The 60,948-nt window shown below is 38.7% G+C and overlaps 1 protein-coding gene across 1 annotated transcript; it reads right to left on the bottom strand.

Annotated features, from left to right (window-relative positions):
• Positions 1–11,674: 11,674 nt before the first annotated feature.
• IPO5 (importin 5) lies at positions 11,675–53,018 on the bottom strand. Its single transcript, XM_068182501.1, has 26 exons — positions 52,851–53,018; positions 47,892–47,972; positions 43,282–43,474; positions 42,692–42,794; positions 42,370–42,466; positions 41,260–41,364; positions 37,935–38,057; positions 37,728–37,848; positions 34,208–34,295; positions 31,046–31,152; positions 28,568–28,692; positions 28,389–28,478; positions 28,126–28,299; positions 27,680–27,898; positions 27,120–27,203; positions 26,283–26,415; positions 26,068–26,189; positions 25,452–25,548; positions 24,831–25,003; positions 24,248–24,359; positions 23,597–23,652; positions 20,304–20,426; positions 19,493–19,712; positions 16,029–16,257; positions 14,395–14,536; positions 11,675–11,822 (listed from the first exon to the last, which is right to left on the bottom strand). The coding sequence occupies exons 1-26, from the start codon at positions 52,932–52,934 to the stop codon at positions 11,736–11,738; spliced, it is 3,288 nt and encodes a 1,095-aa protein (XP_068038602.1). The 5' UTR covers positions 52,935–53,018; the 3' UTR covers positions 11,675–11,735.
• Between the last annotated feature and the right edge of the window lie 7,930 nt (positions 53,019–60,948).

Raw genomic sequence — 60,948 nt, 5'->3', positions numbered from 1 at the left:
GCGGTTATTTTTTCGACACTTTCTCCTGTATGTTGTGAGGTTCTAGAAGGTATGTGTGTATGCAGGCAGTTAAGGCAGAGTGCCTGCAATTTCCCTTTTCACCTCCCATGTGGGAATTTGTTTGTCTGTGCTTTGTCTAACTAAATTACTGGACTGGAACACCAAGTATTTGGATTAAGTCCTTTGGTCTGGTTTACACTAAGGTCTTACTGGATCAGCGGTCCTTCTGGCCTTAAAATCTATGGCTCTTTTGTGAACTGCTTTACATTAGATGTTGAGTCCATGTTTTGCTATGTTTCATTAATGTGAGAAGCTAAGATGATGCCCAAACTGAAATCCGTGTATTTCAGAAGTCTAGTAATTCTTTTTCATAAAACATTCCACAGATGTTTTCCCTGGAGCTTGTAATTTTTGTTTTAAAGATGCTTTCAGCAAATACTTCCATGCTAGATTTATCAGTGTGCTCTTGCATAAATGTGGTTTTGGGTTCAGTCTTGCAAACCTATGGCATTTGATTGGTCACTTTTAGGCTCTCTTATGCATTTATGTTAGCTTGTGCAACTCATCAGTTTTTTGCTAATTTCAATGCAAGAATGTGACAGAACTATCCATCTCCCACCATTATTTTTATTACACATTTTGTAGCATTCGGGATTCCTTCTACATTTCAAAGGCTTTTGTTTGCAATATATTCTTGTCCACGTCTTCTCAAAATATTATTAGAGTCATCAGTTGTTAAGATTACCTCTGGCTATTCTGTTAAGATTACTAATGTTGAAGCAATGTGTCTTGTTTCTACATTAGAAGGCAATGTTCTATTTATAGCTAGAGGCAGTAGTCTTTTACAGTTTTCATAGTAGTGTATAGTACTAGCAGTAGGCCATGTCTTAACTTCTGAGAAAAAACACAAGTATTTAGCCAGTTGGCAAAGGAGTGAATTTCTAGGCTCAAATTTCATGATTTCCATGTGAAAGAAATACTCAAACATTGAAAAGAAACCATTCAAACACGTAGAGCCAGCTAATTAACAGATTTTGTTTTGCCTGCTCAAAGGGTATAATATCATGAATTAAGAGAGAGCCTTTTAATGGTATCTGCAAGTTTCTCAAGTCCCTAAGAATTTATATAAAGAGAATTTTGCATGTCAGGTAGCTGTAACAAGCTCCTCTCCCCAGCCTCAGCACACCAGATGACACCACCTCAGTTACATGTTGTCATATTTACCTCGTGTTGTCCAGTTTGCCTGTTTTCAGGATAATGAGTGTTACTTTAGCTGCCTATCTGTGCTCAGATCATCAACAGTGCAGCAGTTCATAGAGGAATCATCCCTGAAGCTTCAGAGCTAGAAAGTTCATTTGAAATTCGTGAACAATTTATACTTCTCAGAACTTCACAGATTGCATTGGTTTCTACTTTTTTGCTGCTTGATTTTTCTCATCTGCAAATCCAAGTTAGGAAAAAAAGTTTGTTTTTAAATGACACTGACATTTCCAATGTGTTAATTAATGGACAAAACTGTCAACTATTGCAGTGTAAATGAAAAAATAATTTAAAAAATAATTATCAATAAAATAATAATTTATAAAATAACAAATATACTAACATTCAAGAAAAAAAAAAGCCAAGGAAAAACACAGATGTTTCTTAAATTTAAAAAAAAAAATTGCTGTTCATATTCAGGCTTCTTCTACAATCCACTTTCACCGTTTCTCCCAAAGAAGCGAAGAAGAACACTGAATATCAGGATAAAATGCATATTCGATACCAGTATTTCCATCAGAAACTCTGTCATGGTGAGGAGTTAGAAGTGATAAGGGGAAGAAAAAATATTAGCAGAGCTGAAAAGATGTCATACACACTAGCCACATTAATCTTTCAATACTGCTTTGGAGAAGAAAACTAAATGTGTTGTTTTAAATCAAAACGTGTCTTTAGAATTCAGAGCCTAGGGTAGAATTCCCAGCACCATAGTTCATTCTCTTCCACTGTTTTTGCAATTTTGGATAGAGCAAACTGTTTATCTGTTTAAAGAAACAATGAAACAAACAAAAGAGAAACAAAAAATGTGATACTTTTCTAGGAGGAAAGTGCAACTAAATTTATTAAATTATTTTGAAACCAATTAACTGTATGATGAAGAACCTTTTAAGTACCTGGAGTGATAAAATTATGGTTTTAAACCAAAAAAAAATCCCATTTTTGCAGCTCCTTAGAATTTATACCATGACTAAACACAGCTGAAATGAGTCCCCTTGCAAATATGAAAATGAGAACAATATAGAACAATAATCATGGCTTTTAGCATTATCAGACTTAAAGATTCCCATGAAAACAATAAATCTCTTTTGTCCACAACACTTCCCGCCAATATTTTTGCTGTGACCTTCTACAAGGGAATACATCTGGAACACATCAGTGTGTTTGAGTCGATCCCTCTGGGGTAATCCCCACTTCAAAGTAGTGGTGGGGGAGCCTTGTCTGGTGCTCTGTTGCATTCAGGATCTCCCATGGGTCCTTTCTGATTTCATGCTGGCTGACAGACATTTTATTTTTACAACGGGTAGCTACAACAGGTGGCTTAGTTACTGTCTTCTCCATTGTCATATTCTCCTGTTTTAGTGTTTAGAACATCTGAATCTGGCTGTGGGGAGCAACTGTAAAAGCTGTCAAAGCAAACATCAATTCAGCATACGATTTTGCTGTTTCAGAATGCAGCCTCTAAAATCAGCCCATTCCTAAATGTCAGACCAGAAGCCCAGTTTTCTCAGGGTGGTAATTTTTATGTGTCCCACATGAAAAACAACAGAATTAAGAGAAACAAGATAATCAATTTTCTATCTTAACATAATTAGTGAAATTCCTTCTTCAAAGGGGATCTGTGAAACTTTCTGTTCTGAAAGTGAAAAGCATTAAATAATTTACAGAAATAACATTTCACTATAGAAAGCTTAGCAAGATCTGCATAATCTGTGTTTAATAAAATAAAATTATTAGAGACTTGAAAGACATTTTTTCCTGCTTATTATATTTTTTTTTCTCAGAAATAAAATTTCAATGAGTGTAAACAAAACAACTGCTCTAGAAAGTAGAACTTAGATGAAAAAAATAGGAAGCATTGTTTCCATTTTACTGATGAGAAAAATCATCTACAATGGCATGGTCTATTTTCTACTACAGATTCTTTTCTAATCAGGAAGGAATTTCTCCTAAAAGGTCAGGTATATTGAGCATACACTTTTTCTCCCATCAGCTCCCATCAACTTGCTGACAAAGCTTTCCAGAACTGTTGGTCACGTTCCTCCCAGTGCTGGTCTTTCACTGCCAAAGATGTTCTTTAACCTGTTCTGCATCTCTGCCTGTAGCTTTTAAGTGTGAGTGATGAGGGTTGTCCTGTTTCCTGGATTCTGATGCTGAAGACAGACATAGAAAAGCTTTTGTTTAAAGCATCTTCATTTTCTGAGATGCAGGTCAGAGGCACAGAGGGTATGAGTTTTTCCCATGCCTGTTTTTTCCACCTAATACAATCAGTCAAAATTCATTACAACTATTTCTAACTAGATGAATTTCCCACCCTACTTAAGAGAAAAAAATTCCCTTATGTGCATTAGTACTAGTGTGGTTTTTGTTTTCTCAGCAAGTGGTCTGCATGCCATGTATGTCTTATTCCCCTCAGCATTTTGGTGTCCTATAGGATTCCAGTTTATTGTGCAGTTTTCCACTCTGTAAATATTTTAAACGTGAGATTCACGGTTTGCTCTGACAATGAAATACAGAAAGCAATCACTTTTGGTTTATCGGTAATCTTTAGGAAACAACTGTCCTTTAAAAATATCTTAGTTATCTCTAGTGACCATTTGGTATTTCCAAGTGAACCAAAAGAAAAAACAAATATGTATATTTTTTTAAATACTAGATTTCAAAATGGACATGAGCTTAATGTAGAATTGGATTGAATTCACTCTGCTGAAATGGGACAGGCTTAACCAGAATAGTTCCCAGGAACTCTATTAAATCACCAGGAGTTGTAATAATAATCCATACTAAATTTAACTGGCTCTTTATAAAAAAAGACGCTCCCTATTATCTTATGATTTTAAATTCTGAAATGCAGTCTTTTCTTTGATATCTCCAATTGCTTCAGCCCAGCCCTGTTTAATTTGTTCCCTCCATATTTTCCCTGCAGTTGATAGCAACATTGGGTATCACACATCTGTTCTATGCCATATCTCCCTGTGGCACTGGAGAGGATATCTTAATCCCTATTTCCTGCTGTCACCTCTCATCCTGAAGAGGCAGATCAGTAACAAAGGAGCTGCAGTTCTCATAAAACTGCCCAAATATTAAAATGGTTTAATCTTCTACTAGGGAAAGGCAGAGTCTCACCACATGCCTTACTTTCTACTGCACTTTGATCCTTCGTGTAAGCTACAAATATTTAGCATTTCATATCTGCCATATTTGAATACACAAAACCAATCCATTATCTCCTTCAAAACGGTGCAGAGAATACAGAAGAGAGATCTTATTATGTTTGTACTTAATTAGAGATTCCTCTTTTGTCTTTTATTTAGAACTGATGTAACAGTGTCAAGGTAAAAAACCACTTTATTTCCTTCTCAGGACCCAGAGCAAGTATCTCCATGAATATTAGCACTGAGATGTGTTTTATACAAAGTGATTCCTGCTCTAGTTGGTCCTGTATGAGCTGGGTGGACAATTATTTGTATCTCCCAAAATCCCATGCAAAGATCATGAGTTTTGATCTGTATAAACAAATTCAGTGAGGGGGAAGTGAGGAGTGCTGTAGAGAAGGATGTGTACAAAGGGATGTGTGAAGCCTGATCAGAGAACTGGGTGTCTGACAGAAGATGGAGTAATGCAGCTTTAGGGAAAGAAGACAACAAATGGGACAAAGGTAGTATAATCCTTTTCCTAGCCTTTTCTCCCAGCTTCTGACAGCCAATGATTTATGGACTTCTTGAGCAAGTAGTTTCCTCAGGAGCACCTTGCTTATTAACCATTCACACCCCCTTGAATAATTGGTTTTAATAATCCAGACACATCCATTAGAATTTACAGTGTATGAAAAAAACCCTGTTGGTTTTAAGCATCCTATTTTATACTTTATTTGGGCAGTCTTGTGTTATGAGAAACAGTGAAATGTTCCTGATTCACGTACTCCCCTGCTGTCTGTCCTGCAACCACTCAGTTTGGCATAAGAATGATGAGAAGAGTCCAATTCCAACAGCTTGGAGGTTGAGGTTGTGGAGGTCTTTTGTTTGCTTTTTTTTGTTTTCCCCCAGTGATAATAAATACTATGGCACAGTATTTTAATAGCAACAAGGGCAGATGAAGATCCTCTCTCAAAATTTAAAATAACTTCTTTACCAGTTAACCCTTTTTAGCTTTGCACTTGAAATGTGTGTTCTCACCATACTGCCACTTCCAGCTATGTCTTTAAGCTTTTACTCATTTTAAGAACAGGAATCCACACTTTTTAATGCTAATACAGAGCCTCAGGAGCTCATCTACAGAGCTGCTATTCCTTTAGCTTGCTCTCAGAGACTGACAGGCATCCCAAATGAAACTAATTTCCTCCTTATCCGGAGGACAAGGAGAGGTGGCAGGTTCCAAACAGAGTCTGGCTTTGTAGCTGCAAGGAGAAAGTTGCTATGGCTGTCTCATTTTACAAGCAGACATTTATCCATGGGCACATACTCTATTCACACTCTTTAATGACAGGAGAAACAGGGATAGGGAGAAGACCTGGCTAAACCTGTACTGATTTAACGCTTCACTTTCTCTTTGTTTTCTTTCATCTCCATCTAGTGGTCAGAAAAAGCTTTAGCTGGAGCACAGAATGGCTGAAACACAACCACTGCATCCACACGCTTCTTCATACTAACTATTGACAAAACTCTGCAATCTCGGGGAATTTGGTGTTTCTTTTGGTTTGTTTGTTTTCCAGGGATACCAACTCTCTAAACAGACAAAACTTCACAGTAAAACATGTCTCTTGGGATTTTATTTGCAAGTATTTAAAAATGGTGATGTTGCATAATTTAGTTCAAGTAATATAGGCAAGGTTAGCTTCCCTGATTCAATATCCCATGTTACATTATTTCTCACTGATCTGAATCCAAATGTGAATTTTATTCCGAGCTTTTTTTTTTAGTTGAAAGATTAGCATTGGTTTTTAAAATAGTATATGAATTGAATATTAAACCTTTTAATTAATTTATGGCAAATCCTATCACCACAAGACAACTACACAAGGCCTGTGCAGTTATTAAGGAACAGCATTTTGTTAACAGCACATATTACATGAAAAATTGTACTTCAGATATATTTAAAATAAAACTTTCTGTTGCTCCATAGGAAAAAAAAAGCCACCACACATTTAGTGCAGAAGTAGTAAGTTGAAGAAATATCCCCTTTTTTGCTTCTTACCCACCATCAGAAGACACTGGCCATCTTCAGTAGGTAGCAAGCAGTGGTAATGGTGCTGGCTAAAAGAGAGACAAGTAACAACCTTCAGAGCAAAACTGACTGAAGTTAAACTTGTAATTCCCATCAGTCACCATTAAGTTGGGAATACTTCACTATATACTCCCGGGTAGTGGTCCCTTGAGGAAATTCTGCTGACATGTACCCCCCCCCCATTCTTCTGGAAGAAAATTACATTCCATCAATGTGTATGGCTCATCTGGTGCCTCAGGGGAGCAAGAACCCCCCCCTCCCAAAAAAACAAACAAAAAACCCCCCAAAATCAAACCCTGAAAAAACAACAAACCTCCTCAAGTAAGTGAAATTCCACTACACATACCTGTCTGCATCTAGTGTTACATCAGCACAAGTTATTCTTAAGCCTAGAGTGGTAACCATACTAAACTGAAAAGACATTCTGATTTCATGGTTTAGAATCCACAAAAATTTCTCTGCACCTGAACTGAGGTCATGGGCAGCCTTTTGGAGTGATTAAGCAAAATCATGAAAGTCAAAACTGACTTGTACCCCCCTAGGTCCTACCTTTCCTTCCTGAAAATGTGCAGGAAGTTTATCACTGGTCTGAACTGGAATGATAGGAAATGATCTGTTCCAGAGGTTGTAGAAACAGTCTCCCCACAGCAGAAATGGCAATTCCTTATCTCCTAACCAAAGAAATTAATTTCACACTAACTCCAGCCTTGCAGCATGTCCTGGTTTCAGCTAGGGTAGCATAAATTTCTTCCCAGTAGCTGTTACAGTGCTGTGTTTTGGATTTGGAATGTGAATGTTGTTCATAACACATTGATGTTTTGGTTTTTGCCAAGTTGTGTTTATCCTAAGTGAAGGACTTTTTTTCTCCTCTTTGTCTCATGCTTTGCCAATGAGGAGGTGCACAAAAGAAACTGGGAGGGACCATATCTGGGACAGGTGACCCAAATTAACCAAAGAGATATTCCACACCACAGAATGCTATGGCCAGTGTATAAACTGGGGGTGGGGGTGGGGGGTTACCTGGAAGGGTAACTGATCTGGGTTTAGGAAGGAGGTCTGGAATTGCTCAGTAGGTGATGAGCAATTGCACTGAGCATCATTTGTTTGCTCATCAGGAGAAGATATCCCAGGCTGCCACTCCCATGCTGATTTCCTAAATAGGCTCAGAAGAGCTGAGAGGTGATGTGGCTTCTCTACCAGGTAATTAAAAAGATCAGAGTCAATTCAGTGAGCAAAATCTGTGAACTTGTGACAAATGTAAAGACCATTTAGGCCTCATGGGCTGTGAGGAACAAGATATTACCTTTGAAAAGCAAATACTCTGATACAAAAATGTGATTGAAAACTCAAGAGATAAACCCAGCTTTTGACTGGAATAATTGTACTGTGGCTGAAGTTAGCATTTAGTATTCAAACACAGGAAACACAGCTTTCATGTTCTGAGTAGGCTTCCATCCCTCATTTCTCTTTTGCATCAGAGAAGATGCTATAGAAGCCTTTTCCTGAACAAATCCCATGACTTCTATTCAATATTGAGCCCATACCTCCAAGTCGCAATAGAGGTTAAGCTGTTCTGAGAGATGTTCTTCCTTGAAGCAACACAAACATCGTCCTGATAACCAAGAAGGGAAAGGACCTGTACTAGACAGACACTTAGGTCCTGTTTATTGCTTCTTTGAAGACAACAAATGCATTTCTTAGAATTTAAGGTACCATTGAGCCCCATAAAAGGAAGTAGCATTTTCTAAATTAGCAAAGGAAGAGCAAACCAAATGATTGAATAGCATATGCCAATGCTCCTCCAAAATGCCCAACAAAATACTTCAAAGTTGAGAAAACACAAGGTGGAAAGTACTTGACTTTTGTATTACTTTTAATAGCACCCTCATTGTATTTTGAAGACTCAGTGTAGGTGTGCACCCCTACAGATACCACCAAGGCAAAAACAAAGCTCCAGTTCAAGAGCCTGAGGCAGCTGCATAGCCAACACAGACAAGCATACACAGAGTCAATAGGAAATTCACCTTCCTTAATTCTTTATTTCATCAAAAATTCCAACTGTGCAACACATCCTACACTCATGCATGTACTTCATACATGAGACTGACAGATCTAGATGTGTAGAGAACAGACAACATTTGGCATAACAACAACTGTTCTATGCTGGGGAATACCAGCCCTTGCGCTCAGCAACACTTTGAAATCTCTGCAGGGAGAAAAGCAATGACAGAACGCCTCAGCAGTACACAAAGCCCATGTTGAAAGCATGAAGGCTACAAGTCACTTGCTTACATAGATTTTGCACAGGATTCTCTGGGGCATCTTATAGACAAAGCCAGGTAAAGGAGACTTGACATTCATCTGCATTATTATCTGTCATGATGAACCTAGAGCTGCAAACACAAAGCAAGTAGCTTCACCTTCAGAACGGTAAGAACAGGTGAGTGTAGATGGGAACTCACCCACACTTCAGGGAGAGGAGCTACTTTTGAAAGCAGTGCTCATGAATGCTTGTTACTATCGTATGCTTATCAAACAGGCTAATGGAACTCCAGTACTGGAACGCCTGCATGGTGTTCTCTAGTTGTGCTTTTGTTACCGAGTGCAACTTTGAGCACTTTTGTGTGGATGTCTAGGGTGGATTTCATACCTCTTTGTTCAGGCAAAGCAAAACACTGCTATTGTTTGCAGTGCTCTTCACGCCACACTAGGTACATCTCTCAACCCACACAATAGCTGAGCAGTTTATTAAAGCAAGATTGGAGTTATACCCATGAAAAATGGTTGAATCAAAACTACCTTTCCTGTATCAGTACCACAGTTTAAGATTACTTTGGCTCCTTCATAAGGATGACACTTTATTTTTATAATAGATAGCTGCAGACAAAGCTACTGTTCTACTACTATACTTTCTTTGGGCAGCAGTACTTAAGTGCAATGAACAACTGAAGCAGTTTGACTGCTTAAAAATTCTGTTATTAAGGAACCAGAGAAGCCAGTATAAGTGATCCAGACAGCTTTTAAATAGGTGGAAAGGGAGCATACTTTTTAAAGCTTGTGCAAATTGAGAAAATGCCACAGAAGCTTTTAAATTAACCCTGACAAGTCAGTGGGGACAGGCAAGAATAAGTCTCCAGGCAGGACCTGGAACCAACCTACCTGTCAGGCTGACAATGATTCACTTGGTGCCGCTTGCTTTGATCAAAGGATTAACAAGGTAAAAGCAACTGCACAAAGATGCTCCATGCTGGCTCTAGCACACAGAGCAACCCCAGCTCCTGGTTCTATTTGTTCTCAGTTACTTTGACTAAAAGGAAGGCAAGAGGATTACAGCTGGTCCATTAGGAGAGTAATTCAAATACTGCTTATGTTACAGAGAGCCAAAGTTGACACTGTTTTTGGAAATGCCAAATGTGCTACGATTCTCATCACACAGTCCTAAGAAAAGGGAAAAAAATCTAAGCTTTGAGATATGAGAAAAAGTACAAAAAGTTTGCTGCAGGGAAAAAAATTACGTTTTAGACTGAGGGGAAATAAAAATAACAAATACCTAAAAAAACAAACCCCACAAAGATGATGGATAGAGTATAGCAAAATTGCTATTGTTAGGACCAGTGCTTGAGATAACTGACATGACTTACTGGTTCTCTCACAGTACTGGTATCCAATCCTTAGCATTCATCCTCCAGATGCATGAATGTTTGAATTTCTGTAAATAAGAGATTACCAATATTGAACAAAATGCAAACTGGAACAGCACTTTGTTGCACTGTTTCAGCTGCCTCTAAACAAACTACATTGTCAAGTTCTATGGTTAAGGCAGTTTGTCTCACAAACCTTTGGGTATAATGGTCCTGGGCTGGTTTTGGTACACTTCATTCTTTATTTTCTTTTCTGAAACACTTTCAAAGGCCAAATTAAGTTTATTCTTTAGTATGAGAGGTATTTATCACATGTGAAGTTCTACCTTTTCTTATTATAAAAGAAGAAAACTTACACCCTCTTTGTGAAAAGATCTGTTTCAAGAGACAATTGAGATCAACTTGAAGAACACTTCAAGAAGAACTTAAGTTTTTAAAGATCAATGCATGTATTAACAGCTTTGAAGTAACAGAGTGGAAAAACCTCACTCACCTTTGTTAGAAATCAGATACTCTATGCCTGTTTGCTGGTAGATGATGTATTGCTCTCAAAGTACCAGAAAAGACCTGAGAAGGTGTTTTTGATTCTTTCAGGTCAGGCTGTCAACTGCATGATTGCTTTAAATGAAACACAGGATACTACAACAGGTTTGCTGCCTACCTGATCACGTTGCACATTTGCAGCTGGTACAACACCACATTTCATAAGTTAATAAATGCAACTGCATCTGAACATGAAAAACATTTTCAAGTCAAGATATGTATATTTACTGTCACACAAGGAATGCCATTAAGTTTCCATTCTACACACTCAGGTGAAAAATTTGTTAAAAAGTCAAGAAACAAAAAAGCATAAAATCTGTAATAGGCAACAATATACAAAGTTTCAAATATAAAATCGTGACTTGTATAGTTTGTTATTTTCATCTTTTCACAAGAAAAAATTAAAAGAACCACACATCACTGAACTTCTACACAAGCTTCTTGTGTTTCAATGTCATTTATTGAGGAGTGAATGAGATACTGTCAGACATGCCAAAGAGACTTCACATTCAAGGGCTGGAAGCTGAACAGCTTTCCTCATTGAGTCACTGTACAAGCTGTTTTTAGGAATCGAAAGTGCAATCAATGAGGTCTTCATGCTCGATGTTTGTCTTCAGTTTTTCATCTTTTGATCTACTACCTTGTTGGGCAGAAGGACACTTTCTACCCTACAAAGACTCACACTCCAATTAATACAATTAACACTAGATGTAGAGAAACGTTTATCTGTTATAATGTACATCTACTGCTGAAGGTCTTATGTCTAATGAGAATATTCAACTTGTTTCCCTTTCACCATCGTATGGATGGCTGATAACGTTAGAAAAATACTCTTCAGTGCTATTGTAGGGTTTACAGGAAACTTCTTTCATGTTGTGGGATAGAAATCGATTTAAACACCGTTCTGAAAGAATGCTTCTTCCTGCTGCCACTGCCTGTAGGTTGCAGAAGAAGAATGGCCTACACGCACTACAGTTCTGGTTTTACTCAGAAAAGAAACAAAAGAAACCTAAACAATAGGGTAAACGTTTATTTGGAGTTAGTTTTCTTGCAGATGATAATTAAGGCCCTTCAAGCAGAGTTCAGGAGCTCCTGTATGGCTGCCTGTTGATCTGCATTGAGCTGTGATATGCATTCTGTCCACAGTCCTCTGGATGTCTAGAAAAAAAAAAAAGAGAAGTGGTCTTTATGCAGGCTGAAAGTGTCCAAGGCACATCCTGAACTTTGCTATGTTTACAAAGCTCAACATTCACTCAGCTTATTCCTGTGATATACATGCCAAAGAGACTGAAATCCTCAGCGAAACACAGGTTCAACTTGAGACGCTCCAAAAGGCTGAACAGCAGCAGAGTAATTGATTCGGAACCCCTGGGAACTCTCTGTAACAAGTGCATGGGTTAACAAATGACACTCCTGTCTGTGTCAACCACAGCCTAAACCATTTGATCGTTTTGCACTGACGTTAAAAGACCAATGTCCAGGCAAAACTGAATCATGCTTCTTCCACACGAGTGTTTTGGGCACTGGTGCAGCAGAAACACACTCAGAGCTTCAAGGTGAGCACTAGGATTACAGCATGATGTGCTACATGAGGGTGTACAAAATTCTGCTGCCAACACAGGGTGTGGCTCTTTAGTGAAAGGAAAGGTCAATTACGTCTCAGAGAGAACTGCACAGCATCTGCCTGGGTAAATGCAAACCCTTCATCTGTCCTCCACAGCCCTCAGGTGAGACATTAGCTTTTAAAGTCACCACCAGTAAGGACTGTTCTAATGGCACCAGAAAGTGCTGAATATTAATCAAGATTGAGGAAAAAGTATTTATTCAGTTATCAATAGAAACTGGAAGCAATTGGCACCCTGCTTTCTTTAGGATAATGACGGAAAAAAATTCCAGGTGACTGACTTTAAGTCTTTAGATTGGCTTTTGCAGTAACAGTATGATTCAAGTAAATTAAAAAAAAAGTTTAATTTCTATTTAGTACATTTTATGTTCAGTTCTATTATAATGCTCTTTTCTCAAAATTTAAAAAGTTTAAAAAATATAAAAATGGATTCAAAAAATTCAAAAATAAATGCTCTCAAATGTAAGTTTGTGTGTTTAGTTTTAAATACCATTAGGCATTTTAGACTCCTAATGTATGATGAAATATTGCAGAATTAAATGCACTCTTCCAGCATTTCTGATGCCTATTTAAATTGATACTTTACACTGAAATATTTCTGGCCTAACAATACCTAAGCAAAGAAGTTTATACTCAATTCCAGTAATGACCATGTTAGAGACTGGCAGTGAAACAGCTTACTGAGATCATTAAAAAAAAAAAGTCTCCTGGAATCTGGGAAGCAGGAGCTTGTTAGCAACTCCACAACCTTGAAAATTCCTGTCATAGTATAAGACTCTTACAGTTAGTAGGAGTATAAAAGTCTTACAGCTTTACTAAAGTCAAAATACTATGTGTGAAGAGAAATAGGATTGGTAACACCGTGCTAAAATTGTATTTTTTAGAAGATATGACTTAAAAGATTTTGTTTTTCTCCTCGGTCTGAAGGTCAGCATTCAGCCAATGCTGAAGGTCTTATCTCATATTAAAGTTTCTATCAATCCTGGATAGAACCAGACATTGTTGTAAACAACTAATCTATACATGTATGTGCCACTGTATTGTTTAAAAAACCAACTTGATGGTAAAGTGAACAAATGCATTAGGTAAACCCTAATACAAAGGTGCATTCCTAGACTTTGAGTACTAACTAGACTTTGTATCTGTCAGGCAGAATCTAGAGCAGTCACTTATGCTACTTTCACTTTGAAACTTGCTCAATTTCCTTCTCTTATGCCTTCAGAATTTTAACAACTTCTTCTACCAGACAAAATGGATCTCTCAGGCTGATACACTCATACAGGTGAATCAGTTCCAATATCTAATGTTCCTAAAATTCTTGAACCTGAATTTTGCCAAAGCAGGTCAAGTAGAAAGGCAATAATTGAAGATCAGCTGCTCAAAATCCTCCAAGCTTTTTTATGAGTGAGGTGCTTACCAGGCACACTCCTTTCCCTCATTAGTACTACATCCACCCAACAACATTTGACCCTGGAGCAGATCTGCACTAAGAGCACTTTCGCTTACAGCACCATAGAGAAGTGCTGTTTAAGTACCTGGACATCCCCATCATCATTAAGCAACTCATTATGGCATAAAGGAAGTGAACCTTAAAGCAATTCCCCAAAGGCGGGGAAAACAGCGAACAGCCACCTATATTTGCACAGGATTGAAAAGGGCAGCTGTAAATTAACTTGAGGTTTGCACTCATTCTCTAACAAAGAACCCAAGCTGCTGCTGTACTACAAAGTCACCACAGGATGCTGCCCACCCTTACAAGAACCACATCTTGGATCAAATCCTGCAGTTCCATTCACTGATAAAAGGACATGCAAATTTCTCTCCAGATTCTAAATTCTGACTCAGAGAAAACCCCACAAAAACTAATACTGGCTCCCATGTTAACCATCTCGCTGCATGAAAGTTAGTTACAGTTATTTTATTCAAGTGCAAATGTCACCAAATTTTATCATTACTCATTTAAGGAACATCAAAGGATCTCCAAGATCACTGGTTGAACTATTATTCTCCAAGGAGATAAGGCTCTCAAAACTGGTTTAACAGTTTAGTTTCTTCTGCAAGCAGATTCTAAATGTTCCCTTTATACTTAAGCAAGCATTTATTTACCTGCACTTGGCGAACAACGTTGGCCAGCCGCTTGGTACACGGATCTTCGTGTTTGATAGCTTCGTGGATTTCACCATCCGCAATTATACCAAGTATTCTGGGAAGGTTGGAATTGTTGGGACCAAGGACAATTGGGTTATTGCTGTTACAAAAGATACATTGCAAAGGAATTAATGTTTATCTAAAAATAATGTAAACACTTTACACGTAAGTGAAGTGATTTTGAATGATCTTATTCTAAAGCTGCTTATTTAGGCTTAAGTTTCACACAGCTGAATAAGTATACACAGCTTTGTTGCCTGCTGACAGCATGTTCCTCCTTCTGTTAATATTTAACCACCTGATTCTTTACTCAGCCTAAAATTTATCAGGAAGAAATTCTGAACTTTACAGAATGGCTGAGTTCCATGCAGATGGAACTGTAAATAGTGTGACAGAAATACCCTGCCCCAAAGGACTTATTCCTCCCTCTGTGCCTCCCAGGACGTTGCGTTACTGGCATCAGGAGTGCCGGTAACTTCAGCTCTCTGCCAGCACTCGCCATGACACAGCAAGCAAGCAGTTCTGCTCCCTCTTTCCCAGCCAAATGCTGGAGTGGAGGAGTATTAGCTATCAGGAATCTGTGTGGAACACATGATCTGCTTCCAGCCCTGCCCCCTACCATTGCTGGAATGCAGAGGCTGTGAATGTAGGACTGGCAGAGCTCCAGAGAAGCAGGTAGCCAGGCTGAGCCACCTGCACAGAGGTGGGTACAGAAGTGTGCTGGTACTGCAGTTCTCAATTTATATGCTCCTGTTCACATGCATTATTATGGTGTCTCTCATCTGTATCTCACTGTTCTTTAAGTAGTTTAGGGACATCAGTTGCCATTTTGAGACTCTGTCTTAATAAAGCACCCAGAGATACAAAGTCCTCACAAAATACAAAAGACTGTAAGAAATTAAAGTTACTTCCTTTATATATTTCTCCTAAGATGTAATGCAGTGCCAGCCAGAATGTGCTTACTACATAACACCTCAGAGGCTACATTTTTTCACTCATTTATGAAGTGCATCACACTAGAATAACTGTTTCCTTTTTTCCCTCCATTTACCTACAGGAGGGAGCACAAACCTAAAGAATAATCTGTGGGATAAGATGCTTTCAATGATAGCTGAAATAATTATTAAGGGAGATAGCACTGTACAAGGAATTTTTCCATATTATTTCTCTATACTTCACTTTGTTGGAAAGCAAAAGGGTGCAAAACTACTTAAAAGAAGGCTGCAAAAGAATGTGTGCTGCTTTTAAGAGAAAAGACCTGATCAGTTACTGGTTCTGATATGTAAGCAGAGTGTAAAAAACTTTTTCTGAAATTTTCTGTAAAGATTTTCTGCAGATCCTTTGCCATTAGGGATATATAAAGCAGCCAGGACTTTTTTTCCCAGCCACACAGATGCTATTTAGGATAAGAACAGTAACTGTATAAAAGAGCAGAAATAACATCAGGGAAGGCTCAGTTCTGACATTTCTAATTATCTTCTCTAAACTATATGTAGATTAACCTCATAGTTTCTCAGTTTTGGAAAAAGAGTGCAAGGAAAGAGCATGCAAACAGGCTTACTTTCTGCATTAGTGTGAAGACTTTGCCTTACCTCTCAAGTAAGTCACACAGGTAATTGAAAGTATGAACAGCTTCTTCTTTGTCTTCATGAAGTGGAAGCCATGATAACCAGTGTGGAAGGACTTCTTCAACATTTATACAGTCAGGCTTGAACTTCATTATTTTTCCTATTGCTGAAATGCAGTTTTCTGTTGCATTGACATTCTCTTTGGCTTTGGCATCTGGTGACTGAATGACTCTAACCAGCAATGGAAGCGCCTCTAATTGTTAGAAACACAAGAATGAAGTTTAATTGCACAATCAAGCTATACTCTTATTATTATCACAAATTCTACTTGAGACAACTGTATGTATTAAAACCAGGTTTTTTTTGTGATCCAAGCCCTAAAATCTAATCATTCTAATGTTCCGCTGCTTCTAAATTCTTCTCTGCTCAATAATTACCATATGAAAACCAAACAAATAAAGCTCTGCAAGGAAACAGAAGAAAACAGCTACTGCAAAAGTTTGAATTTGCTTTAGAAGTTCAGAAGAAAATGATATTCCCATGTCTCTCAATTGGAGTTATGCAATCTAAAACACACAGGACACTGCAGATAGAAAGCATTATCTCTTTAATTGAATATGCTCTATAAACACAGGAGGAGGAAAAACACTGCTACAGTGACATTCACTGTGAATGTCGCTGCTTCATTCAGTGTGAACTATAGTGCACATCCTCAGTGTATGCCTGCTGTGTATCTATTGCCAGTGGGCACATCTGTATATAAAAATATGGCTGGACATACACATACACACCTCCCACCACTAAAAGGTGCCCTAAGAAAAGGTCATAGGAGTAATCTCACCTGGTGAATCAACTTGGCATAGTTTAGATCATAAAAATCAAGGAAAGGAAATGTCTTTCAATGCAGGAAAAATGCCAGTTTTCTTCCTAGGTTAATAGCAATTATATTTTTAAACAGTCATGTGGGTAACCACATGCACACTTCTAAATTAACATTAATGTCACATTTTTAGCTACTAGTGTCCATGCAGACTTCCAAGCACACTACATGCAAGCAGGAACAATTGTCCTTGTGTTCTTCTGCTAAAACTAAAATGTTAAAGCTGTGAAAGTCTCTATCAGCACAGTAAGCAGGTTGTGGAATTGTACAGAAAGCACACTTCAAAATAACTCTAATTACTGAGGAAGAGTAAGATCTCACACCTTCTGAATTTTGATGAGTAAGTAGAAACTTTGCAGTTAAAGAATATACAATCCTCTTTCTATATTAACTCCACTGCATTAGATTTTTGAAGAATTAAGCAGCTATGGAAAAGCTGTTAAACATTACAGAACTACAGAAACAGCAGACCTGCTGGCTTATGTATATTGAAGGCAGGATAATGATGCTGCACTATTCTCCAAAGCAGAGTTTGTTTCAGAGAGGTCTACAATGTCCAGGACAACTGAGCCTGCATTTTATACCTGAGGTTTTCATGGCTGCTGAAGCTAAATCTCATCTCATTTGTATCCCACTCACTAATACTAATGGATGACTCTGTAGGTATGTGTGTCCTTGCAACTGTAAAATTAGGAGGGCATCAAAATGAATCAGCATAATTTTCTCCCTACAGCCTACCAGACAAGTTTTCATCTTGTCTATAAAACAGATCCATTCTCACATAGATATTGTGTTTGATAAACCTTAAAAAAGCCTTTTGACAATGGAGTCAAAAAAGCTTCTATAATAAGCTTTTCTCCAAGGACTGACTGCTCTGACATCTGGCACCACCCAGTTTTGAGGCCACTGATGTGATTTCGGAAGAAATCCATGCAGTTGATTGATACAATTTTCACAAAGAACAGCTAATTTTATTCTTCCACCAACATAACAGAAGCAACCTTGTTGCATCAATTGTAACCTTGTATCCCCGCTAAGAAAATGGCTTGATTTGCTGTAGTTTTTCCTTCCATCGTATTTCTTTGCCCTTTATGAAAACTGGTTTTAGTGACGTTTGTTTCATCAGTGTAGCTCACATACCATTTACAAGTTCTTGCTATATTCCTGGACTTTTTTTAACTGACTGCCAAAAATGCTCATATAATACCTCTGCTTTTTCTGAAGAGTGTTTACATACTCTTTAAACTTGCAAAAGAACAATATGCCAGTGCTATATATCAACCAGTAAAGAAAATAAGTTACAAATAAAGGCCCACAAACATGATGTTTTTCAGAGATGCAGCAAAACCTGTGGGGTAGATAATGTCTCATGATATGGATTTGTTTCTAATCACAGCATATCTTCATCTATTAAAATAAATCACAAAGTTCTTTCATGTATGCACAAAAGGATTTAGAATACTTTTGAGATGTCTGCTAATAATCTGTATGCTGTAAAGCTGAAAGTTTATTTATATAAAATTCAACTTAAGGAGAAGCCAGGTGTCTGGGCAATAATCAAGGATTATATGTCCAAGTACAAAGAGAAGGATTTTACAAAGTTTAAGTGGGGTAAGATAAAGTGTAATTAATGAAAAATAAAATTAGACTTCAATAGATGCTAAAAAGCTCAAAAAATTTCAAAATCAGAACTGTCTAGACAATTCTAAATTTTCATGCTCTTAATGATTCATTGCAAAGCTTCCCACACTGCTTTTTCTTTTATTTTTAAAAAGACACCTTATCCTGATTGTTATCATGTAATAGTTACATTAACAATGAAAATTACACCCCTGATTGATGTAGGCAAGATTTGTGTCAATCCCAATCAGATGATTCTTGATTTCTTACATCATCTAATTCAGCTTTCATTTAATATTCATGCAAAATACATATTTTAAATACATACTTAGATGACTATATCTTGTCTTAAGAAAAAGGGAAAAAAAAACCCTTGATAAGGGGTGCTACTTAGTGTGCAAATTTAACTTTGGTGACTGCCAAGAAGAGTGCAAGCAATTTCTTTAAATTTAAGATGAATTTGAAGTTTCAAAGAAATTTGAAACATTCAGAAAGAAAGCAGACAAAGTCTTTCTGATAAGTCATTTCACTTCTTACTTTACAGAAATCAGACTCCTTTTTATATAATCAGAAAGCAGAGAGCCACACAAGTCATATTCTAGACTATCCCTTAATATGACTCTTGTGTTTTTCCAGACATCCAAAGGCTTTTGCATTAATATGTAACCACCTCAATATTAGCAGAAAGCATCTACGAGACAGCTGTGTATCAAAAAGATGGTTTTTATGAAATTAACATTTGCATGCCAGATGATATTTAAAAAAGAATATGTAAATCAAGTTTGCTAAGCAGTCAGTGCTGCAACAGAAATGCTACTAAGTAGAAAACAATAAAAGCCTGAGGAACTCGGGTACTTTATCAATCCATCACCAGTCTACGACACAGGCAATACTGGCAATCTATTGCACTGCCAAGGGGAACAGACCTCACCATTTTCATTCCTTTAACCCCCACGTTCAGGGAGTTCCGTCGGCCACGGGTCCATACCTGGGCAGACGGGCCGGTAGCTGTCCCCGCCGAACTGCGCTATCACTCCCACTCCGTAGGCAGCCGCCTGCCGAACCTCGGGGCTGCTGTCACACACTGACTCCAGCATGGGCCTCAGGAAGTACTCGGCGTACTTGAAGGAGGCCGGGCTGCAGTGCTCCACCACATCGTCAAAAATGCACAGCCCCCACTGCCGGTCTGCCCACGGCCGATGCGGACACTGTGGCACAAACACCCAACAGCTGAGACATCTTGAAATTATTGTACAGCCAATGATTATATCAACAACAACCACAGGAACAGTGGTCTAATACTTTTGTTCAAATCTTCATTGGCTAAATTCAATCCTAAAACCATGTAATTTACAGTAGCAATCGTTCCAGCAATACCGTGAACAAAACAAAATCCAGGTGTCTATCTTTCCACCGCTGTTTCACACTCAATTACATGTATCAGTCTCCATTTTTCCCTAGGAGTCTGCAACAATTTTTTGTCCCTCCTCTTGAAATCCATTTTTGAGATACTGGACAGTCTCAAGGAAATTAAATTTCTCAAAACAGTTGTGTGTCAGTGATCCTGGGTCTTGCAACACAGATTTTAAGTAGCACAGCAGCAAGCCTGCTCAAAAAGCATAGGGTAACAGCACTATGATCTAGGTCATCCTTGACCTAGAATAAACCTTCTATTTTGTAAACCAGTAATTGCTACATTCCATCTACCAAGTTCTCTAAGACTTCAGCATGGAAGGCATATTAATGCATCAGAAAAATGAAATAAATAAATTTAAATTAAAGGAAAACAAGGTACTTACAATTAGGTTGACAATTAGTGGAAGTAACCTTTCAAACCATGGCAGTACCTTCTCCTTGTAACTACTGAATATTGAGTGCAAAATGTCCGATACTTTAGTCAAAATATAAACATCACTGTCATCCTGAAAGGAAAAGGATACAATTCACATGAAGACTAAAAATCTTTAACAGAGTGGAACTCACACAAAGTGCTAAGGTGTCTAAACTAATGGAATAAAGTCGATTTATGACTTTTTTTGTAAAACTTTTTGTTTTAAGTTTGCTTATTTTCAATTATTTGTCTGATTGCAGAATGATAGAGTAAAAAAATGATTTGGGTTGGAAGGCATCTTAAAAATCATCTAGTTTCAAACTCCCTGCCATGGGCAGGGATACATCCTACCAGTCAGGGACACTTCCCACTACACCAGGTTGCTCAGAGCTCCACCCAACCTGGCCCTGATCATTCCCAGGAATGGGGCACCCACATCCTTCTCTAGGCAACATGTTCCAGTGTCTTGAGGGACATAAATTGTTACTGTCATGTGGATATTGAGGCACTGAATTGAACTTTTTTAACTTAGCCACCCAGTCAATTCTAGATCTGCTGAATTCATCAAATATGGATCGCCTCAAATTAATGACAAGGGTGTTGTGTGGGACCCTCTTAAAGGCCTTACAGAAGTCAAGAGAGATTACATCAGTTGCTCCTTAGTCCATCAACACAGTCACTGCATCACAGAACCCACTAAATTAATCAGGCACGATTTGCGTTTTGGAAGCTCTATCAGCTGTCTCTAAACACCTCCCTGTCTTCCACAGCCGCCGGGAAAACGTGTTCAATGATTGTAATGGGCACAGAGTGAGACTGACCAACGGGTAGTTCCAGGAGTTCTCCTTTTCACCCTTCTTAAAAAGGTAAGTTGATTGCTAGAACTCAGTTGGCTAGGACTTCCAGGCTTGTTTCAGGGACAGAAAAATCAGATCAAGACAAAACTGTCTTGTGCAAATTTGCTGCTTCAGTGTGTCCCCTTTACAGAAAGCAAAAGGCCTTTTTCCTCTTTGTACCTTACAGATACCCTAAGAAGCTTTTATGGAAAAGTAAATGGATAACTGCCTTTGTGATGAAGATTGTGGCAAAAATTATTCTCCTCCTCTTGTTGTTTAAATTAATTTTTCACCGTGACCAGTTAATACATCAAACTGGTCAAATAAAGAGCCTTACCTCAGAGCTATCAATTCAAGTTAGATCTATAGGTGAGGATTAGTCCCTGGCCACATTTGTGCTGGGAAAACTCTAACTTTCTTCTACAGCAACTTCTGTTGTGCTCAGAGTGGTCCCTTTAACCAGTTTATACTTTAACAGGCAGGGAAAACAGTACAGCTGGTTTCTGGTCCCTAGTGACCTTCACCTTTCTCACCTTCTGGTGACAAACCAGTAACTGTTTCTTGTGCAACAGGCAGCTTCCCACAACTGGTTATTTAAACCCTTCCTAGCGAGCCAATTTCTGCATCATCAAGACACAACTCAAGCAGGAACCCTGGAACATGCACACAATGACATTAAGAGGTAGAGAACTGCTCCAGCACACCACAAGGTCCACCTAGCCTGGTACTGACTGTCGACCACCAGTTGACAACAGATGCTTGGGAAGAGAGTGTAACTGTTGCTTGGTGTACACCTGCTCTCTATCAAATCAGCAGTTTAGTTATTGCTGAAGTGAAGGCTGGATCTGAAACTACTGTTTTAATAACTTTCATTACTTCTGTGCTTCCTATATTTCTGCTGCCTTGGGGTAAGATCTACATAAACATACTCTGAGACCAAAGGTTACTCATTTGTTAATTCTGTCCATATGGCAAGTGATGTCCTCATCCCACACCTCCTTTCACAGGGTAATGCAGACAAGTCTTTCTCCAGACTTTACAGAACAATCGCAAACATTAGAATATTTTTAAAAATGCCTTGCAACTCTGTTGCAGAGTAGGGATATAGCTTTTCTGAAACTGCTGCCTGCTTGCATTTTCTCTCAGCACAAAGTGACACACAGGGAATAAAAGGGTCTTGGAGGCAACAAAAATATATCCTCTTGAATGCTGGCCTAATTCTAAAAAGCCTAAAAAGAGGGTCAAGAACTGCACTGTTATTTAAGACAGTATTTATATATGGGTATGATTTCTGGAGTCTGCATACAGGTTAAACTCATGTGATCAAGATTCACACCTGCATTGTGCAGCAAAAAAAATTCTTAGCTCTTAAATTTACTGAGCATCCTTTGTCTCATGTTACAAGCAGCAGCAGCATTCATTCATTATTACTCTCTCTCCATAGTAATAATGATTTAATAAAATTATTGTATCTCTTCTACAATCACCTCCACTTTAAACTATTAACTCACTTTGGTACCCTAGTGTGTAAGTAGTTAAGTAGTCACTTTGGTATTCTCTCATAAGCAAACACATGACAGCAGCTGTTTATCCTGTTCTTTTCTGACACTGTTTTTGGGCTATTCTTTTTGAGACAGGCTCCTGACATGACACACCAGATGTCTTGAAAACAGAGGTACAGAGGCCCAAGGTTAAGAGCCACCCAGCTTGCAAGGCTCAAAGAAAAAGCAAGCCAGCAAGGCTAGACCCAAGGGATGACCTCTTTGCAGTCTACTATTTCCTCACTGGGGGAAGATGAGGGGCAGGCACTGATTTCTTCTCTGTGGTGACCAGTGACAGGACCAAAAGGAATGGCCTCAAGCTGTGTCAGGAAAGGTTTTGGTTGGGTATTAGAAAAAGATTCTTTCCCCAGAGGGTGGTTGGGCACTAGAACAGGCTCTCCAGAGATGACCACTTCTGTGGTGTCACAGCACCAGCCTGACAGAGCTCAAGAAGTATTTGGACAATGCTCTCAGGCCCATGGTGTGATTCCTAGGGATGCCCTGTGATGAGGCAGGAGGTGGAGTCAATGATCCTTGTGGATCCCTTTCAACTCGGCCTATTCTGTTATTAAATAGTCTGCTGTCAAATCTGTATCAGTGTTAATGTCATGCAAGAATTGTTTGAGCAGATGAAGAAAATAAAAAGCTATATCCTGAACTTCTTACTTCAGCATATTAGACAAGGAAACCTTTCATATTTTCTAATTCACAAATGTAGTGTGACCCACTTCATACTGTAAGTTTTGAAGGACTATGGTAACAAGATTCTTGTTTGAAGAAATAATTTTGAGGATGCACTATGTCCTAAATGAGTCAAAAGCTTATTTGTGCAATATTTCCATCCTGGTACTTGATGAGTAGAAAAACAATCCAAACTAACTTACTTCATCTTGTAATGACTCTTCAACTTGTTCATCATAGTCTTCATCTTGTCTTTTCACTAAATTTAAAAAAAAATAATTAACCCACTACCTAATTGTAAGTGCATAAGAAGCCTGTGAAAGGGAAAAACTATGCAGAAACAAATTTAGAAAACAAGAAACAGTAGCTGACAGTGCAACAGGAATTTTCCATTTTTAAGAAGCTTCAAAAAACTTTCACAGAAAAGGACGAAGTACAGGACAGCTCAATTTAAGAATGTGCAAAAATGCACGTAAAATAGAAACAAACACACCAGCAAGTCCACAAAGACAAGAAAAGTACTTAGAAATAAGAAACTACTATTGCTTTGAGAAAACTGCAAAGACTTCAGATGAAAAAAACCCATGGAAATGATAACACCATAGATGTGCACTGTCATTCAAGTAAATATGTCCATTAACTTGATTAAACTACAGTATTGCTGAAAGTGATGCTATCTTCATATTCCAAGAGCTTACAACTCATGGATTCTGTTGGTTCACAGTCCAATTACTTTGCATAAATACACAAATCAATGAAATCTAAACAGATCTTTCTCTGTGTTCAGAAAGAATTAGAAGTTCTGCTTTAAAGAACTGCCATATCCCATGTTAACAGAATTTGTGTTAACTTACCCTGTCTTAATTCTTGATTTTTAAAGTGCTCTTCTAGTTTTTCTTTCAGTATTCCTCCAAGTTCTTCAAAGTGTTCATTGTTAAGGCATCCATCTCCCATTACCTCAATGCACTTGTGAAATAAAACAATCAGATTTTCAGCTTTAAAATTTAATATGAGCAGTCTTAATGAAATCTAAGCACACAAAGAATATTAATACATGCTCTGGATCCCTAGCAGGAATAATATTAGAAGAACAGTCATACTGTAATCAATGCTATATTATTATAATTATAGCATACATTTGTATAATTGTATTATAATTATACCAGTACGGCACAGTACCACTGTACATTTCATATAATTTCTGTTGCTTATGGTTAAAATGAAAACATTTGGTAACAGTTTTAGGTTAATACTTTGGTATTCTTGCAAAATAAAAGACAACTTTTTCCATCAGTTTTAACAACATTTATAGTCACAACAAATTTCCTGTAGAGGAAGCCTTGCATTTATTCGAGCCATTTAAAGAACACCAAACATGTCTGTTCTTATTTCAAAAGGCGACAAACAGTAACGCCAGGAAATTTGTAAGAACGTTACCTTGGCAAAAGAATGCATTATTTCTGAGAGGACATCAGACTCCGGCTCCGTCCCAATGGCTTTGATGAGAGCGTCACACATGAAGTGCCACATCTGCGTGAGGTACTCCGGCCCACGAACCCTGGCACATTCAAGAAGGAGAGGCATCGACTCTGCGGCTGCCACTCGGACACGTGTCATTATTAAGGAAAGACAGCAATCAACGCCAACAAAGTGCTTAGAATTTAAGACCTCACCACCCAAATGAAGCTCTTAGTTTTCTACCCGAAATTCATTTCATTATAATCCATGCATTTGATTTCTTAATTATGTATAGATTAAATCATAGGAAGTGTTTTCAAGTCTGTTTCAGGCCATGATAGAAAAGCTGTTCAAGTTCTCTTCTGCTTTATTACACAAACATTGCTTTTTCTACTGATTGCTTTTTAAAAAGAAACTAGGGGGAAAAGTAGGAATCTATTGCCTAAAATAGGGTGTGTAAACCAACATTCTCTGAAACCATTTCTGCTATAAAGCCACAGACTATTTTAGCACTAACACTTTCAATTCATCTAGGAAAATAGCAAGCTCAATTTTGATTCCAAGTTTCCGTTTTCACAGTGGAATTTGTTAATAGGATATCATCATGGAAATAGAACTTCAACAATGGAACCATCAGCTTTACAACTTGCTCCGTGTATTCCACAAATCCTTCTTTCAGCTCTTTTGCATAGCAAACCTGAAAAATAGAGCATAGATATGTGTCTTTTAAGGGATAATACTTACATTTTTCAACTATGTGAAGGTGAGAGGGAGACTGTTAGAAGTCCAAGGATTTTTTTAGTTTATTTTAAAAAACAAGTAATAATCCATTTCCCTTCTCCCTCAACTGTGCTAATTTAAGAAACCCTGACAGCAGCATGAGTTCTCACTCTTAGGGCATGCATGTATTTTTCAAACCAAATTCCAAAATGGCAATATTTGCAAAAAGGAATTACTTTTTAACCTATTCAATTCCTTAAGTTTTGCTAACAAAGGAAAAACATCTGCTCATTTAAAAAATTTTACACTCCTAAGTAAATAAACTGGTTTTAATCAAGTAAACCACACGCAACTAAGTGCCTGTAATCCAAACTAAGCAGTATCACTCAAAACACTCTTTCACGTGAGACAAAAAAGAATATTTTGGTTACAGATTTTGGCTTCAGACTTGATTGACCAAAAACACATAGATCATCAAAACCATTTTATTACTCACCAGCATTTGGCATGCAGTTGCTTTTTCTTCAAGGCCTGCAGTTTTAATTCCAAAACTCTGCTGATCACCTATGCTTACAAATTCCCAACCATCATCATCACTCATATTCTCCATATCTTGTGCTGTTATACAGAGGGGAGGAAAAATAATCTAAAAGTGCTACAAAATCATTTATTTCAATATACTTTTCAAGCAAAACATCATCTTAAACCTACTGTCTAAAAGAGCCACTTCAGGTTTAATGGATGCAGTCTTCATTAAAGGTCCCATGACAACAGGAAGGTATTGCTGAAATTCCTTTCCAAGAATTTTACACATTCTGGCCCATGCAGAAATCATGTAAGAAATCTAGAAAAGAGAAGGCAGAATTTTTACATTTTATTTTAATGCACGTGTAAAAGGAAGGCATAAAGGAACTGCATTACACAATAGAACTTTTGAAAAGAATTTGTCAGCAGTCCATAAAGTTTATTTCAAAGAGAAGTAACCCAATATGCAACCCACATAAGGATGCATCTTCAAAAGACATCCCAAGTCTAGCAAAACCTTGACAGCACCTCCAGTAAGCGTTGCTATACATGTAAAAATGTAACAGTATAAGATTCATGATTGCATTGCAAGTGCCTGTTCAAAAAAAGTATTTTTTCTGAAATATTTCCCAGATTTAAACAATATTACCAAGCCACTTTCCTGAAAATGGTAAAATAGAGCAAAAAGTAAAAAAGGGTGCAGTCCTATGTTTTCAGAGGAGCATTTGTTTTCAAATATACAAATTAAAACAGCTGTCTGCTCATTAGAACAGCTGCTTAACAAGTCTTGTTGATCTATTTATAAGAAGGTGACAGCAAGCTCAGATTTCTTCTGCAAATACAGGTCCTGGAAGTCTCATTTCCTAACCACACTTCTGTGAAAGATTCTAGGGCCATCTCAATGTCAAGTTTTTAAGACAGGCTGGACAACTAGCCTGAAAGGCCAGGGAGGGGGCAGAAACGTCATGTATACAAAGAATGTTTTTAATACCAACAAGCTATTAAGACACAATTTTAACATACCTGTGGATCGTCATCTTCTAGATCACTGAAGTCTGTCTGTGTCTTCAGTAATAGCTGCATAACGTCTGATGCATCCTGCATAAACTAGATACAGGAAACAGCTATGTTTTTAAAGGCAAATTAAGATGCTACTTCTCAGAGACTTAAATGCTCTCTTAAATTAAACTTTTTCAAGCATCCACAACAAAACTAAGTTCCCTTTGACCTGCACACATTTTGCTCCTGACACTGCCTAAATGTGATGCTGTGTCATTTTTCTTAAGGCAAAATACAAACAAACAAAAAACTCCACACAAACTCAAAGGAAGAAAAAAATTCTTGCTTTCAACATTTTTCAGTGTGACAAGAATTATTTAAGCTACCAGAATAAGATTCTGTTGCAAATTTGTGAACCTAAGCAGCAACACAGTCATCTCAGAAATGGAAACAAAGACAAGCATAGAAATCAGCAACAATATAGCTGTATGTTTAACAAGTGATTATGTTAATTCAGTGCTAATACCACAAAAAATAAAGGCATTAAAAATGTATTCAGACCATTATATAAAATCTGAGCTTACCTTTTCTTTGCCAACAGCAAGACCAATAAGACTGATGCATTCAATAGTCTTTCCTCGTAAAAGTCTTAATTCCTTCTGAACAGCATTTTCAACAATGTGTTTTAAGGAGGGCATAAATAAATCATAGTAGGGAACAAACTTCTCCTCCACTGTATCTGCAACTGATGCAATTGAAGTCACAACTTGCTCCAAAACTAGCTTAGTGCCTTTCTGTATCAACTTGGAAAGAGGAAGAATAAAGTGTTATATTTTTAAAGCACACATTTTACTTAAAAGCATGCCAAATGTAAAAATCTGCTTTTGCACATATGCTAATTCTTGTCAATTTAGACCAACATCAGCAGATACATATACTGGCTCATTTCTGAGGTCTTAGTTCAGCTATATTTATTCTGCTTATGTGACAAGGTTACCCTCCATCAAACAATTTGTTCAGTGTATTATACCTCTTGTAATTTTATCACCATAATGGAATGAAGATGCTTCACTAGATTATCCAAATATGGAATAAGCAGTGACTTGGGACAATCTTCAGTGAAGTTTATGAGTGCTGCAGCTGCATGGGCTTGAACACGCTGGCTGCCTTGATCCTCCATGGTTTGTAGGAGAGCTCCTATCACCTGAAAAAGAAATACTCCTTTTTCAGACAACAAGTTTCTGAAGGGGACATAACTTTACCACATTTTATCCGTACTACTCTACTACTTGCCTTCTCATGAAATTTCTTTTGAAACCCAGGTGCAAAGTCAGTTGCCATTTGTCCAATAGCGTTACAAGCAGCGTATCTTACTCTGGGATGCTGAAAAAGTATTTCCCTCGAACAGTTAACAAGCAGTTGTAAGAGCAGAAGTCAAAACATTTTTAAGTAATTACTAGAACTATACTCACAGGATCCTGAAGGAATAGCAAAACGAAATTAACAATTTCATTTAAAATTCCCTCCATCTGTTGGTGGCAACCTTCTCCGATGGCAGAGAGTGCCATCAAACCAGCATGCCTGTACTTCCAGTCAGCTATGAAAGAGTGAAAATGAAGTGTTACTCATTTTGGAAACTACCAAGGACCACAAAGATGAATCACCTTTTCTTTGCAGGGGCTGGGGGACACAGGAGGAGGCAGAGTGAAGAGCAGGAGATGGAAGGGAAGTTGATGCATCTACTGGATTTGTTAAATACTTTTCCATTTTCCTCATACATACTTCCAGAGATGCACAAAAAATTGAGTGTCTAAATCCAGGCCAAATCCAGACCTAGAAAAAAGAATACTTAACTGCTGATAGAAGTACATACATAGTACTAATACCTGGAAACTGCATTTTAATTAAATAAGCTGACCAGGCAAATATCAGGACAGTATTTTTAGTATTTTTATTTTCCTCTCCCCCATCGCTTTTCTGTTTTAGTATCACCAGAAGAGCCCATATCTTCCTCAAGAAAAAGGTCTAATGACTCAAACAGTATCTGAATCTAAAACAAATAAATGATTGGTATTAAACTTTCCAGCAGTCTTCTCAAGGCTGTAGGAACAGTAACATTCCACTTACAATGTAAATTTTCCCCACCTCCAAGTCGTATTAACTTATTCTCAGAGTAGTGGGTATTGTTGAAATGAATCTTTCATGCCCCACTTCCCTTTTTTGGAACAACATGTGAGAAACTCCAATTTATTTTATTTCTTTTTTACAAAAATCTTTCTCTGTGCTAGAAATCATTGGAATTACAGAAGAGAAAACCAAAGGAATAAACAGGTTTACCAAATGACCTGTGGGAAATGCACATTACAGAACTTAACTCCCAAAATAGCTCAATATTTCATTACTGCTAGTAACATATTACATTCCTGGAATGAAGAATATCACAGTTCAGATCAGTAGAATCCTGACACTCAAGCTTCTGTCTGACCAGGATACAATGAAGTATCATCTTGACAGAAGGTACAATAGAAAAGCAGCAGTTTATTTTGTGCTACTTCTGTTCATTAGGTGTTCCTAGTTAAGCCTACACCTCGTGACTTCCACAGCATTACTGTTAGCATGTATTCCAAACTTGAAATGAATGAATCTACAAAATGAAACACAATCTTCTTTGGACTATCTGGCCACCCAATCAAAACTCCAAAGTCTTAGATTATTATTTCAATAAATATTTGTAAGAAAGAGGGGATAGGAGAAGGAAAAGTTTGACTCCTGAAAGTACTGTTAATGTTTTAATCTGAGTGTCTTCATCTTTCCTCCCAAATCCCTACCAGTGAGAACTTTCAATCCAAACAACATCTTTTGTATTTGGATGTATTAATGGTTATGGACAGATCTGACCCACAAGAAAACAAGCATCAGGTATGAATTTCATGACCCCCCCTTCACAGGAGTCAGGTCTTTCACTGATTATTAGACCACACTTCTCTGAATGTACTACAAAATTAGCTAGTTGCTAGCCTAGAAGCTACCAACACTGAGTCAGGTTAGCTCCTTTCATTAATAAAACTTTCTTTACAGAAAAAACTTTGATTCCAAACTGACTTTTTAAGTGTTTTCACATACAGCAGGTGCTACCTTGAGTAGCCCTCTGTTCCATACCCAAAATGCTAACAGCTTTTCCTGGACTGGGTTTTAAACCATGAAGCCAGAAACAGTACCCAGATCTTCTATGTTATCTTCTACTCCCAAGGCTCAAACCACAGGTCAAGTGAAAGCTCATGAAAGCAATGCACAGTATTTTTTGAATCATTGGCTGAGCAGGCATTACAGGTATTTTAAGAGGAAAAGAAGCATACAAAACAACTGATAAGAATATATAGAAACATCTCATGAAACAACTATTAAAATCAGCATACCAAACAGACAGCCTACCAATGACCTCAGTCTATCAAATTACAAGGGGAAAAAAAACAAGTTTTCCTCTACAAACTGTAAATGTATTAAAATTGCACTTAAATGCAGCACTTCTGAAGAAACAAAACCACTGAGCTACAGAAAAAAAGGTGGCACTTTAGACAAACTTAAGGTACTGTGAGGGTCTGTTTAGGTATTTAGAGGGAATATTTTGAAATAGAAAAAACCCATGTCTTCCCTTATTTTTATGTAATTCCCAGAGTTTAAAAAAATTGTATTGTTTTTATGACATCTCTGCTCACCTGTCCATGTACCAGAAAAAATGTTGTAATGCACTCTGTGTAAGTTTAATAAATCAGTCTAAGAGAAAGTATAAACTTTCAAGTTCACAGCATTTACAGTTTTTGCTGCTGACATCAAAAGTGGAAATGTATAATAACATATCAAGTAGCTAAACAAAAAGACTTAAGAGGTATTGAAGTTCCTGGAAAGCACAGAATTGTTAAAAAATAATAAAAGAAAATGCAGTTACTTACGATTCTGAAGCATTTGCATAATATGTTCTTTAATCATAGGCAAAACAAGTTTCCCTCCAAGGCCACATGCCATCCTGTCCAGCGCACTCTCACCAGCCACTGCATTGCTAAATATCAATTACACAAATATCAGTGGTTTGATATCTACAATAAAACAAGCAGTCCAACAGAGAGCTCTTCCCTGAAGTTCTAGCCTTCAAACTTTTGCCACCTGAAAACACGAGCCTCTTTAAGTAAATAAACCATACCCAAATCTGAAAACACATACACCAGTCACAAAATAGTTATTTACTATTCATTGAGACTTTTGTTACCTGCAGGCCGCTGATTGAGTCTACTACCAAAGAAACTTGAATCTTACTAGCACTAGGTCTGAAGGTACAGACTGAATTTCACAGCACTTACATACAACCAGAAAGAAGAAACTAAAATTGCAATGAATGAAGCAATAATATTGGCCATTGCCTTTTTGTCATGAGAACATAAACCAGTTCAGACTTGCTAGGATTCAAGTGAACCAGCAGAATTCAAACTTTGGCACACAAGAGACCTTTCTTGTATGGCTGTACCCAGTAGCATGGTTTCTTGCCAATGACTCAGGCAGAAAACATCCAGTCCAGGTGAGGAATTTGTGACTCTTGGCCAGTTACAGAAGTTAGAATAGCCCAACATTATCTATGCAAAGTGATTTGTTCCACCCAATGGAATTATTCCCTACAAATAAACAAGAAAGTTTCCAGGACACAGATAACTACTGTTACAGTCTGGGTATGGCTGGCAGTGTAGTAACTCAAGGTTATTACAGTCCAACCTAGATACCCATGATGATGAAAAAGTTGAGTAATGATGCACAAAGGGAACAATCTCCCCCTTCTTTAAAGTTTCAGTCAGTTGGGTCAGAAACAGTCTTCTTATTACTATGTTTGAACCCCAAGTCTCATTACAAACCATAAATAATCTAGAAACTCACATGTTGTGAACAAAGATATTGACAGCATTGTATTTGTTCCTCAGATAAGCCATGTTCAAATAGACACATCACCAGCAGGATAATGAAGCATAGGCACACAGGGTTAAACTGGAGCAAACTCACTAAAGTTAACAGCAGCTTTCATCTGAAATTCCATTCCTTGAGCTTTCTTCCCACCATTAATTCATACATTCAGTTTCAAGAAATAAAGATAGTTTATCTCAGAAAAATGACCACACATCCTCTAATGTTTGCAAGGCTTTTGGCAAGAAAAGAGGAAGTGGGATTAATCTTTTCCTCCTTTAGAATTTCACTCCTTTATGAAGTTAGAGCAACAAAAAACTGGAAATGCTAAAGTATTCCCTGCTGCTTTTGTGTGGGCTGACTCATATCCCCATTCATCAGATCCAAACACACCCTAACTAGGGCGCAGCCCGATGATCATTAGCCTATTCCTGGGACTACAAAATTTTCAGTCTTATGAAGCTACAAAGACTCAAGCACCAGGAGACGTTAACATGCACATCAGCCACTGAGCTCTCCACAAAGGTGAGCTTCAATGGTGGGAAGCACAAAGCAGCACCAGGAGTGACCCTGCTAAAAGAAAAACTGTCCTCACACACATGATCACCAGAGACCAGCTCATGTCCAGTAGTTTGTGTCTAAGCCTCTCCTATTACTTTGAGGGCCAAAGGAGCTCCTTCAGGCTAAGGCTGTTGAGCAGAACTCGTTTTCTGATCTGTGCTCACTCTACTTGTGACTTCTAACAAAGAAAAGGAACATTTTCTTTACAAAATCCGTAGGCAGCTAAGCTGTATTTAGAAGACTGAAGTTACTCTGCTGACAATAAAGAGGAAATGGCATACCTCAAATGCATGATTCAGCATACTTACTAAGCTGCCTAAAGCAAGCCACCTGAATAAATTTCCACGCTATGAAAAGCTTGATAAGGATATGAACTTGAATATTCTATTCCCCCTTGAAATTTTATTAACTGAAAAGATTGAAATACTTAACAAACCTGAATGTAGTGGTGGTGTCTGACACCTGTATACCAAATTTCAGCACTCAGGAAACAGGTTAAAAGGGTATAGTCTACCATGTGAGGGAGAGAAGAAAGGACAGCTCACTTTCAATTTCATAATCAAAGTAAAAAGATTATTTCAAGTAAGGCAAAGGTTAAATGGATTATTCCATAAATTCCTATGCATCACTTCTACAGGTGTCTTTACATGCCTGCTATCTATTAGAAGTTGCTTTACAGCTCAGGGTAAACGAACATCTCTTCTATTGTCTATTTTCCTGTGAAGATCTCTAAGTGTTCTGAGATAAAACTGTCTCAAAACACTAATTACATCTGAGTCTGGATGAGCCAGGTATGTCAAAGAAGTGTCTAGACTGGTAAATGAACATCATGTCTTTCCAGAAGTGTGGAGATAGTTACCTCCTACACCTGTTTCTGCTTTCTTCCACTTCACTCTAACAGTAGCTGGACAAGAGTAAATGTAACAGGATGCTGTATGCAAACTATTTCAGTAAAAATTTGGAGCAAGCTGCAAAGCATGTAGGGATAAGCAAATCCAAATGACTGAACATTTTTAGATCTTTCTTGCTAACGTACAACAAGATAAGCTATTGCTAGCCATACCAAGGGATGTAAAATAATAACAAAATTGTAGTATTTTTGGACTAAGTTAAATCCAACAAGGAATTCTGCCATGCGTGACATCCTTCCAAAGTCATCTTTTTCCTAAAACAACACATTTTCAAGGGCATAGATACAGAAAAATACAGAGACATTGGTTGTGAATGATGAACAGGTCAATATGCTTCAACATGGCTTCCAGCTAACTTCAGAATTAGCCCTCAATTTAGAGGATTAGGAGGCAATGACTTCTGAACTGAGTAATATCAATGACAGAAAAAACCAAAAGCTAAAGGCTTTGAAAAGCTATAACAGTACAAAACAGCAAACATGGGGACATGCAATTTGTCTAATTGCAGCAAATATGAAGACTTAAATAATTTACTTCCTTGCTGAACACTGCCTAAGTAGTGTTCATATAAATTGCACATGACCGAAGGAACAAAATTACAGTAGTTATGCATTACAGGCATTTGCATTCTGCACTTTAGATGTGCCTTTAGCCACAGCCTTGATAACACATTGAAACAACTGGTTTCATAATTACCTGTCAAAATCATCATCTGCAAGCTCATCTGCATTTGCCCAATCTTCATCTTCTTCCAAGTCAACCATCATTGCTAACATCTGAGGAACTGAAGAAAACAGTTTTAAACTGAATCTGATCTCTTAAAATAGATTCTCAAATAACAAGTATGACTCTCAAGTTTTCTATTTTCAAAAATTTTTGAAGAAAACCAGCTTTTCTTCCAGTAGCAGACGGTCAGGTCTGTCAAACTATATCAGCCAATAATCCAGAACTGATTGCCAGAGAAATATAAAAAAATCTTCAGTGTATAACTTACCAAGACTTAAAATTTTTTGTAGATCATGACAATTACAAAAAGTAAATTCTTTAATAAAATCTATATTCTTGAGTTAAAACCAGTATTATAGGCCTTAAGAACTTTGATATACTTCCTTAATTTTTCTGAAATTCTGACAGCATCCTTTGAACATTTACTAGTGAAAGAAACTATCAATTAAGAAAGAATAGTACTGAACTCTTAGTTTTATTAACACAATAGATTTTATTATCTATACAGTAGTCGCTTAGCATAAAGCTTTTCTCTTACAATGAGACCATGGTTTAAAACTTGATATTTCCTTTTTCCCAGCTAATGCAGATTTTTCTTTTGTATAATGAACATATCTTGCACATTATAAGCCACCAGTTTTCTTCTTCTACCTCTGTAGATTGATTTTCTACTCCTACCTCTGTAGACTGTCCATTCTTTTCATTCTAAGTCTTTATAGAGACTATTACACAATTTCTATCACAGCATTAAACTACTATGCAATAAGCATCACCCATTCTTTTAAGTTCTTACAGGAGGAAGGAGCACAATGATTGTCTGCTCCAAGTCTACCAGGTGCTGTGCCCTTCAGAAGCACAAGGGGTGAAAAGTCTACCTTGCGCTTTCAGAGCACAGTAAGGTGCTCTTAAGCACTTCTTTACTCTGTATCACACACCAATCACTCAGAGCAGTTGTTTGAATTTAGTATCATTTATGCAACAAAGTTTCACTTTAACCTGGAAACAAAAGGTTTCAGTCAAATACTCAACCTTTGACCTTAAACAATTTTTTAGCACAGCCTACCACACATCTTGAAGACAGCCATCACAGGTAACTGCCCTTTACAGCAACCTACCTGAAAAACTAGTAGGCATCCTGTAACTGTTCATGCTGCTAATGAGATTTACTGGAAGTGATCAAGTATACTGCAACTGCTGAATTTTGTAATACACCTACACTATTGTAATCTACCAGACAGAAAATACCCTAAGCAAACTCACCACCACATATCTGAACAGATGAGAAACTTCTGGTCAACTGATGACAGAAAAAAATATTGCTCACTGATAGTATCGTAGGGCAAGTATCAAAAAAAATCAAATTATGGGTTTATTTACTTGATATGAGTATGTATTTTCAGACAGAAAATATTCTATGGTTGCAAAAAACTTCAGAGGCCTCTTATGTTCTATCAAGATAACTTAACAGACACTATGGTCCCTCTAGCATGATGCCCACATGTCAGTTTTATAGACACTGACTAGACCTCCAAAACTGCCAAAGTATTACAGACCAGAAGATTTTCAGACACAGACACGCATAAGTACACACATAAGAACCCTGGATTGTCACAACAGCTATGGAATAGGGAAGACAAACACCATCTAACATAAATGCTCTGTGGTTCCAAAAAGTTGTGTCAGTGTTTGTTGCTGCTAACAAACAAGGCTGAGGACACACTCATCCAATGTCATCTAGCCATCATTGTATCTAGAACCTACAATTTCTTGTTTCTTCTTGATGTTTTGCATGAATGTGGGTGCCAGCAAATGTAGTTTCACAAAGAGTTAAAAAAAATGTACAGCGTGCATAGAAATGTCAACATTGTCCCAACAAGCCCTCAAAATTTAATTACTGCTAATATATAGACTCTTACAAACAAGTTAAGCATAAGCCCACTAAGACTGCTTCTTATCAGAGCAATAAAACTCTCTGCAATCCTGTGAGCTCAAGAAGGGAAGTCTTAATCCAAGTGGATTCCTGAGCAGCTAACTGGCACAAAGGACACACACAACTAAACCAGCACTGTGCTCAGAAAAACCAGCACAAGATGACAATTTTACCTCAGTCCCTGTTTTGTGAGTATCAAATGATCTACCAACTTCTCAGTTGAATGAAAACAGAAAGGCTTTTAAACTAAGACACAAAGCCAAGACAAAAGCAATCCTTTTTTTGCTACCTTTTTATCATTCCCTGAACACGACCGCTTTACCAGTTCTGCAAAAGAGATGTCTTCCTCCTTAATGATATATTAATAAGACTAATTTTTTGACAAATTGAAAATGAAAGGCATTTCATTCCCATATGGTGCTTTATCTTAATAGAAGTATATCATTCCTAAACAGCAACTAGCAACCCAAAATAATAGGAATACATTCTAAAGAGGTAAGAGGTACTTCTCTCCTGAACAACTAATAAGCTTGTAATGATGTGGGGTCAGCAAGTGTCAAGCATAAATAATTCCAACAAGCTACAGGATGGAGTGAAAATAGAGTGTTCTGAAAATTTACAGATTCCAAAATATGTCCTAAAGAACCTCTTTTTAAAAAAACTACTCTACTAGCAAATAAAACTTCTCATCAATATTTTAAACACTTAAGCCAAGCAGATCCAGTTCACAACATTTTCCAACAGAAGTTTTATAATTTTAGTGACATCCATACAACTTTCCTCATGCTGAGCACACAGCAAAATTGTAGTATTTTTGAGCAGAGCACACAGCAAAAGCTGCCTTTTATGCAAGTTTCAGAAAACAAGCAAGAATTTAGACAAGCACAAGTGTGAGAGGGAAAAGCAGGCTACATTGCTGTGCCAGTGTCCTGACCTAGTCAAAGAAAAGGTTTAAAAGACAAAGAAACACCAATGCAAACAGCATTGATGCTGGGGCCACCCAGAAGACATTTATTTTTAGCATTTCAAATAATAATGCTTGATTTTAAAAGTGCCTCTTCAAAGACTTTACCATCTGCATGTTAAATAGACTAATTAGATTACTCCTATGTATTTATACCAGCATCTGACTTTTTAATTCACAGCTTTAACTCACCACGCATGCTGAATTCCTTCAGTCTTGACTTGCCAGCACCACAGAGTATCTGGCCTACATACCAAACGCCAAATGTAGAACTTCAGAACTAAATGCCTTTTTTTGTTACAGTAAAATTTTCCAAAGCCATCTGAAAAGCATGCAAGTAGAGTTTTCCTTGGAAACATCAAGTAAGAGTCCACTGTATTTTTATTCAAATTCTTGGTCCTGCATAGGCATGGATTAATTTATGAAGAGTCATAATAGGAAGGGGGTTACTCCATTAGGTGACACTCAATTGAGTTTTCTTAAGTTAAGAGCGCCAGCAAGCTCTCACATGTGGTTTTGTCACTGACCAACAGCAAAGTCAATTTAATACTGTAAAAGAAGACTGTTTCAACAAAGAAAATTAGGAAAATACTTACTGGCTTGTGCAATAATATTTGTATGCCTCCTCAGCATAGCAGCAGCAGTTTCTGACAAGGCCACAATTACTTCAAGTGCCAACTGACGTTGCATGTTACTGAGACTGGCATCTGCACACAACTACAACCCAGAAGATTAGAGCAAATGGTTAGAACAGAAGTTTTGGGGTGGAAAAAGTGATTCTTAAAAAACATTCCTAGCTTTACCTTCAGAGTTAGCTGCAAAGTAGCTTCTAAATGTGGTCGTAAATACTTAGGAACAGAATCTGCAATTTCTACAAGGGATTTCAGAACAGAATCATCATTTTGGTAGCAGGAATCATTTAGAGCCTATAAAAAGATAAGATGGAGGTAAGATTTAATAAAACCAAACAACATTATGAATAGCACCAGTGTTATAGAAAGAATTTCATTAATTGTATTCTTGTTTCTCTGAACAGTCTCATTTAGTATTAGTACCTAAGCAGCCAAAGCCTGAGGCCACAAGAACTGACCAGAATAAACTTTTTGTTAAAACTAATGGTTCTAGCAATGAACTAGCTGATTCCAGCAGATACAAGCTGAATGAACAAGATAAGAATCAAGCAGACAATTTCAAGAGAATGAAGTAACTTCATCAGAAGATCAGTCCTGCAACAGTGAAAACCAGTAAAAAATCAAGAGACCACCAACCAGAAGTAAGGGGCCGGGGACTGGGCTATCAGTGGCACACGTACAAATGAGTGACATGAATTGGGGTAGGGATCCCTCTCTGGAGGCACCAGCTCAAGCTGTAACTAATAGAATACAATTAATTAGAAGCCTTCACTCCAACTTTCAGCAGGATCCCACAGTCAGACCCTGCTATGGTGACCTGTGTGCATAAATCCATAACAGGATACTATGCAGCATCCAAAAATACAAGTTTTCTACAACTAAGTTATTGCTCACAATGTTCAAACCTAACACTGCAGACAGTCAGAAAGAATTAAGGTCACATATCAGAGGCTCCAACATGCAAAACCACTGGGTTCTGACAACAACATCAAAATCCATTTAAAAGGAAGTAACTCTGCCTGAAAGAAGGAAAATGAGCCTAACTCCTCTTTTGTCTGTTATGTGAGAAAAGTTTTGAATAGCTTATGCTTATAAACACCAGGAACCACAAGATTAAAGAGGTTTTTTCCAGACATCCCTCCAGAGCCACCAAATTAAAGCAGACCTTTCAGCCTTCAGTCACAGACATGGAAAAGACAAAAAGAAATCAAGCTTTTTGCAACTATCTTTCCTAACCCCTACCCACATTCTGAAAAGTAATTTAAAACTTACTTATAATTGATGAGGGTGATATTTTAGAGACAAAACAGAACACTGTTACTCAATGGTGTTAGAATCTAGAAGGAAACAAAGCTCCAAAGAAAAAGTCTTTACACTCACTTCTGAGATTTTGAAAGGAATTTTCATTAGCAAAGTATTTTATGTCTTCCTAGTGTTGAAACATTTTTTGAAGTGAGTAATTAAATAATTTTTAATATTTTAGTCTAGAATTCAACATTTTTGATAATGGCACTTTTATAACCCACATTTTCAACACAGAAGCAGCATCTTCTAGTACCAGAAATGTTCTGGAAAACTCTGGGGAAAAAAAAATCTGTCACGGTTAAGGCCTTTTGGTCTAATAGCTACAACATCCTCTGATTCTCTCAAAGGACAATGTAATATTTACTGGAATTTTCTGCAAAACTGTATTTTATATCACATGCGACACTGACCGTTTTTTAAAGCGAGATTGGTTTTCTGAAGAAAGCAGCTCAAAGTGAAAAGTGAGCCCTAAAAGGCAAAAGCACTTTCCTGTAGTATCAAACAGTGTCCAAGGAAGTCAGTGAAGTTCTATCTGCTTTTACTTCCCTTTGCAAGAGAAAGCTTTGGGTAAAAGTTTCAACTGTCAGTTTTAAAAGTTCAACTTCCAGCATAACCATTATAGATCTTGTACTGAAAGGACTGATATGCCAAGTCAGAACTTTATTTTTAGCTTTTTTACTGCATCAGTGTTTCAACAAAATTAATTTCAACAGCAACAAAAAAAGCATCCAACTGTCTCCAAAGGTCACTCACCACTATTCTAACACATTCCTATTTATAAACCCGGATCTTCATATCCATCTTGTGTTACCACAGCCAGAAAATCTAGTTCTTCTTGCAGTGAATACTTTAAAAAGACAGATTTCATAGCACAGCTCTGGGCTCTGTATTAGCAAAAGAAAGCTTGAAAATGCGAGCCAAGTGCATATGTTATTACAGTGTCTAAAGAGTAATACCAGCATTGAAATTATAGCACACAGAGTGGGCTATTAGCCTGAAATCTAAAACCCACACACTATTTAAGTGCCACACATCATGACAAATGTATGACCACCCCAAACCCTGCCTCGCCCCCACTTACACAGTACTGTGTAGCCAAGTTCCTCTCAGGCAGTTACAACTTTTGAACAACAAAATTGTTATTGACAAAGGCGTGGACAGGGACCAACCGCCAAATAGAGACCTCAATATCAAAAAACTTATACACACTACAGCCCATTTTCAAGTTCAGATGATTTGAATAAATTCCTCTCAGTTTGCATTTATGATCAAACAGAATTCCATCAGTTGCAGATGCCAGTAGATTTGGCAAAATTTTTCTTCAGCTTGCCACAGAGCACACACAGTTTACAGCTCACACTCTCAACAAGAACCTGCTGCTCTGACTGTAGTGAAAAGTCTGTCTTTAATGTAAATTCAGCCTAATTTAAAATCACCAGAAGTTCACTTCCTGTATTATCAGAGGTACTTAGCTGCTTCCACTATTTCTTGATATAGAAAGGGAAGTGTACTGTGAAATTGTCATCCTTCAGAGGTCAAACCATTTCTGTCTCTGGTTTGGTTTACAATAAGCTTCTCTGCAAAAGTAAATGATCTTACACTAGAATTTCAACTTTTGCTCAAATTCATCCATCCAAGAAATCTAATCCAGCCTCAGAAATTATATGAAGCTTAAAACAGCATTTATTTGCAATTTCCTAGTTTATCAAACAATAAAGATCATTTCTACAGACTTCTGTTCTCAGTCTGAGAATCTACATTCAGAATAATTCAATGCTTTCCTCTAAAGTGAAGAGATACAGGATATCACAAATCCATGAATTCCCCAATTACAGATTACTTCAAATCTCAGGGTAACCCATATTTGTATTTCAATATCATGGTTAATTTAAAAGCTGTATGATTTTGACCTATATACCTTACAATGAATTTTAACTCAATTATCTCTGTAACACTGCGTAAGTTGATCAGCGCTGAGCTATTTTCCTTAAAACCCTATCAATTATCCTCTGTTTGCAAAATTCTTTATTAGTCTCCACTTCATCTTGCTGGTGACTGCTGTCTGGCTAAAAGGCTCAGTTAATTCAGGTCTCAGCAAAAATTCACAAATTCGCAGACCAATAACTTACATTTGTATATAGTCAATACAGATAATAATGGCACATTAAGTGTAACTTGTTTGGTTTCTCACCTGCAAGATTCCAGGTAGCAAGTCTGCAAAATGTTTAAGAAGGGGAGCATTGAGCTCATTAGCAAGCACAAATGCAGCTGCAGCTCTAGCAGACAAAGTCTTGATCTAAAAGACATGATTGAAGAAATAAATGTGAGAAACTAGTACTGAAACATGCCTCTGATAGTTTTTAACATGGGATTTTAAATTTTACTTCAAATTAAGATAAAGTGATAATGAAGACCTTCAGCATCTATGTTGTCTACAATACAAAATGTGGCAAGTAGTCCCTAGTTTTGCTTTTTGTTTTGGTGGTTTTCATTTAATGAAAGAGGAAAAAACCCTATTGTTTTCAACTTCTACCAAAACTTCAAATGTGCATGCAAGTGTCAGTCTCATTTTTCAAGAAGTGCGATCTAAGTGTTTAAGACATTCTTCTTTAAAGGCATGACTTGTGGTACTTTAGAAAATGTTATTCAGTTGACTTTCAAAGGTCAGAAAAAGTAATCCTTGGGGGAGTAGCAAACTGAACCCATATATCACAGCAGGGTTTCCTATCCTTGCCCAGCATATTCCATAACAAGAGAAACATTTTCAAAGTACAATTCTCTGCACAAATCAATTAATCTGAAGCCTTCCAGAAAAGCAAGGCTTGCTTACACACCCTTAGAGAAAAACATGCACAAACAGTTCAAGGAGCTGTTGTATATTCAGAATTTTGAGTCATACCATGTACCATCTACATAGATACTGTATGTAGAGACACGACAGACTTACACTGTTAAACATAAAGGCCAAAAAGAGAATTTAACATGGAGTTTCTGACCCCTCAGTGCTGCTGGCTAAAACCCCATCTGCCTGGGGCCACTGCAACTGCGTTTCTCCAAGCATAACTAGGGAAGATATGGGCCTAAACAATGCAGATATGATCAGCCAGTCAGCTTTAGGACGACAAAAGAGTCTGAGCCTTTGGTTTGCAGCAGGCACAGTCAAAATTCCATATGTACATAATTTTCAGGTAGTGCAATTCTCTGGTTGAAATCTATCGTTTAACCTTTATATTTGAGACTACTGCACTGAGTTTGTATGCTCAGAACATACTAAAATCCCAAAAGAACATAAAGGTCTTACTGAGGGATGCTCCTGATCTTGCATACACTGAACCAGCATTCTCTTAATGACCTCCAAATAGTGTTGCTGTTGATTCCCAAAAATCCCCGGAAAATTCCTAAGGATAATACCAAAACATTAATAAAAATTCATACAAGTTAAGGTTAAACTAGTATTTCAAACTTATCCATTGTTTAAGTTACAGACTGTAACTATATACACTTAAGTAAGCCACAATACAAAAAAATAAATGAAATAAATAAGATTGCTAGTTAATTATGTTGTGACAGTTTCTCTTTCATTTTAGGACATGATTAGGCTATCCCACAAAAATGTAGCTTACCAGAAAATATGTAGAGCAGCCTCACGCAGTCCCACATTCTGAGAGCTCACAGAGTCAAATAAGAATTTCAGAACTTCTGGCCACTGGTTGTTGCCATCTTCATCTACATTTAACACAACAATGTTTGAGGATAAGCAAACTTCAGAATGGTGAGATATCAGTGGTGCAGGAAAACCAGTCATCACTGACTCCCTGATGTGAAGATGTGCCTAAGTCACAGTGTAAAATATTGTGAAATGCTTAATCTACAAACACTCCATAACAGAACATGATCTCTGTTTACTGCTATATAGCAGCACTCAAAAAAAGAAACTGATGCAATGCTCAGCATAATTCATGACAATTTACACAAAACTGCATTTATAAACCTTAGTAGAATCTCACCTAAACTTGAGCAATTGAAAAAGCAGAGTTTAAGAGCTCATCTAGTCAAATAGTGTGAAGAAATATTAGGTTCTATTATAAGCCATGGAATCAGTTAGCACATCATGTGCAAAGCCTAAGCAGGAGTAGAGAACAAGACATACAAATACAACTACTATCAATACATAAACATTTTACTACAGTATCAACTAATATAAACAAAGTACCTATTAAATTCCTGGCCAATTCAGCGACTATGTCACATATTTTCTTCCTCATAGTGGACTGCACTTCTAACTGGATAAAGAGCAGCAATTCACTCTTGACTGACGTCTGATCCTCAGGTGACAGAGCTGGATAAACTTCTTCAAATGCAGATGACAACAGGCGGCGCAGAAGGACAGCTGCCATCTGCCGAGCCTGTTGAAGGAGAAGTGTGTGTGTTAAAGTGTTTGACATGATAATCATGCCCCTACAAGGGAACATCCACATCATGCTTCCAAATGACACTTCCATTGTGTAGACTTCTTTGGTGAATGGAATACCTCTCAAGCAACAGATGACAATTATGATAACTTTGTAAAAAAACATCAGCTTGCAACTATGTTTCTGACAATTACAGCCCTTCAAAGAAATAAAGACAGTACTGAGGTATTCAGGTTTTTTCTATAGCTGAACCTTAGACATATTTTGTGGCAAGTTAAGAACTTAGCTGTGCTATTGAAGGATCTTTAAAGCATGAATTCTTTCTATTTTAAATGGCCTAATGAGGTCATTATAATCCAGACAGGTTTTTCTGGATTAAAAAGTGACTTACTGGGGCAACTTTGTCAGATAATTAACCTGTAAGCCCTCCTTCACATTCTCAACTAAACTTAAAGCTAAAGATTCAGGAACCTACAGTTAGAATTTGGCAAATAAAATTCTTCTCTGAACAATAAAAAAGCCACATACGCAAAAAGAAAGCCCAAATCCAAGTCAAAACAAAGCTTTCAGTGTTTTGCAGGCCTATGATGAAACTTCTTCTTTTAAACTTGAACTTAAGCATAGGAACCTCAAAATCACATATTACAATCTTGTATCCTGTATGTGTACACCTATATCATGTACATATCTATATTCATTTACAATTGTACAAGAACAAGAAGCAAAAAATATAGTAATACAAAATTAATAGAGCAACGCTTGCAGTAAAAGCAAAAAGACACATGAAGCTCTATGAATAACTCAATAGAATGTTCACCAACTGGTGTTTAAGGACACACAGTAATTAAAAATCACCTCCCAAACTTCTAAAGTTTAACACATGTAATAAAACCTTATGTGTGTTGCAATGTCACAAAAAATAATCCAAACTCTTTTTTTTTCTAAGATTTTCTTATTTAATGTGCACGTGAATGACAGTTTCATTTATAAACCTTTGAAATTCAAAACTGTTCAATGAGCAGCAAAAGTAACCAATTCCAATTTCCCAATAGTGTTACTATGACATAACCTGTAGGTGTGAAACACAAACTGCTGCTGAGTGTCAACATACCCTGTAAATATCAGGTATTGCTAGAACATCACCCAAGATACTATTCTTATGTTCTGCAGTCTCCAAACTCACTGTCTTTTTTAAACTACCCAGCTCTCTTCTGTACAGCTAAAGAGTAGTGCACTGAAAGTGTCTCTGTACCAGCAGGAGTAGAACGGACCTAACTCTGTAATTCTTTATCGCCTGCTCACCATCTCCAGTGTGGACTAAGGCCACCATATATGTAGGATTAGCTCTTCCCTAGCAGATATTAGGAAGGCAGCAGGTGAACAGTCACAGTGCCCACGTGTGCTGTAGTTCCCATCAGAAGCCAAGATTCTCTAACAATAGGCTGTCATATAGGGAACATGAGTTCAGAAGGACATTCTTCCCCCACTGCCTGTGGGAATCTTACTAACAATGTGTCCAGAAACTTTCATGGTACCAAAATATAATGATATCTTTCTTTCTCCTATCCTTTGGAGCACCAACACTGGGAAAGATTAAATTTTTCCTCATTAGTATGGTAAACTTACATAGAAACGCCTCGAATGGGGAGCAAGTTCACTGGGACTAAACAGGGCACAAACTGTGCTGCTGTCTTCTCTTGCTCGTGTTTCAGTGTGGATTTCCTGACACCTGATAATCACTGAACTCACATTATATTATATTTTTTCATGAAGTACTAACAGGTGGACAGACAGGGAATAGAGGTGAGGACTACATGCTTTATGAAACCAAGGATAAGAATTTCCAACTCTGAAGAATTTAAAATATTAGAAGACTGATAAACAGACTGATTGCAAAGTAAAAACACAAGTAGTGAGGCATACAGAAAGACACAAGACCAACAGTACACGAATTATCTCCTGGTTATAGTTACTAGTTTAGGAAAAAAACAATCCCCCAAATCCCTAAAGCAAATTCAAGTGTTTTAAGGAGTGACAAATGAGCTACTGACTTCTAATAATAAAAATTGGCATATTTTCCTCAGCAGATACTCACTTACATAGAAAAACTATCATTATCAATTTAATTATGACAAACATGGCTAAATTAATGGCACCTCCAGGGCTGTTTCTTCTACTCTAAGAAAGAATATATGTATTTTTCACACACCCCAAAGGTTCTTTTATGTTTATGTATTTAAAAATATGTACTTAAAGAAACATTTTAAAATTCTGCAATTTAGTAGCAATAGCTTTTAATTAGGGAAGGACCAATAGAAAGCATGCATCCCCAAAGAAGGAATTCCAGCTACCAATGAAGCATAAAGAGAGCACATTTTTTCCCAGCATTAGGTCTTCTGCAGGTCTAAATTACTCAGATGCTCACATACAACTTAAGTGTTAAAGTTATTAATATAAAAGGTAGTCATAATACTCAAATTTCAAATTTAATACTGCTTCTGATTAGTAGAATTTATAGCGTGTTAAAATGTTTTAGTATTTTAGGGATGATGAAAATAAAGCACAAGAAGAAAATCAATTTGCTGAGCAAGTCAGCAGCAGAATTATGAACAGCAATCTGGGATGCTATGCTCTCCACTGATATTCAAAACATCCACGTAACCCTACACATTTTATAAGAAAAAGTTTGACTGTCTTGTGTGTAGCACTGCCACACTGAATTTTACTTTTGTTTTATTGTTCAAGTCCTCAAGGAGGAAAATATGCAGGGATGGAAGTAAAGAACATTTAGCACGTGGTTCAAAGATGTACTTGCACACTGAGATCTAGTCCTACGTGGAATTCAAAGCACAGAGTGCCCAAGGTCCACAGACAACTCAAAGGCAGAACTGTGGTGCATCCCTGGGCTGCCTTCCTTCCCAAAGGCTAAACAGGTAGCTGTCCACAACAGCAGTCTTCAAACTAAGAAATGCATCCCTTCATGTGACAATATGGACAGAGGTCTGGGAGAGGTCAGGGCCCTCCAAGAAGGCTGTGAGAACAGCAGAAACAGTTTTACAGAGCATTTGTTATTTTACCAGTCATCTCTAAATTAGGACACAATCAAAACCTGCCAAACCAGAGTTAACCAAGAAAAAACAAATGCAGAACTTCTGCTCCTCTCAAAGATTTATGTGGTAAATCAAAATTGCAAAGTAACAGCCTAAAATAGTTAAGTCCTACAAATAAAATGAATCAAATAAACTGTGAATATATATCACCTTTCTGTACAGCCCTTTAAAAGGCAGTTGCATAGAAAGCAGTCTTCATAACAGTGAGTCTACAAGTGCAGGAAGTAAGGACAAGCCCCTCCTCAGACTGAGGTGTACAAACTGCACACCACCTGGCACAGAAGTGTTCTAATTGCTAAGTCAGATGCTCCCCTCCACTTCTGTGAATGGTGTTACTTTGCTATTAGGAAAGTATGAAATAAGAACAGAGGAAAGAGGTGAATATTCCCATAGTTTAGGCATCTGGTTAGGAGAAAACCTGTTAAACAATCAGTTAAAAGAGTTATTCCAAATCTAGCTTAATGGTGTTTTCTATGTCAAATGCAAGGGGTACTGGGAGCACGATCTGCATGTTTCTCCATTTAAATGCCAAAACTACTGGGTTGCAGAGGCAGGATTTGCCAAACTGCTGTCTGGGTAGTCCTACAAATCTTACACTCTCTACAACACAGACATCCAACTCATGCAAACAGGATGGGGTATTTTCTTCAGCCTAGTTTTCCTGCAAGGAGGTAAAGCAAAACAAAGCCTTCAAGATGAAGAGGGATCTGAACCCAGCTTTCACATAGCCTGGACAAGGCACGTTTAAAGTTCTGAAGCTCTTCCAGCATCCTGTGTTTGGTGGCTCTGGTACATTCAATGTGCTCAGAGGACACATACCAGGCCCAAAGCTCTATCCACTGCTCAGCATTTGGATCTCTACAAAACATATGCAAAACTACCCGCTGATACCAGCACCATATTAAACATGCACAGGATGTTTCCCAGTATGTTTATATGCAGTGTTTAGATTGAGCATGGGGATTACTTCACTTAGGCTCTAATTAGGCTACTAAGTAGTTGGATTTACAGGGAAGAGGTTGTAGGTTTTATTAATCAGGATTTTTTGAGTCCAGCACCTAATGCTTACTTATGGTAACAGCTAACATTTAAACCCTTCTTTAATTAATCCATTGGTAAAGTTAAATGTCAAGATATTCTACAAATGTTAGCCTTTGATGTCTTTGGCAAGAGTAACTTCTACAGGTGAAAAGTTAACACCAAACTTGCTTATTTATCCCAAAATGATCAGCACTGACTTCTTCCCCTCTTCTCCAAGTCCCCTTGAAAATCTGCACAAATCCAAGGTTATTGAGCCATACCTCCTCGGGAGTAGCATTGTTCCTGATTGCCTGCAGGAGGTAAGTGATCTTTGATGGGCCTGGAATAGTCTCGTAGGTCTCCTGCATAAAAAGAGATGCAGCTTATTGTAAACATTTATTAGAAAGCATGTGTTAAGCATTAATATGAACTGACTTTCCTTTTAAAACAACATCAGTTCATCCAATAAAAAAAAAATCATAGCAGAAAAAAGAAACTAAACTTATCAAAATAAAAATGTATGACCTATTTTAAAATTATGAGTAAAATCTTAAGTTATCTAGTAAGATCTGCCATATTGGAATGATCCACATATACATGACTGGCCACTTAGGAGATTAGTTACAAAATATAAATAGAACATAAACTCGTAGAAATACAACATACACCAAACATGTCCTACTGGGAATCCATCATAGCTTTTATCATATCAAAGAATTAAGAAATTTGGAAGCCTGAGACCGAGCCATGACCAACAGGTTAATAATCACAGACAAATGTATAGTCCAAAAATCGGATCAGTTCTGGTTTTGAACCTTTTAAAAACTTTTACAATGTTATGCGGCAGCCACATGTCTCAACCACACACTCTGAAAAAGAACGTCTTCTTTTTAAACTCCTGCCTGAATTTCAAAAAGAGAAACTATTTAGTCTCCTCCTTAGGAAAATCCTCTTAACAAAATGAGAAGTTTACTAAGTTCAGTTACATTGTCTTACATGCTTTTGGCATGCATTTTATACATATCTCCATTTTAAATGATATTGTTACTTAGAAGCTAGAGTGAAGACACAGCAAAACAACTTTTGGTATCCAAAACATAGTATATGAGCGCATTTTGAACAATTTTAAAAAATAAAATTATTAAACTTATGTAGGTAGGAGCAGCAGAATCACAAGCTAAATAATTCTATACTTAGTAACTCTGAATTACTTTTTGTTGACAATCCTGAAGATGAATTATTTCACCCTTTCCAAATATTCATTATCCCATCCTGAACTCAAGGAATGAGCCTATTCTGCAAAGCCCAGGTTCATTTCTATCAGTTCTCTGCCTGCCTACTTCCCATTTCCAACTCTGCAGTAGCTCCTTCCAATACCCTAATAAACTCTTACACACCTTGACAGGATACCCGCTATTGTCAACTAAGCAGTTTTGCATTTAATATTAGACATAATCTTCCTCCCTTTCTGTACCTGCTTTCTAGTAGGCCTTCTTCACAAAGTGAATCCACATTTCATATTCTCTCTAGTTGCCAACATACACTCACAGTCAATGAGACTCTGAATGCCCAATGAATCACTACATTTAATGTAATAATTTCACTGAGACTGCAAAATTAAATGAGGTTTAGGGTCAGAATAGAAAGTCTTTCTCGGGTTAACATCTTCCATGAATGTATATATTTATACTGCACTATTATCTACAAATCCAAAAACTAATACAGAAACATGACGGCTCCCTAAACTCGGGCCCAGCATGGATTTGAAGTTATGCTTTCATAGACAGCCAAAGCACAGTAAAGGCTGCTTCCCTCAAGTCAATTCTGATAACCATAAAATTCTATTTTGAGTTAACTCACTAAAAATGGCAGCAACCTAAGCAGTTGATCAATGGTTTAACTCTGTCAATTCTGTAAACTGAATTCAGAGGACACTAAATCAAAGGGGTACAAGGAATATATGGCCAAACAGAACCTTCCCTCTGGGCTGGTAGGAGACTTCTTTGCTGGCCCCACCCATCTTACTACCAGTCTTGCCTACACTCTTAACTATGTACCTAGATCCTGCTACATCTTACTGTATTCTTAAAGTTTACAGTTAGTTCCCCAGTTATCTTATACAGAAGTGCAAATTTCTCACACACTATGGCCAACTTGCATAACACATGCAAGAAAGTATCTATTCTCTACACTTGATACTTATGCTCTCCCAAACCTGAAAAATGCATTTTTAAAAAGAGTATAAAATCACCAAAACAAAGTAAATAAAAGTTTCTCTATTAGAAGACACACACACACAATTAAGAAGAAGACAGGCTTTTACAGCCAACAGACAACATTCCAGGATAGATGGTAAAATAAATATACCAGATTTCAGCCAACTAGTCAAGTTATGAGCATGCTAGCTCATACACATAATCACAGAATGTTTTGGCTGGAAGGACATTAGAGACCATCTAGTTCCAAACCCTCTGCCATGGGCAGGGATACCTCCCACTAGACCAGGTTACTCAAAGCCCCAGCCAACCTAGACTTAAATACTTCCCAAAATGGGGCATTACAGTTTTTCTGGGCAGCCTGTTCCAGCACCTCAACACCCTCACAGCAAAGAATTTATTCTGTATATCTAATCTAAACCTGCCCCCCTCAAGTTTAAAGCTATTGCCCCATTGTCCTATTATTGCATGCCCTTGTAAAAGCCCCTCTCCACCTTTCTTGCAGGTCCTCTTTAGGTACTTGAAGGCTGTTCTAAGGTGCCTCCAGTCTTCTCCAGGCTGAACAACCCCTCCTGTCTCAGCCTGTCTTTCACAGGAGAGCTCTTCAGACCCTCTGACCATCCTTATGACCCTCCTCTGGACCCACTCCAACATGTCCATGTCCTTCTTGTGTTAGGGGCCACAGAGACATAGTACTCCGGTGGGGTCTCACAAGAGCAGACTATACACATATAAATCCATTCACATCAATTGAGTTTGGAGTCATCATGCTTTCTTCCTCATCCTTTTTTTTTTAACATCTTTTACTACAATCCTCCCAAACAGGATATGACTCTACATCTCTATCAAGTTCAGTCCTCAGCTGAACACCCCTCATTCTCATTTCAACGACCAAACCTATCTGGAATAACCTGAGTCTGCTTAGTTTGCTGTCTATCAGTTTCTCATTCTGACTGGTTTTCACTGGATACAAAGTACAAGTCCTGTATGATTTTAGGAAGCAAATATTTTAAAGGCTATGCAACACTTTTATCCAAAAAAATGTTACTTAAGAAATATACAATTTAAGTCAGTCTAGCTACACTGTAGAGAGACAGATTTATGTTTCTACTTGCAGTTCATTAACCCACAAAGAATAAGTGGGGTTCTTCACAGCCATGCATGGTGGAAAAATGAGAGACAACAGGTGTAAATTGAAAAAGGAGGTTCAGACTCCAAGGGGTCCAGATCTCTCTGTCCTAATGAGGACAAGTCAAGCAGGAGTGAGTAACTCAAAGAGCTTGTGCAGTCTCCATTCTTAGAGGTTTTCAAGAGTCAGCAGGACAAAGCCCTGAGTGACCTGATCTGACCTGAGAGCTGACACTGCTTTGAGCATGGCAGACCTCCTGAGAACCCTTCCATTCTGAATGATCCTAAACCACTAAATAATTTGCAGCACACATTGGAAATATCCAGAAAGTAATGACAAATTCAGAGCAGATAAATAAGTAAAAAGTCATACTATTCCTTGTATTTTTATAGGAAACTACCAGACTTGAAAAGCTTGGTATCCATCATGCCAATTAGGGTTTCTTACTCTGATTTACCATAGTGCACATGTATTTATGAAAATTAAAAACACCCCAACTCAGTTTCAAGCAATTTTCTGACCAGTTTTAAGAATCGAAGCTTTAGAATTCTTACGCAATGTTTTATTTCATAGGCATTGTGACACAGGTGCACAATGAACTTGCTTTGTTACAATTCCAATAAAGCTCAAATTTTTTTAGAAATGTTTTTAGGTTATATGTAGGCAGTTAAGAGAAAGAAATTCAGCTCCCAGGGAATGGCCTCCATTGCAGCTCTGTGTTCAGGAATGTGGGAATAATTCTTGCTGACTCTCTAGAAAGTGCAGTTATCAATACTGAACTTCACTAGCTTTCTAAAAATATGTCTCCCCTCCTTCTCACTCTGGATTCATATTTGAGGAATTTTCACTGCAGCAGCAGGAATAATGCTTTTTATTCTTCGCCAAACAATGCACTGAACTCTGCTGACCGCTGGAGTGATGAGAGCGATAAAAGACCCGATGCAGCCATGCAGCGGGAATTCATGCTAAACCTAGACGCTGGTATTTAATTCAACGGGAGAGATTCCCCACCAGGCTTGACAATGGAGCCTTAAGCATGACAGAGAGAAAGAATTAACGTGGCTTAGCCGCCACAAAGAATTTCAGCTGAAACAACATGTCTGAAAACTTTTTGCTGATAACAAGAGAAACTCAGCATCCTGGAAACACTTCTTTCGGATGAAATACTTCTTAGCTGACGAAACACTTGAACACATAGGGGGCCGTTCCGAAAAGTTAAAAAACCAAACTCCCGTGCGGCAAGAGGGAAGGACCTGGGTCCCGCTCCTGCCGGCCAAGCTGGGGCGGGGGCACGGAGCCCCTGCGAGGGCCGCTTCGGGAGCGCGCACAACAGCGCTTCCATCGCGCCAGGCACCCGCTCTGACCTCCTTCGGGAAACGCCTCCGCTCCCGAGCCACCGAGAGCCGGCCCCCACACGCCGCCGCCACCGGCTTGTGGCCCCCCCTGCGCGGCGGGGCCGGGGCCGCGCTCCGTCACGCCGGGCGGCTCAGGCGGAGCCAGCCATGGGCAACGGGGACAAGCAGCCCCTGGCGACGGTCCCACACGGGCCACGGCGGGAGCGGTCTCGAGGCGGGCGAGGGGCGAGAGCGGTGCCGGACACGCCGGGGCGGGCGCCGAGGGGAGTAACGGGACCCTTCTCGCCCTCACGGGCCAAGGGCCGGCGCGGGCCCTTCGCCCGTCAGGCAAAACGGTCGCCACCGGCCGGCCCCGCCGCCCCGACCGGGGCAAGGCCCGGGCCGCCCCGGCGGCAGCTGGTGCCGCTGCTCACACGTGGGGCTCGGCCGGCCCCGCCGCCTCCCTGCCCCCCTCCCTTCCTCCCTCCCTCCCGCCCTCCAACGAGGCCCAGCGGGTCTGACAGGCCGTCTCGGCGGCCGCTGACGCGGCGGCCCCGTTACCTCGGCCTGCTTGCGGACCGCATTGTCCGGGCTGAGCAGGTTGCCGAGGAGGGCGTAGAACTGCTCCTGCTCCGTCGCCGCCATTGCTGCGAGAGGGAAGGAGAGGGAGGAAGGGGGAGCGCCGGCCGCGCCGCCGGCGGGGGAGCGGGGGGCGGGGCCGCAACGCCAGCCGCGCTCCCATTGGCCGCGGCGCACGGAGCCTCGCCCCCGATTGGCCCTGCCTCCCTTTGACGTCCCGGCGGCTCGGGGCGAGGCGGGCAGCGGGGAGCGGCGGCTCAACCGACCCTCAATGGGGGTTTGTCTCCTCGCGTGTCATTGGTGCGCCGCCGCGCCGGGGGCGGGAGGCAGGGGCGGCGGAGCGCTCTGATTGGCGGGCGGCTCCGGCAGCCCCGGCGGGATTGGCCGGAGCCGCGGTCGGGCGGCGCGGGCTGGGAGGGGTCGCGCCGGGACGCGGAGCTGGGGCGGGGCCGGGCCGGGGGAGGGCAGGGAAGGGGAGGCACGGAAAGCGCGGGAGATCGCGGGGCGTCGCCTCCGGGCGCCGGTGACGTCGTGCTGCTGTCCCGCCGCAGGGAATCAGTGAGTCACGGAACGGGTCAGCTTGGCAGGCGCCGCGGCGGTGTCTGGTCCGAGCTCTCTGATCAGGCAGGGTCGTCCTAGAGCACATGGCACAGGATTGCATGGAGACAGTTCTTGGATATTTCCAGTGAAATATTCTTCATACTGCCCAGCCGCTCTGGGCAGTCTGTTCCGGTGCCCAGTCACTCGCAGAGTAAAGAAGTTCATCCTCGTGTTCAGGTGGAGCTTCCTGTGTGTCAGTCTCTGCCCGTGGTCTCCTGTTCATTGCTCAGCACGACAGAGCTGAGCCTGGCTCCAACATCGTGGCACCCTCCTTTCAGATACCGATAGACATCAGTGAAGTCCCTTCTCAGCCATCTCTTCTCGAGACCAAGCAGGCCCAGCTCCCTCAGCCTTTCCTTGTAAGAGAGTTGTGCCAGTCCTCTCATCCCCCTCTGCTGGACCATTCCAGGAGCTCCGTATTTCTCTCGTATTGAGGAGCCCAGCAGTGGATACAGCACTCCAGATACGGCCTCACCAGGGCTGCGCAGAGGGGCAGGACAACTTCCCCTGATTTGCTGGGGTTGCTCTTCCTAATGCATCCTAGGATGCCAGTGACCTTCCTGGCCACAGGGGTGCTGGTGGCTCGTGGACAGCTCGTTGTACACCCACATCGCCAGGTCCTTCTTTGTAGAGCTGTTTCGCAGCAGATCAGCCCCCAGCCCGGGGGTTATTCTTCCCCAGCTGCGGGACCCTGCATTTGCCCTTGTTGAATTTCAGAAGGTTCTTCTCTGTCCATCTCTCCAGCCCATTGAGGTTTTAATAGATTGAATAAAACTTAATTAGTGTTCCCTTTGATCACAGGGGATATCACAGGTTCATGACGTGCATGGTGAGAGGCTTTGAGCATTACCCTGCTCATTGGTGGAGGGCTCTGTTCAGCCAGCTGTTCGGGGTGCACCAGCCAGCTGTTCGGGGTGCAGCCACCGGAGTGGCTGGCCGGGTCGAGTATCTCCTTCTACTGTGCCTTAGCTGTGCCCAGGGAATGCCAATGCTTTAAAAGCAGGAGGAGTCAGTCAGTGAGCTGGTGAACAAAAGATAGGATGGATGGATGGAGGGATGGATGGATGGAGGGAGGAAGGGAGGGAGAGAGGGAGGAAGGAAGGGAAGGGAGGAAGGATGGATCTTGACTTCATCAAGAAAGAATTGCAGGCAGGGCTAGAGAATGATTTAAAGCTGACTTAGATGAAGATGAAATATGAATGCAAGCATGCTTTCTAGTGTGAAGTGCACTCCTGTAAATGTCCTCAGACCTCAGCTATGTGGATTAGGTATGTACAGCTTGTTACACGTTCTGAAGGGACTTTTGGATGTCTTCTTGAAATAGGCATGGTTTTCCCGCTTTTTATCAACTGTAAATGGGAACTTCAGTAACGTTGCTGTCTGCTTTCCATGCATAAACAAAGAAATGTGTTTGCTTTCATGTTGACTTGTCTTAATGGTAATTTCACCATAAATCTGTAGTAGGATTGTTAGCTAAAGAATACAATATCTAATGGGGGTTGGGAAAAGAATGTAAACTACAGGACATGGAAAATTATTTTCTTACTCCTGCTGGTTCTTGCATCTGTAGATGCAGGGAGTGCATTGTTATATAAAAACTGCCTAGTTGTCTTTGAGAAAGAGTGAGGCGTATAAAATTTGCCTAAGACCTGAAAAACAGTTGTCAAATTATCTTTGGAGTACCAGTGATGAACATCAGATTCCATTAGAGCTCCCTTGGAAGGGGAAGGCAGGGAAGGCAGGAACAACCTGCCTTCATTAGAACGAGCCAAGCGAGCGTGTCTCTCTACATGTGTATGTGTGTGTTTCTGTTCCTGTGTGTGTAATGATCAATAAATTTAGTAGAGTAATGCTCTAGGAATACATTTGAATACATTTCACCCTGGTATTCAAAGCATAGAAGGGAGCATCTCTACTGGGTTCAGAATAACCTGCTGGTAAACTCAGCAGATTAATGATGTTCCACTTCAAATCCTGACAGTTTGGGGAAAGCAGATTAAAAACTTCACCTAAGTAAAAAGCAGTTAAGATATTGGAGAGAGTCCCAAGCAAGCAAAGTTGTCACTAATACAATGGGATCAGAGTCTGCCACATCAGGTGCTCATTCTCACTCAGGACAAGTTTGAACTGTAGGAAGCAGACAGAAATTATGCCAAAGAAGCAGGTATCAGCACTAAAGAGGGTTTGAACAAGTACCTGAGGAGAGGTCAAATAGATACAGCCACAAAGTAGCCAGCAGCAATGTTGATATTGCTGGATATTGCCCAATTCCTGCAGTCTGTTTAAAAAACAACAACAACAACACCAAAAGACAGGAGAAAGTATGATAGCAGAAATCAGAAGAATTACCTTGACATCTTCTAAACAGTTAAGGCCCAAGACGTGTGTTGAACAATGTGTGTTTTTTATCCAATGAAATTTTATTGATGTTTTAAAACTTGGACAGACCCTGAAATTGAAAATTCAAGTCTTCAAAAAGCAGAGGCTTTAGTATTTATTTAAAAAAGCAGAGGTTTAGTATTTATTAAACTTCACAACTCTGAATACAAATGGATTGTAAAGAGAGGGAGGGCTAGAAAACTATTTATTATATCTGAGGAATGCTATAATGTTTCTTACAGAGTATTAGGAGATGTGAAATGACAAACAAAATAGGAAAGGCATCTCAGATTCTTGTAAAATGCTTTCTGATGCTGACTTACAGGTGAAAGGTTTGACATGTCTATGCTTCAGCATTCAGAAGCAATCAATGAGATGATGATAAAGAAAGAGAAAAGAAGATACAGCAAAATAAATTCAAACATATTGCAAAGCACAATAACAGGTCAGCTCTGTTATATGAGATCTACCATAAGCTTAAAGTTTGATGTTGATGGTCCATACGGATTCCATATACACTACATATCACAAAAAAGTGCAACCATGATAGCCTCAGAGGTCAGAGAAGAGTTAGAAAGTGCATGAGGACAGATTTCCAGCAAAAGTCAAGAAAGAGGGTAAGGTGATGTCAGTGGGAAGCTATGCTCTAGTGGGGGCTGTCTGAAGCAATCTTGGCAGAGCAAGCTATCTGCAAAAAGCAGGCAGTGTCTGAAAATGGCTCTGGCCAACATGTGGGGTGAGGCAAAGAATTACAATCCTGTTAGTAATGACTATCAGTAGTGGACGATAGTTTTCACAAATTATTCGTCTGTTCATCCGTTTCGTGTGCTTGGAGCTCAGAAGGGGCATAGTGGTCAGTTCCCATGCCTAAAGCATGGGGATGGGATGCCTGTAACTATAAAGGGTGCTGAGAGAGATGCTGCTCTTTCAATTCTACTCCAAGAAACCCTGGCCTGTGGCTTCTTACTGGTTTTCTGCATCCATAAGGCAGAGCTGGGAGGTGATACAACAGTGTCTAGCCACAAGCGGAGTGGTCTGCTAGACTGGGGAGCATGCTGGGAGTCTGGAGAATAGCTATCAACCACTAATGAGATCCAGAATTCTTGGGAGGGAGCTTTCTGAAGCCACTGAAATGGTTAATGAGCTTAATTACAAGGCAGGAAAGCTTCACATGCAGGTTATTCTGTGAGTCCTACACACTGCAGGTTTGAAAAGCTTTTGTTGTGAAGAAGCTTTGAAGATCCTGTAGAGCTGCAAAGAGGCATCCCATACTTCCCTCCTCCCAGGTCTTCTCAATGAAGCCAGGCATCCCTTGGAGGACATCAAACTGAAGAACTGACATGAAATGTTGCTACTCCCAGAAAGCAGAATGCAGAGGGACTTGTATATTTGTCTAGGAGTATTTTCTGAACAAGTACACCTGTTAAAGAGCTCACTGCAACCTCGCCAGAGACCGCCAGAGAGTGCAGAATAACGAAGTGTAAAGGGCTGGGATAACCTGTGGAGATGAGTGACTTCTTGAACAGGGTTCTGTCCCAGGTCATTTTACCAAAGAGTGATACAGTGGAAGAAGTAGGAGACAAGGCTTTTGTGTGGATTACAGATAATACTACACTGAGGCTGTGCCTGCTGTGTCAGAAGACAAGGCAGATAATTTACTGAGCAGCCTGAGCAATGCTAAATTCTACAACCTGCCAAGCTTCACAAAGCTCCACAAGCACTCAAAAAAATAGTAGTTTACATGCGTTATGAATGTAGGCCTTTGAGTTCCAGACAATACTGTGATTTTGTTAATCTAGGAGGTAACTTTCTGACACTTAAAAACCCAGTGTTCGTAGAACTGCATTATTTGATGTATTAATAACACAGAGGCTGAGAAGAATGCAAAACCTGTGGGGTTTATATTGAAAAAATGGATAACTTATGAAAAAAGAATATAGTTTTAGTCAATAACAGCAAGAAGTGGTAGGGAGAGATGTTACTGCTCTCTGAAAGACTAATATAAAGACACAGGGAATTAGATGGTACCATAAAAAAAAAAAACAACCCAAACAAAAAGTGACCATTTTATAGTGTTTCTTTCTTAGAATAGAATTAAATGTTATAGAATTCAATTATTACTGAAGATTTGTAGATGGCTTCAGTGGTATTGTTGCTTTTATTGAGGCAGTTTGTCAAAAGCATCCATCTGACAAGGTGATCTGAACATAGGCTTTGAGCAGATTAAAGAAGCTTTCTGGCCCTCCCTGTGTTAGCCTGGAAAGGAACAGGAAAATGCATGAATGATCCTGTCAGTGCTTCTGATGCAGGTCTATGGATAATGCTTTTCTTGAGATGGAAAAGGAGTATTGTCTTTAAAAGCAAGACATGAACAGAGTTACTCCAGAATGAGTACATTGCCACTGTGTGGGCTATTAGGTGAAATACCATTTCCTCACTCACAAATTCAATGTCTACATGGAATAAATAGCAGTGACATTTTTGCCAATGTCTCATAATATTCTTGGTAAATGTTCTTTACCCCTAAAGGGAGAAACTTGATAACATTAAAATGAATTCAGTATGAAAGAGTGTAGTTTTGAATGAGTGAATGTTGGCAGGTCTGGTTACATATTTATTTCTTTGGCAAGTCCCTCTGCTCCAAGCATGTTGCCAAGCTGTGAAGAAATAGATTCTCAACCATTTTCAGAAATTTCTATTAGTTACTCAATAACATTTTTTATTGTATAGCATGTTTTATGAGCACACAGAATGATAGTAAAGTCATATTTTCTCTGAAGCAATGAACAAGGGGCTGTGGAATACCTGCTGAGCTCCCACAAAAAATTTTGCTGTTCCTACTGAAAAAATGGGAAGCTGTCTGCTGTGTTAAGATGGTAAAAGCCTCTTTGCTCTCAACTGGTTTGACATTTCATCAGGTATTATTCAGAAATAATGTAAAATCATGGAAACCACTGTGAAAATGCCATCCTGCTATATGTAGGTCATCTTGTCAGAATTCAAGATTCCTGCTCCCTCTGGAACAGATTCTGGCTTAATGTTGCAAAACTTCCTTTCTCCTTCCAGCTTCCATGTGTATGGGAGAAAAGAGATGGGCAAATAGTCACAATTCAACAATTCATTTTGCTGTATTGGTAGAAAAATAGCCCTTTCAGCAGGAATCAAATTTTCAATTGTTTGTGCATTAGACAGAGAGTCAATTGATTTAGCCTATTAGTTGGCTTATAATTGGCAAATCCATTGGAAGGAAGCATAGGCTGGAAGCACATAATTATAATGAAGTGCATTTCCAAATTACAAAGACTGCCCAAACATGAGTTGAATGTCAAATTTCATTTATTCTATGGTTTAACTCATAAATCACTTGCTAAAATTTTGCATATAATGTCCTGCTTTTGTTGCACCTTTATAAAAGCTTACCAACTGCTAACCTCTTTCCACACACCTTCTGAAAGAACACTTTCAGATCTTTACATTAAAGAAAAGGTCAGTTGCAAATTTAATAGAGACAGTTTTAATAAGAGACTAAGAAAAACATGAAAATGTGACTCATTGTAAAGGAAATGTTAAATAATCCATATGGAAAAAAAAGACATTAAATTCAGTCATAATCTTTGGTAAGTAAAAGGAAGGACATATGGAGACAAGACAGGTAGAAAATTAGGTTTGATCTGGTAAAAGAATAGTGTGGCAAAACCACCAGTGTAGTTTAGGGTTGCTCAACAGAAGCATGGCTCTCCAGTATGGGGAGATGCTAATTGCTATGCAAACATCACCTCTTGTGATCAGAGCAAAGTAGCAAGCACAAGTGCAGATTACAAGTTGTGCATGTGCCATTTCCATTCCTTTTGATGAAAACTGAATGTGCTTATCACAGGAAAGGCTCTAACCTAGAATTTGGAGTCTGAGAGGATGCATTTAAAAGGAAAAGCTAGAAGTGATAATCAGCAATTACCATGATAGATTTTAAAAACACAAATTACACTGTTGAGAGTTATATGAAGTATTACATAACTTTACAAATGGGCTAAATTAAGGGGAAAAAAATCCTTTGGCTATGTTTTTGGAAAATTTTCCTTGAACTTCCCTGATCATATGAGGTCACATGTAAGTAATTGCAGAAATGGAAAAAGATTTCCAAAATATGTCTTTGCACAGAAAACATTTCCAAATTCTGGGTGCTTAGTTTTGTAAATTTAAATATTTTTCAACACTATTATTAAAAAAAAGGTAATAAAAACATCTGTCATATAGGATTAAGACAGAACATTGCAAATGTATGGTCTTCCCTCAGGCCTGGCTTTCCAGTGAGTGAGTATTTGAACCTGTCTTTCTGTACTTCTCAGGTACTTCAGATTGGTTCCAGCTGTTAATCTGGGCAAAGCCTGCTCAGATGTGGTCCTGCAGAATAAAAATCCAGCTCAGCAGTGGCCCACAGGATTCTCACTTTAATCAATGGTTTGCTGAAATGTTCCTGGAAAAGTGAATAACAATTCTCTATTCAGCATGTATAAACTGTGATTTTTTTCTTTGAAGGTTGAGCAATATTTTGAGAGTGTGCTAAGCTCTTTTTTCAGGGACATTTTATGCCATCAAAATATTCCTCAGTTCAAATTTCAAGGCTTTTCAACCAGGAATGTCTCAAAGAAGAGCTTGTAAAAATTTATTGATGTGAGAAAATGAAAATACTGTCCTTTAGTTCCATTCTTGGAAATGGAATTCTTCGGCTCTGCTTGAAATCAAATTAAAAGTATTTGATACAAACCTGGCAAGTTTTAGTCCAGGTTGTAGAGTTCAATAAAATTTAAACAGTAGTTGGGGTACCAGCTGAGTTTATCTCATGCTTTAATTACCTTCTTATTTATAAGTTATGTAGTTCTCTCATCTCAAATAATTGTGACATCTTCCAGCTATTAAATTGCATTTTTGACTGCATTGGTTCTGCTCACTTGTTTTTCATTATCCTGTAGAAACTGAAAGTTGTTCCCTAAGAAGAATGAAGGTCAAATTGTCTAATTAAAAGAAGATTTGATTTTTTTAAAATAGGGATGGAGACTGAGAACAATCTGCAAGATATATTGAGCTCCATAGAGTTTCAGTT

Source organism: Anomalospiza imberbis, chromosome 2 (assembly GCF_031753505.1).
Source record: "Anomalospiza imberbis isolate Cuckoo-Finch-1a 21T00152 chromosome 2, ASM3175350v1, whole genome shotgun sequence".
NCBI classification, from domain to species: domain Eukaryota; kingdom Metazoa; phylum Chordata; class Aves; order Passeriformes; family Viduidae; genus Anomalospiza; species Anomalospiza imberbis.
This window is presented reverse-complemented; position numbering and strand designations above follow the sequence as displayed.

Coding starts and splice junctions, on each gene's coding strand:
- IPO5 (XM_068182501.1), bottom strand. CDS start 52,934: ATGGCGGCGACGGAGCAGGAGCAGTTCTACGCCCTCCTCGGCAACCTG. Junction 43,475..47,891: donor ACAATGCTACTCCCGAGGAG/GTATGGCTCAAT, acceptor CTCCTTCAACAG/GCTCGGCAGATGGCAGCTGT. Junction 26,416..27,119: donor TAGAAGATGACGATCCACAG/GTATGTTAAAAT, acceptor TCTCTTTTCTAG/ATTTCTTACATGATTTCTGC.